Genomic DNA, 60,948 nt, shown 5'->3' with positions numbered 1-60,948 from the left:
GCTGACTGCTGATGGACCTAAAATAAGACATCATCCTGCTATTAACTATAATGAATTCAGGGTTTTTGTGTGTTTTTTCTGTGATCAAACCTCATAGCATCTGTAGTCTGCTGTCCGTCATGCAGTAAAAGCTCAGAATAGCCGGGGTTTAGTGTCCCACGAGTCCAGATGAGCTGTGAAGGGCTCTGCCTGACTAATCCTGCACCGACCCACTTCTTAAAGTGCCACTTCACCACACAGGAGTCATCATAACAAAGCTGTTGACGGGCCTGAACAACACGCCATGCTTCCTGTTTCACAATTCACACCTAAAATCCACAACAAATATTCATGTTAGCCCCAAAGATAAAATATATACTGTGAAACTTTTTAGACACACGTTTTATTGTAGTAACATTGATAAAATTAGGTTGAATGACCTTATACAAAGAAACACGTCAATGACAAAGACAAAATGAGCCTGAATGTGATGAGATTACTGTAATGTTTCCAACCTACAGGAGCTAAACAAATAATACATGATCTAAGTAAAGACAAAATCTGTACAGTAAATACAGTCAGGTTGTTCTGCTAGTCAACATCACACACACACACACACACACACACACACACACACACACTATCGATCCAAACATACACAAAACTATGTACATGTGCTTTGCATGTGATTCGTCTATTTTTTTCCCTCGTAAATCAGAAAAAAAGGATTACAAAATTGATAAATATTGTCCCAAAGCATTATTTTTCTGTTCATTTTTCAGTGCCTGAGCTCTTAGTTGGTGTTTTTCTGATCTGGTTGATGCCGCAGCAGGAACATTGATTATTGTACAGGGCTGTAAAGGAAGGTCAAAGGTCACACTTGCTGTTCTTCTAATTGTCAGGGGTTAGTGGATGTTAGGAGTACACTGACAGGTAGGAGCAGGACGGTGTGAGGAGGAGCAGTAGGAGCAGGAGGGTGGGAGTCTATGACAGGCCAGCTGCCCACAAATCCACCCCTGATTGGTTAAAACAGAAGAAGTGAGTTTTCTGTGGGTGGCTGCGTCACAGGAAGACCCGCCTCAGGTCTCCAGGAGAGGTGATGGTGTTGCACTGAGGACACAACTTCTTTGCTCCCTACACAAAAATGAAAGTAAGACAAAAATATACATTTTATTCAACATAATCTGAACTATTGGTGTTGTGATCTTGATATTATGTTAATAATACACAGGTGATAATATTGTGTGAATATCACTAGTTTAATCATGATATTATATTTTATTGATTCTACTGTATTTGCTGATGCCACAAAGTCTGCCGCAATAAGATTACAATAACATAATAATTAAGCGTCCTGTTTTGTTAACACAATGTTTAACACAATCGTTTGTTAGATTGGTTCAATTTATATTAACTCACAAAAAACATATGATGCAACAACTTTATTACGGAGTTTTTTTATAAAATAAATAAATAAATATAAAGTGATGATAGGTATCGATATCTTTATTTTGCATCAATAATATTGAATCATTGATAATTGAATCAATATGTAGATCCTGATTGATGTATTTTTACACCCCAGTAATCAATTCAGCACCTACTAAAAAAAATCCAATTCTTGTGTTTGTAGCTTTTGTACAGTTATGTTTACAGACTCTCTCTTGTATTCGAATTTATTTTAATTGCCAAAAAAGACCCCAAAAACACACAAAAATTAGACTGAAAGCACTATCATTTTCCTCCTGCATACAGCCCTACTTTTACTTTATTTTCTTGTTTATGTGAATCAACACAAATCGGATGCTTTACCAGCGTTCGAAGCCAGCACTCCTCACAGTGAACGTGCCAGCACTGGATGGAGGTGAGAGGGGTTGTGTACGTGTCCTGCAGAGAGAGAACACAGGTGGTGATTCTTTACATGCAGTACAGAAAGCTGCCACTAGATGTCCATGTGAAACTACAGTAAGAGCATAAAAAAACGCTCCGTCAGATCAATGTTTATTCAACAGGAAAGGTCTGCCAGATGTGGTCAGTCATTCAAATGTTTCACATTTAATACATGATAAAATACTTATTGTTTTAGTATTTATTTCCATTTAAGCTCCAGTTAAAATCAAGTCCATCACTTTATAACTTTGTGGAGTTTTTCATCCTTTTACATAAAAGTAGGAGTTTGCAACTTTAGTATGTTCTGCAGAACATGATCAAAGTCTAAAGTTTAGGTGGAGGTATAGCGCTGTCAGTGTGCTCATAGTGGAATAACTATAACCTGGATTTTGTTGGATAAAAAAGGACTGTTACTAATAATTGTTTTCATTATAGATTAATTGCTTTTTTATTAATCAGTTTATCATTTGCTCTATAAAATATGAATACAGTTATGTAAAATATTCATCACAACCGGATCATGGAATAGCTTTTTTTTAGTCAACAGATAAATATAAGGATATAAAACAGAGAAAAGCAACAAATTCTAACATTTTAAAATCTTGAAAACAATGAGAAAAGCACTACAAAACCTGTTTTTTTTAATGTTATTTAATTTAATTTTCAATGCACCTGTCACACATTAAGATGTGCAGAAACCTTTATTTTTTATTCTACACATTTTAAAATCTGGAATCCACAAGTGTGGCATTTTTGTTCAATAAATTACTCAAATCATAAATAGGTTTTACTTACTTAATTTACTAATCATTACATCAGTAGAGTAAACTTGTTTAATAAAGTGAAAATCTGATATAATGACAGACCTAATGTCAACCAACAGATTTATGGGAATTTTAGAATAAATACGTTTTTTCACATACATTTGAAAAGACAGCTCATACAAGTCTGTATCAACAGATCAAAATATCATCATTACTACATTTACAATATATTCCACTGACAGAGCATGACCGATATTACTGACTTATTGCCCGAAACACAGGAAACCTCTGCAGGAAACATCACCAGTTTCTGCTTCACTGCGCTGTTATCTCTATTTCGTGCATCTGCTCTCTTGACTTAATTTGCCTTCGTACTCACCATGCAGATGAGGCATTTAAATCTGTCTCCTTTAGACAACTGTTTCTCCAAATCCCGTATCCGAGCTTTAAGTGCATCCAGAGTTGTCAGCGTGGAATCCTCTGAGAGCCTGCACACACACACACACACACACACAGACACACACACAGACACACACACACACGGATGGACGGTAACAGGAGTGAGATGGGAGGGTGCGTGAGTTAGGCAGACACTGGAGAGTCATTTATAAATCGAAGACAGATTAAATTATTCGCTGGCCAACATGGACACTGAGCATGAAATTTAGCAGCAATCACATTGCCTGCATTCGCTGTCTCATTTATCATAGGCAGAGGGTGTGTGTGTGTGTGTGTGTGTGTGTAAGGTGAGGGGGGTTGAGGTGTCAGGGTCCTCACAGAGATCGACGTACACATAGACATAGTATGTACAATTACAGGATATGTGAACACATAGTGTACAGTGAGGCAGACAGGCTACAATGCATTAAGCGTGATGAAATGTGTGTACACGTGTGTGTCGCCTGCTGTGACCTTGATTGATGATATCATCACATTGATATAGTTTTGTGTATCGGGGTGGTGGAAGCGGGGGCAGGTCGTCTGAACTGATACGGTGCAGAGAGCCGGGCCGCCAAAATACACTTTACAGTAGGATGGTATCACTTCCTCAGCTCTGATTGGCTGGTTTCATACCTGGGATTCCCTCCATCTCATCAGCATTACCTTCGGTCTTTTGATTGATTCTTTTTACTTAGTGTCTGTAGTCTGTACTAGTTCTGTAGCTCAAACTGTCTGATTTTACACAAATATAAAAACTTCTATGTCAAACTTACTACACAAAAACAAAACCTTAACAGTATGTGCTGAAAGATGCAGCAAACATCCACACTGACGAACAAAGGGAACTTTTTTTATTCAAATTAAGGTATTGTGTTGAAACTTCCTTAACTGGTGAAAGAAAATCCCTTTTTACTGTGTAGATTAATTCATGTTTTTATTTCTTTAAATTATGACTTAAAACTTAAAAACGCTTCACCCTTTTTGTAACACTTTCAATAAAACTGTAACTCACAACCTATGATTATAAGTGTGTCACAACTTACAGCCAAATCATTTCAAAAGACTGATGGCTCGATGCAAAAATCTGTTTTTGAAAACGTTTCATTCCGTTTTATCATGTTAAACTTTTTTTTACATGCGTGTGTGTATAAGTCTTATTGTAGCAAGCCATTATTGTTGCCTGTCATGTTTATCAGCCAATCAAAGTGCTCGATGCAAAGTGCTGCACAAAGAAGACAAAGACTTGTGGAAAGAAAAGGACTTTATTTTGATACACTTTGGTGTCTGTGTCTATACATTTCTCTCAAATTAACCAAAAGTTTGCATTATTTCATGTTGCCTCATTCACAGATTTTAACATGAAATTTACAAAAAACTGTAATTAATTATCAAATAATTGTTTTAACGCCATTCACCAGCCATGTCTATCCTTACAATGATATTTTTTTTAGTTTATCAGCAGTGAGGATATCTCTGGCACAGAGACATGTGAACATGAACATGTTTGCTGTGTATTGTGAGCTCTGAGTGACAAACTTACGTTTCTATCTCAGAGTTTTTGCAGGTTTTAGGGAGGCCAGCTAAGCTGCCGTCCACTTTCTCTCCACTGCTGGTAGAAGGACTCCCTGAGTGAACAAAAGGTAAAACAAATAAATAAGTGAACTAAGATCTTGTTCTTATAAAATCCTTCCTTTTTTCTTATGAAATCATTCATACAGAGTTGACTTCACTCACCATCATTTGACCATTTGGAAAATTCTAGGCTTACTCTGGAGTCAGGCAACGTACCGCTGCTGCTGAAAAAAAGACGTGAAAAAAAAGATTTAGCTCCCAAATCACACTTAATAGATTGTATGATAATATTTGAAAATCGAATTGAATATCCACTGTGATAGAGACCTTATCAGGTGGGACACTTACTTCACTGCTGTCTCCTTGGAGCTTTCTCCTGAGCAGGGGATCACATCTGTCTCTGAGTATCTGAGGACAAAGGTCAGGAAACACACAACACAAGTCTAACAGACATTAGGGCACAAGACGCATGGAGGGCTAAAAAAATTAAGTTCCTCAAATGGCCACTTGACGCTTGCTACAAAAGCGAGTCAATCCCCATACAACATGTCTAAATGCTGAACTTATATCCAGAATTCATGGGGACTCTGGTCTGCCTCAGCGGGTGCATATTTGTAGATTATTTACTCAACCTTTCTCCTGTGGTATTACTATTGAGACAACATTTTTGAATGGCTATTATTTTTTGTAAACTGCGTGGCAGACTTTTTTTTTTTCCATTTGTGTTCCACTTATTGTTCTGTTTTCCTTTCTGTATGTTCTTGCCATTATAAAAATGAAAACTGTTAATAATAAAAGCTCAACTTTATAGCAGAAATAAAGATGTTTATAGACTGGTACACAAAATGCTGCACAAAGAAGACAAAGACTTGATGTCTTTTTTCAGACGAGTGGAAAGAAAACATCTAAAACACACATTTAGATGTTTATCTAACTTTGTTTTTGTGTCTGTTTGTGTCTGTAGATTTCTCCAAAATTCACCAAAAGTTTGAATAAGATAATGTTGCCTCTTTCACCGATTTTAACATGACATTTCTGAAAAATTGTAACACAAAAAACAATTGTTTTAATGCCCTTCACCTGTAGTGTCTGTCCTTAAAATGAAAATGAAAAAGGGTTTTGGTCTCGATAGATGATGTGAGAACAGACACCGCACAGACGACGTCCATGTTTTATACAGTCTATATTAGACGCTTATTAAAAAAAAATGACTTTGGGGCGTCCCGGTGGCTCACACTGGTAGAGCGCTTACCATGAAGGCCGTGTGCTTGCTGCAGCGGACCCGGGTTCGAATCCGGCCTGAGGTCCCTTTGCTGCATGTCTTCCCCTCTGTCTCCCCCTTTCTATCTGTCACTATCTAATAAAGCAGTAAAATGGCAAAAAAAAAATCTTTAAAAAAAAAAAAAAAACTGACTTTGTTCTGAATTCTTCTCACTTGACTATAAACATTAATAACACGTCAAACTGATGCTGCGTTAAAGGATACTGAGCTCTGCCGTACTCCAGAGTATCGTCTCCGTCCACGTCCAGGTCTGCATCACTGTCTCGACACTCCTTAGAAGTCGTGCTCACCAGCACTGAACCTGAGGAGAGCAATAAAAAACAACTTGGATGATTTAAAAGGGACACATTTTGCTCTTTTTTAGGTTCGGACTTGCATTTTGGGTTTACATGCTTTAATGTTCTAAAACACACCTTAGTCTCATTTTTGTTGCAACATCTGTGGTATAAAGTTGCTTATAAAAGGACAGAGTAGAGACATGTTGTTTTTTCAAGGTAACAATAAGGTGAATTTCGGCATCACAAGATGTTGTGCTGCTTGTTTCTGTCAGTCAGAATGTAACAAGTCGGGTCAGAGCTTCCCTCTCGGTAAAAGAAACCGTTACTTTTAATCTAACCTTCAAGGCATCCTGCTCCGCTGTAATCTGGACTGAAAAGTTCAGTGGTTTTTCAACTGTCACTCAGTCACATTATTCACCCTCCACTGAACAAGATCACGCACACGGGTACCTCGATGACACGCACACGCACTCACAGATTTATGCTTACCTTTGAACCCTCCCACTATAGACGACATCTGCATCCTTCTCCTCTCGTTCCACTCTTCCTGCAATGGCACCAACTCCGCTGAACCCTCCTGAAACACACAGAAACATAAAGTACACGATTTTCACTGGGTGAATGTGTCCATATGCCTCCCGTAGCCTCAAGCTACATATCTGCTTCTGTATTTTCATACTTGTGAACCAACGCCGGCAGTGTTTTCACATGGATACACAGCGGGCTGACAGTGATCCTGATGCTACGTGAACAAAAGCAGTCAACAGTGTCAGGGGGTTTGGACCACCGACATTCTCTCAACCCTTTTATGTTTTATATATATATATATATATATATATATATATATATATATATATATATATAAACTCATCTCCGATTACAAAAAAAATGTCAAGGTAACAAAGATTTTCATCTGTCTTCTCAGTGAAAGAAATAAACACACACCTGTCCATCTTCTGGTTTCCTCCTCTTCAGCTTTCCGATCCTGACTGAGAATAGACAAAAGACAGAGAGAGATGAGATGACTGCTTTAAAAGCAGGATAAAGTTGGTCCTTTTATGATTTTTAAATCTCAAACGAGTCACAGAGAGAAAAGTACTTGGCTATAGGGGGAGGTTATTGTAATTTTTCTTTAGTTTCAAGGTACAGTAGTAAGACTTTTTTATAGAGACCAAGGGAGGCTCTTTTTTTCTTATCCCAAAAATTATGTATATTTTTTCCAGTCTTTTTTCCCATGTAGTATACAGTTTCAAATATCTTCCCTTAAAAAAAAACCCCAACAACTTTCACTTGTGCCTTGAGAGTTCTGTCACCGTTTCAGGGTTTTATTAATGTCTACATTGGAGGTGCGCATTCGAAGTTCCAATATGACGATTGAAATTGGGATACACTGGAAAACAAGTTGCACCAAATTACTGTCACACTGTGTTATATTATTTGACATGTTGCGAGGACGATGGTGCAGTTTTTTTCATATTCAAGAAGTGGGTTCAGAGATAATAGCCCTGGAGGCTGCCATGAGACGTAATGTTTAGTCTGCCTCACCACCCCAATCATTTTTCATGCAAAATAAACGGCCACTATGTGATCTTCTTTTCATAGTTTGAGCCTATTTTACTATTTATTCCAGCATTTTCACCTTTATTGGACAGATGACAGTGGGCCGACTAGAAATGAGGGCAGAAAGAGAGGGAAAGAGAGGGGAAATTGACGCGCAACAAAGTTCCAAAGGCTGAAATTTATCATGTTACATTGCTGTAATGTTGCATGCATACTTTTGCCTTTTTTACTTTTTATTGATTTTTCCACATTTTAACAATGTGCACCAGCGACTCCCAACCAGGGATAAAAGACTTGATTAGTCTCCCCAAATTAATAGAAATAGAAATTCATTAAAACAATATATATTTGAAATGACATGAAACTAATCCTAATGTGTAGCTAATCGATACATTGTTGAAACTGTGATAAAAGCAAAATTGCAAACCTGACCAGACCGACTTAAAAAAAGGAAAATAAGAGACCATAAGTCTGTCGTCTAAACACTGACAGGTGCAGGACCATTGTGTCCTGTAAGCAAAAAATATTGCAACAATATCCACTTTTCTATAATGAGTAGTGTCGAATAACATCCAGTTTAAATGAGCACATTTGGAACGTGATGGATGGTGATGATGTCGATGTACTTCAGCTCATCTGACAGCAACAACATTAAATTTAATATCTGAGCTCTTTTTAAAGAACATACAGTTTATATGTGCCTAAAGACTCTGTGGTTCATTTACAAGACTACGCAGATATTGACTTTATATATAAAACAACCGCAGTTTTTTCAGCAGTGGGTGCAAAATGTTCCTCCCATCCCCATCCTGTCATCCTGTCCCCTCTCCTCTCTGATATAAAAGTTAACATGGCAGAACACCAACTGCACCTCCTCTCCCACTGTGACCTGACTGACTGCAGATTGCATAAGGGGACATTAAGTTTTAGGGCCCTCTAATTCCCGCTGGATGACAGTGGCCCCCCCTCGAGGGGGGACACACAGAGAGCTGGTGGCCGTGACCCGAGTGCCGCCATCCCAGCGAACATAATGAGGGTTAAAGAGACGGTCATAGATGAAGAAGAGCTCATCAAACAGAGAGAGAGAGAGGCAAAGAGAGAGAGAGGTTGATTAATCAACAGAGGACCCCCTTCCTCCTCCTCCTCCCCCCTTCTTCTTTCTCCCCCCTGACATGTATTTAGAAGCTCATTATGCTGTCCTGTTATAAGGCCCAATAAAGGCTAACAGACCCCGACAGCGCTGGCAGTTTGAAGAGTCAGCTAAGAGCTGGAGAATCTCAGCGTTAATAATAACAGTAGTAAGATGTCTGTAGTGTCAGCCGCAGCTTTAAGGACCCTCTGTCAGTCTGCATGTCTGTATCAGTGCAGAGACTCTATTATTTCACTTTTTAAATGGTTTAAAGGTTGCAGAACAAGTTGGAAAGATGTCATTTTGGAGATACATGGTTTTCACTGAACAGCGGCAATTAGTAAATAATGCATAAGCCCTTAGTCATAGCAAAATGTTCAAATTGAGAGACTGGAAGCAATACCCAACAGCTGCTGATTCTGGCTAAACGTGATGATGTAAAAGTGCTTCTCGGTGTGTCTTACCAGCTTGTGTGCAGTCTAGGTGGGCTCCTGCGGTGTGGGGGCGTAATGGGGCAGATTTGACGTAGCACCTGCACCAGCAGAGGTCATCGACTGTTAACATATCAAGAGGTCAAAGTTGAAAGGTTAATAGCTCCTCTGCTCGTGTGGGCGCTAGGCCAGTGTGAGATGGTGTGGGAAAAAGGGTGATATCGGAACGAGTGGTGAGGGGTGTGGGGACGAGGGGGTTGGACGAGACAAATGACTGGACGCATCAGTGTGAACAAAAGAAAGAGGAATGTTTTTTTTTTTTTTTAAACTCTGACTTTTTTTTTTCTTTATTTAAAGCCATATAAAACAGCAGACCTGACAGAGTCTACTGTACTGAACTTTCTCTTAATGACAGCAAATAAACACAACAATGTGGATGCGTCAACGTACCATTTAGTCTGGTGTGTCTGTTGGCCCGCACACGGAGAAACGTCTGCAACAAACAGAGAGAACGACATCAGAAAGTTTCATATTTTAACAATATTTTCCATTCACAATTCTACTGTAATAAATGATTAACAACACAGCAGATGGCAGTAAGATCTTAACAGAATCAGAATACTAATTGATTCCTGGGGAAAAATTGCTTTTGTTACAGTTGCTGCTGTAAGAAACAGAAATAGAAATAAGTAAGTATGTCAATAAAATAAAGATTTAAAAAAGAAAGCTACACTAAATATATAAGGAGGGCGTACCTTAATAAATTACTAGTTAAAAAGATTCAAACAAATAGCTAAAGAAGAAAGGGAAAAGGGAAAAGTTAGAAAAATAAGAAAAAACTAAAAGGAGCAACGACAACAGGCTGCGCTGTGCACTTAATAACACACAGGATGTCTTCATTTCTTGTGCTCGTCATGGAAAACACGTGTTTTAGTCGCTTTTACTTTTAAGACAGCAAATTTAGATGCTTCAAAGTGTTTTAGAGCATATTTTGTATGCTTTCCTCCTCTAATCCGCATTTATACATTTTTACTTCTAAATCTTAGCCCCGATGGAACAATCTTGTCACTCTGTAAATCTGAAACTTCTGATGATAGGAAACTATTTTATGTCTGGGGCGCACTAGAGGATTTTCAAATCTTAAGTGATTTTAAAAACATGGGAGACCACAGACTTGATAACTGATTTAACCATTTTTTTAAATATTTTAATTGAAAGAATGCACACACTTCAGTTAAGATGCCTGGGAGTCCAGGTACTTGGTTCTGACAGGAACCTGCATGATCAAATGTGACTTCAGAAAAGGCCAACAAGGAGGCTTTTTTGCAATGGAAAAACCAACAAAATGGCTGAGAATACTGAATCCACACAGCTTCTACATTTTGCAGCTCGAGCTGGAGGTTAGTTAGAAATACAGTTTTTTCCCCACCTGACTTTGGGAGATAAAAGTTTTCTTTGTGATTTTGGCAGCCATGTGTCTGTTCTACACAACTACGCACCATCCAGTTGGTTCCACTTCCCTGCTCTCTTTTGCTTTTCCTTTTGACACAACAGCTTCAGCTTCTTTGTAACCTCACCTGGTAGCGGTCGGAGTGGGCCTCCTCAGACGTTCGAGGTGGTGAGGTGGGAGAACCTCCTTCACGCTTGATATGAAGAGAGAGCGAGAGCGACTGGACAGAAAAAAGGAGAAAGAACAGAGAGTGAGAGGAAGAATTATAGCCACCGTGTTCTCTTTAAACTCACGAAGGATATTAACTTTTTACCTTCGGCGTCCTTATGAGGTGGCTGTGCTGCACTGAAGTGGCACTGTAGAGGACAGACACAAATAAAGCAGAACGTGTCAAACTAGCTTGGAAACACACACACACACACAGACACACAAATCAACTTAACTATGTTCCTATAAAACATACAAACACAATATTGTCTTTTAAATGTCATCTCGTAAATACCCTGTGCTTTTATCTTGTCTGAATCTGTGTCTGAGTCTGTGTATAACCTCATTTTACTCTTTCTCACTTTACGTCTATCACACAGATACTGTAGACACACTCACACACACACACACACACACACACACACACAGTGTCCCCGTGGGCCAAGTTCAATTTGAAACCATTACTGTCCACGGAGCGGTCGTTAAGCAGATTTGGGGTGTAATGTCTTTATTGGAGGAATCATTCTTCTGGTCTAAGCAGCAGGTAATGTGTGTGTGTGTGTGTGTGTGTGTGTGTGTGCACCTCTGGTCCTCGTGTGTATGTTTTAGACTCTGTGCGTGTGTGTGTGTGTGTGTGTGTGTGTGTGTGTGTGTGTGTGTGTGTATGTGTGCAGGGCTCAAAGCAGCCATTAGCGGGACATTATCCACCCGCTGTGCGATTGGTCGCCTCGAGGCCGGAGGCTGTAATATGAAATATGTAGGGAACAATGAGGCAGCTTGTAAACACTGCACGCAGGTGACAGAGAAGACGGGAGATACCACCTCCGGAAACTGAGGGGGGAGGGGGGCCCTACAGCTACAAAGACTGTCAACGTTAATGATCACCTGAAAGCTGAACAGAAATAAGAAGTCTGGGATGCAAAACAGGAGGAAAATGACAAATGGAGAAATGGAGGAAGTGAAAAGTTGAGACGTGACAGTAGAAGGCGAATAATAATGAATGAATGGAGTGAAATCAGACGAGATACCTGATTTGTATCTGGGCAAGTTTAGTCAGCTCCTGCTCCATGTGTTCCTGCAGCTCTCCTGGTCGCAGAACCGCCTGGCAGACTGGACACATCGGGGCCTGAGCGTCATAGAGACCCTTCACTTTGCCTGCAGACAGAAAATACAGAACAGGAAATATAACAGCTTGTTACTGAGAGATAATGTTGTGAGTTTTCTTTTATAATATACTTCCATTCAGCACTCATTAGGCGTTGTTTGCTCAAGATGCAACTTCAAGGGCTGAAAATGAAGCCAATATGGAAGTGCCAAAAACTGCAGTTTCTTGAACAGCCAATTGAGGTTGGCTCTAAAAGCGACTCAATCCTCATAGACCCTCTTTTTAAAATACCCAACTTACAGCAGAAAGAAACATGTTTACAGCCTGGTACAAAAAACTGTTTTGGTTGCTAAGACTAATTTCCCCATTCATGACAAGTGTATGGGGGGAAATTTTACATAACTAATTTAAATAACTAACATAACTAACACTAATTTAAATGATATTAAGGTTTAAAGTTATGTATAAATAAGGGTGTGGCCACTCCACCCATGCTACACCTCTTTCACCGTTTTTGGATAAGCCAGGAGTCAGGCACTGCCATGATGGCGGCAGCTAGAGCCACCATATTACACTTCATTTCAGCTCTTCAAAAACCTACGTCTGATGTCACGGTTTTATACAGTTTATGTCTAAAGTTGTGGTCACCTAACAGTACATACCTGCATATATTTACAATAATAAAGGCCAAACAAAAGTATAATTAATAAAAGTCAATATACAACAAAAGCACCAAGCTGGACTCGAACTGGAGCGAACTGAACTAGACCACCATGACACTGCTCCTCATCAGTGTATTTGTAGTTGAGAACAGCCTTCACTGTGTGTGTTTGTGTGTGTTCAGTAGACCTATCTGTACTATTGACAGACGTTGACAGTGAGAGTAAAATAAGGTTACACACACACATAAACACACAGACGGACTGCTATGGCCCCCTGCTGTCAGTGTGTTGACATCATAGGCTGTCAATAGGAACATTACCCAGGAGGGCCACTCGGCCCATTGGGCCCCACTGATGGATTACCGCCATAAGCAGCCAGCTGGGAGCCTGAGGAGCTCTACTATATCAAGATTTTACCTAGTAGATGAGGTGATTTACTCCTGAAAGCCATCAATCACACACAGAGAGCTAGTAGGCAAGATGCACCTAATTTCCCATCTCTGCACAGTCACGAGAAAACAAATGACTGGGCTGGCAATCACAATTTAACACCTTTTAATACACAACATTACAAACAGATTAATAATTCTGACAGTTTCCCCTCAATGTGGAGGATTGAGCACTGAACTTCCTTTAGGACCTTATTATCCAAACACTGGACTAACACTTTTCCCCAGCCCCACTCCAAATGACCAGCGACATGACAAGCTCAGACGCCGATGTCTGTCGGCAAGTGCCGTCCCCTGACATCAGTTGAGCTATGAGCATCCATGATGAGGAACCAAATAGGACAAAATGGCCTCTAAATAAAACATGGGGTGGAAAATAGAAAGTGGAGTCAGGTGTCCTTGGGAGAGTGACAGCTCTCCTGGTTTCACCCCCTCTCTCTCTCCTTCTCTCTCGCCTTTTTTGCATCCCCTTGCGGAAGCCTAAATGACTTTTCCCGACACGCATCGAACGTTCCCGGGCTTTCTGCGCTCTGCCGCCCGGAACATGCAGGCATCAGTAAACAATGAAATCTCTGGGCTGAAATTGAATTTATAACCACATTACCTGCACAGATAACGTCTCTGAATGGCGCCGCGATAAGAGCAATGGGATTTGATTTTCAGGTGTTTTATTGGTCCACTTTTTGGATAAGCCCCCCTCCTCCGACTACCGGCGCTCCCCCACCCTTCACCTCTGCTCCACACAAACATCAGATTTAATGGTGTGAGATGTTTGGATGTATGGATGAGTGTGTGTGTGTGTGTGTGTGCTTTTTCTGAAGCCTGACTCTGTGCTGCGCTCTCATAAGTGACAGTTGTTGGTTCATGACCACCTTTTTACACGTCTCCATCCCCCCGCTGCCCTCCGCCCCCGCCCACATAAACCCTGTCAGTATCAGTCAGCCTCAGCCCCTCTTCAGCCTGGGGGGTCTCAGACACACAACTGGGGGCTGTAAAACCTGCCTGTGGGGCTTGTTAACTGTTCCCTCACTACGGCAACTGGCTCGGATGGATTGGCCCTCTCTCGCCGGGCTGAGCAGAGTTTGACTGGCTCATCTCCTAATGGATTCACTGTCTCTGTGTCTCTGATTGTTTTCCTTTTTCTGTCTTTGTGTCTCGCCAGTTCAGGACCTCCTTTCCTGGATGTCTAGTCTTTGTCCAGCTGCCATTTGCTCTCTTCACTAACTGTTCCCACTTGGGAGGATACTTTTTTGGCTTTATACAAGACTTTCTATCCGATGAAACAAATCAGAGAGGCAGGCTTTTTGGAGCCCGACCAATTTATCTGGAGATGTTGCCACTAGACTGCCTAGTTGGTATATATTGGTATCCACGTATATGTATATGTCCAATATGCATGGATATAAAACTTTTTTTTTCAGAACATGTAATGCAGAAAATGATGTCATTTAGAAATGGTGTTAACTATTTTTTTTAAATGTATTCTTTATTGAAATGATCAGCAATTGACTGATCTATTAAGCTATATATTTTATTTTTAGTATTTTTTATTGGTTTATGATAATGTTAAATATTCTTTAATAAAAGTTATTTGTTTTGTTTGTATTTCTATACTCAATCCAGCTAAAAAAATTAAATCATTTTTTCAGCCACTATATCTGTAAACAGTGAATTCTTCCCCTCTAAAAGTGGTATTGGTATTAGTCTCAAAAACAGTGTTGAACGTCATGGAAAATAAAATAATCTACACTGCACATTTTCCGGAAGGAATCACACAGAGCAGCATACATAATGAACATGCCTGAATACAATCTCTTATCTCCCTGTGGATTTGAAGAAAACACACCCCTGGGGCAAATAACCCATCAGAGCGCTGCGATATGTCTCTGCCCTGTCGCCGCTATCAAGAGCATCAAGAGATAGTAAAGTTCATGTTTTGAAACAAAACAAGATATCGCCGTCCTCTTTGTCCTCGATTGTATGATTGATGGTCAAATCCAGTTTCTGTTGTTCTGCATCAAGACGTGGACTGTGACTGTCCCACGCTCAGTGTGCTCGCCACCGCAACAGAGAGATCAGAATCCCGCTGACAAATCCTTAAAGCAGCGAGTCCCCCTGAGGGCCTGGGTAATGGCCGATGCCAGCGCCCATATGACGGCTGCCAGTTCTGCTGATGCAGACAGAGCGGAGATGCCTAACGTGACCTTTAGTGAATGCCACATCACATCAGGCCTGGATGTCACCCGCTGACTTTATGCTGGGGCATGAAAAGGCTGTTCTGCAGGGGAGACATGGTGACGAACGTCCCCCCGGTGACAAACCTGTGGACGTGGTATAATTCTGATTGACGTGAGGAGGATTGGACGGCTTTGAATGGCAGGGGACGTACGAGCAAGCATCCAGGGGAGGATGTGGAGGATGTGGAGGATGTGGAGCTTGTTTTGTGTTGGCCGGGTCTGTTTTTCTCTGTGTTCACGGCGATAAAGTGCTGAGACAAGTCACTCCAACTGGCATCATTATCCCAATCATCAAACAATTCTCTAAGCACATCAGAAATCCCTCTATAAAGTCATAACAAGCACAGACTCTATATAACCAGTAGGCATGGAGAGATTGGTGGGGGGAGTAAAGTTAACGCTTGGCGGCCAACACTGCAGTGGTGGGTTGAGTAGGCAGGTCCTTGGCACACTTTCAGAGGAGATGGAGGGCTATAAAAGCCATTGGCTCCTGCCACACCTGTACCCCACCCTATCCCGCGGCCTGCTTCCTATTTAAAAGCATCACATGCAGGATATTAGTCAGGGTTTTTTGCCGTCTGTGAGGTAGAACTAACCTCTGAAGCAGAGGGGGGAGAGGGGAAAGTATGCAGGCCGCCGTTTGTTTTTTATTGGGGAAATAATGGCCTATTGAGAGGTTGGGTATTTAATGAGCAACATAATAGGCCCTGTAGTAACACATCTGCTATGAGCAGAGTCATTTCCTCAGCTTTCAAAGGCTGCAGTTCCAGCCTTTGAAAGAGCAAGTTCAGTTGCCTTGGTACTTCTAGATATCTGCTTTTTATTAATTGCAGAATTGCTTCACCGGTAATACACAGAAAATACAAATGTGCTGCTGGGCTCCGTGTTCAATCCTAACCACATTGAGCGGCCGAGGAAGGCACAGTCCCCGCTCTCTCCTGGCTTGACCTCAAATCTCTCACTGTCCAATCTAATTCTAGCATCCTTCAAAAATATCCCTCCTACTCTGCAATCAATTGTGTTTAATGTATTAAAGACACTCACCACAACCACCGCAACCTTTGGCCCTTGCACAAATCAATGCCTCGTTAGACCACTAATGATCATTCATTGACTAATAAGATCTGTATCAACCTCTTGTAGAACATTGATTGGCCTTTGGCCTCTGTAGTGCTCTGTGCATTACGTGGACAACGGGAGACGGTCGCTGTAAGTCCGGGGGAGTTAGATGATGAAAAAGCTCCTGGTGGGAATGGACAGGAATCCGAAAGCCCAAATAGACTCATTCTGAAGCACCTCAGGCTAAAGCCCTTTTCTTCTGCCCTACAGATCAATGGACATAACCTCTCTGCCCACAGGTCAATCAGTGCACAAACCCCCAATTTCTCTACCTCTCTTCTCTCCGTCTTTCTCTCTCTCATCTTCTCCATTAGTCACTACAATTGTTCCATCAGGTGCAGGCGTGTCTCAGCATGCATGTGTCCAATCATCTGTTGATGGAGAGTAGACTGGGTAGCTGTGCGACTGTGTCCCTGTGACCATATTTCCCTTCTCAGGACCTGAGGGCAAAGATCGAACCCTGCCTCCGCTTCGCTCCAACCAATCAATCTGACCCTCATTGAGATGCATGGCTCAATGATCTTTGATAGTGACTTACAGATTGGAGAGAGGGAGTGGAAGTCAGTGGGGAAAGTTAGGACTGTCCTTGGGTGATATGAGGCTACTTACAAGCCACCTCAGGGGGGAAACATCTGCAGGTCTATTTGAAGAGTTTTGATCTGAACGATCTGAAAAACAGTCTTGTAATTCATGTTGTGGGCAAAGCTTATAAAAGTTAATTAAGTTATATTTTTCTCCCTCTTTTTGTCAGATTCTGCGTACATTTTCACAGGTTTGTTTTAAACCAGGTCTGGACCCCTTCTCTGTCCCCTCATCTATACGGTTATCTATCTGCCGTCAGCAGTTATAATCCTCCAGAAGCGAAGACTTCATCGAGCTGATAGTCTGGGCAGCAAATGCCAAATCCAGACTTTGACATCTGTTTGCTGACTGCTGTCTGTCACAGTCAGTGCAGTCACGTTGGATCAAGAAGCTGCTGACAGCGGACAGCGAAAGAGATGCTCACCGGTGGCCTGTCACTCACTCTGATGCTATCAACCTGCACTCGCTCGACAAACGGAAATATACAGAGATCCAACTCTGTCGCACTGGATCATACTGTTAGGACTTGAACCTCTCTTAATACACTTCAGGCAATCAAATGCCATAATCGGTTTAAGTTCATTTTTGCCAGGAAATAATTTTTTTTTTTCTGGTGCTCAGTTACATTGTACAGTTACACTCCATTTTATGGATTAAACAGTTTTGTATGGGTTTTTAAAATGTACCATACACAGAGTAAACGCTTTAAAACCAAAAAGTATTGATCAAGCTAAAAAACACAAGGTTAGCATATTGCATTTTGCAGATAATGGCGACATCATCACCCTGCTTGTTAGGATTTTTCAGCAGGCATGAAACCAACTGGCACAAAAAACTGCAAGTTTGTGGGGCCGCAATGAGTGCCTTCCCCTGGAAATTAGTAACTCATGAAGTCATGTGTAAGCCTGCTGTGAGGAATTTATGTTTTATGTATTAGTGTGATTGCTGCAATATATTTTCTTTTCTTTTTGGTAAATGCATGTGGGTCAAAGCATACTTGTTGATTAAAATATATAAATGATTCATGTCATCGTCTCAACCACCATGTGTGTGTGTGTGTGTGTGTGTGTGTGTGTGTGTGTGTGAGTGTGTGAGTGAGTGAATGAGTGAGTGAGAGAGTGAGTGAGAGACTGAGAAAGAGAGTGAGAGAGACATCACGAAGCTAATAGACAGATCACAATCCCTCATTAGTGGCTAATTAGATTGGCTCCAAAAATACAGATCACTATTACCCGGACCACTGATTAATACACATTAATACTCTCTCTCTCTCATTATTCTCCTCATCACTTCTCTCTCATTTTCTTTTCCCCTCTCGCTCTTTCTCTCAATTAGTGGTTAATAAGGAGAAAATGAGAAGATCGCTCTGTTGCTTGCATCGAGTACTCAACTTTTCAAAACAGTCTCGGACAAACAGTGTGTCACTGTGTGTTGAACTCACTGAAGAGTTTAATCATACCAGGACTCATCAGTGGTACTTACAACCTAAACAACAACTATACGGACTATCTAAAAGTGAGTTCCTACAGCAGAGCTCGACTCTTGTGTGCTGTTATACGCTGCTTCAGTTTTTTGTGTTTCCTCTGCTTCTCCATCAGTGACTTTCTATATTTCCCAAAGTGCCTTGAAAATAAAACCTCCAGAGATCACACCTGAGTTTTTTGCATCAAGTAGGCGGCTGTGGTGCCAACTCTGACACATTCAGCGCTGTAAGCAAACGCACCAGGCCTCTGTCGCACGCTCTTTAACTCCCAAAACAAACATCATGCCACAGTTCTGGCAATTTTAACACAACAAGACTCAATAAGAGAGAAGTGAGCGCTTAGAGCACGGCGAGGGAAAAACAGTGGATTTACTGCGTTCTTACTGCTGCTATCAGGTGCACGAGGCACATTGTGAAAATACAGATGAGGTTCCCAGATGGTGGCGAGAGGTTTAATGTACAGTTATTCACATAGTTACAGCATGTAACAAAAAACGATCTGGACAGAAGTTCTGTCACGATGACGCCAGAAAAATAAAGGAATAAAAAGAGGGAAAGACTTAAAAGAAAGAAAGAGGTAAATGGGAGCAAATTTTACTGCAACACCAGAGCCACCTTCAGTAAACTATTGAATCAGGTTTGCTCCAAAAGAAAATGAAAGTTTGGTCCCACTTTATTGCTTTTCTCTCATAATCACTCTTCAGAAAGCTCTTACACAATCGATCTCGATCTTGACTGGTTGAAGCACTGTTTTTTTCACGTCATTTAATTTATGTAGTTTTCTTTTGATTTGTTTTGCCATCTTTTCATGATTTCATGAAACTTAAGCATAACACTGCACCAACTGTAACATAATCAAACACAATTAAAAAATACACAAGACAAAAAAAGAGATAAACGAATGAGATAGAAGACAGGAAAAGAAAGATACAGAGCAGATAAGACAAGCCTCAAGCTGCACACTAAGTCAAACACAAAATGGGAAACTGTTACAGTTTTGATTCTGATTGTCTGAAAGTGAAAGAAAATCAGTATTTTACTGTTCTGCATGAACACACATACTAATAGAAACCCAAAATACTAGTATGAAAATTAAACAGAGCATAACAGATATTCTTAGGCATGTTTTGAACTACATTTCCCTTTTCAGTGAGTAATTCTGGCCAGCTGACACACACTGTCCTGCACTTCTAACGAAAACACCACCACCTGCTTTCCCCTCACACACCTGTCCCACATACACTTTGTGCAGTGCAGGCGAGCAGCGGAAGCCTTAGACATTAGAGTATTACACTAATACACTTCAAACAAAATCTACGCTTGTTGTGTTCACCCTGCAGATAATGCCAAGTCTGTGACGGGGGAAAAAAAAAAAGCCCCGCATTGGGTCTGGATCACAGTGGAAGCAGCCCGGGCTTCAGTCAGAACCTTTCTGAAACAACCCCACAGTGTCCCTCCCTCCCTCCCCCGCCTCATCAGCAGGTATCATCGCAGATAAGCCATCTGCAGCCCTCCTCCCACCTCTCCTCCAGATAACATCTGATACTGTCAGAAACAGTGTTGACTGCTGCTGGTACGACAGGACCACAAGCACCTGGCGCTCTGTGATACACCTTTGTTTGGGTTAGTCACACTTCCTAAAGGATGTTATTGTGTCTGCCTGGATGAGCAAACAATTATGGCAGATGACGATGGTTTTATCTTCAAATAGTGGAAAGACATGGATGATTGAGCAGCTTATCTTCAGTAACCCACTCACAAAGGAAAAGAGGAATCAGGGGCATTTAAAGCACTGAGCTTTGAGGATTACCTCACATTAACAGGTGAAGAAACTTGGGAGGAAAACTAGTTTCAAAAGATCTAGAAAGCACTCGCGTAAATGCAAAATATTGTTATTATTTTTAGCATATGTTTTAATTTTTCTTGAGAAGTCTCAGTTTACAGCATGCTCTTTGTCATGTGACAAACAAGATGCAACATAAAATCATGGACATCCAATGCAACCACAACCTGAACCCAGAACTAATTCATGCCATCAGCAGAAAGTTTAACATAATGAACGTCACAAAACTTTTTTTTAATTTTTTTTTTTACAATTGCTAAAAAGTGTTAACCTATACATAGGATACTATTATAAAACTATTAACCAACTAACACACGTGAAATTAGCCAACTCGTTAATTTTCTGCTTGAAATCACATTTTGTTCATTAACTACCAAACATTCCAAAATGCAAAATACAAAAAAGAATCTCTCTTCATACTCTCTACATTAGAAAGTTTGCATTACATTACATGTTTCAGTTTTGCCTGCATGCAATATAGACAAAATGAAATCCAAGTGGCATTTTTGACAACATATTATATAAAAGAGTCATCTTTACTTTATATAACGGGCAGCAGAGAAATAGCAAGTGACAATATTACTGCAGCACTTACTCTCCACACTTTCTCCCTCGTCCTGGTCCAGCTACTTCATTACCCGACCCTCTTTCTAGCTCTCATCCAACTAGTCCTCTCCTTTCAATTGTTCTGTATCTGCACGAAACAAAAAGAGTCTAAAAAGTCCCTTTTCACTGTATCTGTCCACGTAATTATAAACCAACTTCAACACCTGTGTCTGCTGTGCCTCCCATTACGATTGAAATCAGCTGTGGCTGCTCTGTTTCACAGAACTTACAGTAAATCAATTGTTTCTCAGCTGTTCTTTTAAAAATGCTTATCTGCTGTTTCAATGCAACTTTTGCGCTGTTGCAGAAGTAGAGGCTTTATCCTATATTTATGGTTTTGAACATAAGGTTTTTATTCATGGCATGCTGTGTGCAAGCATTTGTAATAAGACAAGAGAGATCAACCATTTTGATACTGGTAAACTTGTATGTAAAGAAAATGTTTTAAACATATTCTCTAAAAACGACATGAATTCTGTTGATAGTGTAGTCCACAACAAGTGTTCCTTAATTGTGTTCAGAGTATTAAAAATGTGACTACAGTTTGTACAAAAGATTTAATGCAATTGTTAAAAAAAACAACTGTAATTCTGCATAAAATGTTTTGCCTAAATGCTGAAATCTTTCACGTGGTTTCAGCATTTTACAATAATGAAAGGTGAGCGGTAAATAATGGTTTTATACTTGTTTTCTTTTAAGGATAAAGGGCACAGGATCCCTGCATGCTGAGTGCGGTATCCCAGCAGCACCGACTGACTCGACCCGACCCTGAAGCCTTGTTTAGAGAAAGATATATTGAGCTTTAATACAACACTCTCAAGTGGACGGACGACCCTTCACATTCAACCAGAAATCACTGTGCTGATAGTTTTACTGTGTGTGAGTGTGTGAGGTGAAACTAAGAGTGTGAATATACACACACTGTGATGGTTTGTGTGTGAGAAAGAGGGTGGAAATGTGTGTATGTGCTCATGTATATATCATTTACACACAGCGGCGGTGTAGCCCCGGTGAGCGCAGCGCAGTGTGAGCCCCCCGTCGATACGCCCCTCCGATCTCCCCTGTCAGCAAACACAGGAGAACAAAGAGGCCTGTGGCAGCGCCAGCGGGTATAGATCTTCTCCCCTGTGTTCTCGCTCAGCGGGGTCACACAGGAGCCGCTCACAGTTCAATCTCCTCTACTTGACTGATCAGGAGCTTTGAGCCGCTGCTAATGAGACTGGACCCTCTCCAGTCTGCAGGACCCCGAACCAGCCCACCCAGAGGAAAAGAGTCCAGGAGATCCAAGCAGCTGTTTCAACTGTTAGTACAGATAAAACTAAACCAAAAGCAATATATTTTTATACACAGTGTTGATTAAAGCCCCCAAAGTACTCACTAGAGAGACACTGATTCACTGTGTGTGATATGGATTTTGTGCTAAAATATGTCTCAGAGGACAAAAAGCTGTTAAATACCCAAAAGCATTTATCTTCAATATTAAAAAATGTATACCACTATAAAGAGCAACTATGCATCCCCATGATGAATCTGAAACACCAAAGTGATGCAATACAAACAAACGTTTGAGGAAAAACATTTAAAAGCAGAGATTAATATCCTTTTCCAAGGGGGATTTAAGCTGATAATGTTTTTGCAGATATTTGTTCAAATATAAATTTCAATGAAAATGATATGTTTTAAAATACGTTTTTTGACAACAGTACTTTATAGACTTTATAGGGCACTAAAATCTATAAATGTATAATGTATAAATGTTAAAACTCACATTATGATCAAAAAACTGAAAAAAATACATATCCATAAACATTTTTATGTTTATTTAGATACTAATTTAAGAATTAATAGTGCAGCCTTTTTGTATTATCAAAGCAGATTTTAAGCAATTGTATCAACAATTATCCCAGTGTAATTTTATTTTTAAATGCAACACGTGTTAAATAGAAATGAATAAATTAAAAAATAAATTAATAAAAAAACATTTCCATATTCAAATTTTCGAGAATAAAGATGCCTCAACCTGTTTGACACCTGTTTCCAATGAAAAAAGATTCAAATTCTCTAGAAGTTCTAAAAAAAACAAACAAAACAAAAAAGTAAAACTGCACATGAAACTCCTACTGGACGCATTTTCAGCTAACTCTGATCTGAGTCATTATGGTGGATTTGTACAGTTTTAAAGCTTTTGTATGACTTTTCTTCTGTGAAAGCTACAGTAGCAAGTTGACCTGCTATAAGGGTGTCATTTGCATTGAAACAATCCACAGCATGAATCCCAATATCATCCAGTGATTGATTTGTAATTGCACTAATAGGGTCACGACCGAGACAATAGGATGTGTAAAGCAGAGTCCCTGCTCTTACTCAGCCCCACAGACTCGCAGCGGGCCTGCTGAGCGCTGCCTGTGTGGTCTGTGGGGACAATTAGCACAATCTCCATACTAATGGCAGTCTGTAATGGACACTGCTGAGCCTGCCAGCCACTGTGTGTGTGTGTGTGTGTGTGTTTGCATATGCATGTGTGAGTGAGGGAATGTTTGCATACGCGCATATCCTTCAGTGTGAGTGCCTTCCTGTGTGTAGTTGAGCGTCTGCCTGCCCTCTGGTGTGTGTGTGTGACTGAGTTCCTGTGTTTATGTATTTATGTGTGTGCCTCACCCGAGTGTGCATGTGTGTGTGTGTGTGTGTGTGTGTAAGTAGCCCATAGCCTGTATTTTACTGTGGTAAACCACCCCCCAGCCCCTTTGCTTGCGGCTCTAACCCTGATCCGCGGCCACTCATTAGCACCATAATAAAGAGTTGAGACGACACGTAAAAGGTTATATACTGCTGGACTGCTGTTTTCCTATCAATTATCAGGCCTGTGATTTATGGCCCAGACTCAATGCTATTCTCCGAGGAGAATTGGGGGAGTGTTTACACCCCTACACAGCGGGGTGAGGAGGGGTCAATCCTGGCAAACTTTGACCTTTCAGGCCGAGGTGCACCGGCACTGATGGGAGTTTGCGAACAGCTAAGAAGCACTGGAAGTGAATAAATCGATCAGTGGATCTTTAAGGGTGCATGTGGAAGTAATCTGTACTGCTTCCTGTGTTGTAGCCCTTTATAAGGCTCACTGAAATACTTGCAAAACCCAAATTTCAACCCTAGAGTGTTACTGGAGGATATCACAAACTTTTCCGTTTACTTTTGGAACTTTCTTCAATTCATTTCATTTTTACATTGGACGAGTGGTTAATAAAGTTATTATAATTATATTATAATCATATTGATTGGTGAGATGTCACTGTCTGTGACAGTCTGATCTTTGCTGCTTGGCTGGGAGAAATCCATGTGGTTCTACGACCTCACAAAGGCATGGGGACCCCATTTTTGAACTCCGCTGAAGTTACCAAACAAGGTCCTTCACCTGGTAAAGGGTTAAAGGAATAGTTTGGATTTTTTGAGGCTGTGTTGCATGAGGTATCCACAGTCAGTGTATTGCTACAGTAGATGGCAGTCAGCACACCCCCAGTTTAGAGACGGCAGAGCTACCGGCACGGAAGCTGAGTTATTTACAACTGTGGACGGGGGCAGCAGCAAAATATATTTTAGACACCTAACAAAAGGCCCACCTCCAGTTTCCACAGACAGTTTCTCTCTCTCTCTGCTCCTTCTGTCTCCCTGCAAAAGTTCTTCTTCTGTATACTCTGGTTCATAAAAGTAACTTTTTGTCTGCATACTTTGTTTGTTGTCATAATGTCTTTTTATTTTCTTGTATTTGTTATCCCTTCCACTATCCCTTCTAAATTCTAAATTTACTACTGCAAAATACACTATTACGTATCTGTTATATAGGGAGTAGAGAATGAGTCAATAAGGGCGTCTATACATTTTCATTCTTTCACCCAGACATTTTGCAGCTCCCGAGAGATGTCTTCCTTTTATTCAAATCCCAAAACATTACAAAAACAATGCACATCTGATAATCTACATGGCTGCCAACCCTGCTCATGAAGCCACTGAATGATGTCGGGGCGTCATGCATTTGGGAAGTGAAGCTATCACGCCTGGCATGTCTTTGACGTATTGGCTTTTGTCAAGCTCCTCCACAGCTGGGAGACTTGCAACAAGCACCAGTAAGTGACATGCTGTAATGAGGTCTGTGTGTGACACAAGGCAAACAACACACACATATTGTAAATCACATTTACTGTATGTATATATATATATATATATATATGTGAGTGTGTGTGTGTGTGTGTGTGTGTGTGTGTGTGTGTGTGTGTGTGAGTTCCTGGCTGCCATCCAGCCGTGCAGGATTGGTGTGGTCCTGCTGTCTGTCTCAGCAGCATGTGTTTAACCCCAGCGTTTGGCCTCCCTGCCCTCTCTATCTGCCTGACTGATTTGTTAGGCTCCGGGGACAGGACGGAGGATGTGAGTTTTTGCGCGTGTGTGTGTGTATGTGTGTGCGCCACTTCTTATGAACATTCACTCTAAAGAAATACCCCCCCAAACCTTCCCTACACACACACATACACACAAACCAGGTCTTTGATGTGAGATCAGAGGCAGCTGTGATGCAAGTCGATCAGGTGCGTAGAGAGAAGAAGTAGAAAGAGGGAAAACGGAGAGACGGGAAGAAGGAAAGATGTTAAAACAGGGCTGTTGTTTTAACGACCCCTGGGCCCTGCACTCATTATGACCCTCTCTCTCTCTCTCTCTCTCTATCTGTCTGTCTTCCTCTCTCTCAGCCTCTCTCTCTTTTCTTTACACAGAAGGAGCGCTGTTCGTGTGGGCCGATCACAGTAGGCGCTAGAGGCAGATACAGCGACTACAAGATGTGTTATGACTCATGTTTCAGCAGAACATTCTGTTGACCGTCTAACAGGTGCTGATGGTCACCACAAAAACACCCCCACGCACACACACATACACACACAGAGTTCCCCATGCTACTGTAAAGACCTACTGCCAGACTTATAGAAATACTGTCTGTCTCCGACAAGCCGTGTGGTCCACAGTCTGACACTCTGAAACGTTTGAAGGAGGCCGAGACACACACAGAGATACACAAACCGCATCCACAATCATGTACAAAACCACAAAGACAACACGTAAATCTAAATACATGAGGAAAAACTCTCCAGTTCTTATAAGATGAAGGGAAAAGGAGGTAAAAAGCCAAGAAGAGTTTCCCCTCCTGCCAGGATGAAAGCCTCTTTTACTTGGGAGAACATTAGGAGAACAAACTACCATCACAACAGGAGGGGGAATAGCCAACCGCGGCGTGCTCTCACATCAAACACAGCCACCATTAATATTGTAATGCCTCCTCCCTGACTGTTTGAAATCAAGAACAAGACTACCAGTGTGGTCAGTGAGAGAGCTGGTTGCACATGTCACAGCTTAGCTTTAAAAATGGAATAAACAACACAGTGGCTACCAGGAAAAGTTACAAATTTGTAGTTTTGTATCTTGACTTTCACAGTTTTTTCTTTATGTAAACACTCTTTCTGATAAAATTTCCCAGTTGTGTTGTTCATTTACGCTCATATTTCTACTGTTATTAGTTCTGTTTTTCTTACTGAAGTTAGTTTGTGACGGATCACATCAGCACAAAATCACATAAAAAGGAACACAGAAAACTAGAATGGCACTCGGAAAGTGTAGACCTCTATCGAGACCAATGGTGCATTCAAATGCTCTTCAGATGGTCCCATTTCAAGAGTTGGGAAGTTGTTTTCTCTCTTGATGTGTTCATGAGCTTTAAGTTGCAATGTGGAAACAGCATGGACGCTACAAAGAAGATGTGACACATTTCTAGCCTTTATCATCACAAAAACATATTATGTTGAAAATAAAGTATTTGTGAAGGAGTATAATTTTGAGCATATCCCTAACCTTGAAAATGGTTAAAATTAGGAATTTTCCAAACTTTCAAGACCTCTTGATCACAGCATTAAAACAACACATTGATAGCAGATTCCAATATTTGCATGACAATGAAGAGTGAAGGAAAAGGATCAGATGAGCCATGAAATAAAAAATATAATTTTTTCGATTATTGCGCCATCACATAAATGCTGCATAAATGTCCTATCTCGCAATGTTATCCACCCCGTGATTTGGATCCAGTAAAAAAATTAATGGGCTCTTCTTTGGCAGAGTCTCCAGCCTCCCACCAAGTTTCATTAAAATTGTGCCCATAGTTTTTCCATAATCCTGCTGACAGATAGACAGAGAGAACCGAAAACACAGTCTACTTGGTGGAGGTAACTAAACATAAGCATATGGTGAGTGTGACTGTTGATGCATGGAGTGCACATGCAAGTCCGCGCCTGATAAGGAGCATTCACCCTGGGAATAATAGCGGGCAGCAGATACTATATGTGTATGCATGAGCATCGAGTGGTTGCTATTGATCTCCTGTGGCCTGCCAGTGGGATGTAAACACTGTGTCTTTCAACAGGAAGCTCCACTCAATACAAGCAGCCGTCAACGACTGCTACTCAGAAAACACAGTGCACAGACGGCCTGCGTGTTATCAAATCAGCACACACAGATAGAGTATACGGCCTAGTGTGTGTGTATGTGTGTGTGTGTGTGAGAGAGAGGAGAGATGTCAATATACCGTAACTTATATGCACAAATAAGTGTATGAAAATTATGCACAAACATGCACTGCTGGTGGCATAATTTTGATTGTATGACTGATTTAATAAAGGAATGACCACAAACTACTCGTATACTAAAGAAACATCCATCTAAATGTATGCACACAGCATACACCCTCCATCAAACACACACACACAAACACATGTAAGCTGTGTCTGGAACAAGCTCAAATCCATAAAACTTCACAGAGATAATCCATGTGCCAAATCTAAGATGAATCTATGTAATATTGATTCTGTTCGGGCGCCGCACTAGTCCGCTAACAACCCATGAATAACCGACCGTGGAGGACACTTACACTCCGAGCGCATCTGGTGGAGAATCCTCAATGTGTGTTACGCTTACATGTTTCCCCTCTATTAACTTCCTGCAGGATTTCTCTTCTCTCAGGTGATAACTTGGCGAGTCTCTCAACACCTTCTCATCCCAGTGAGAGAAGTCCTCAACGGCCCGTGTCTGATTCCAAGGCCTGATGCACAGGCAGAAGATTTTGTCCATGTTATATATCTTTAGTTTGACTCAATACTAGTCTATTTGAGCTTTCAACTCACCAAAATGGGAACACACAGACTCCCAAATAAATAATAAAACTTACATAAATTGTGCATGTACCATGTATGTACATGTATCTTGACTAAAATCACATCTGTTGCAGACAGCTTAAAAATGTTTTTTCATCTGAGCCCTTTTGTCCCGAGCACTTTTAAGATTAACGCCAAACATTTGTGAAAAGGAGCACTGTCACCATTTGCGATGTACGTGTAAGGAATACTCACAAACTGCTTTTGTAAAACTGGCTGCAAGTTAACCTGGTCATTTGTTTCAAAAATGAAATAAAAAGAGAGGTGAGAAAGCTGTACTAGAAGGGTGAATATCCTGATAAAGTCAGCTATACCACCAGTCAGACAACAGCTGACTGCCTTTTTTTGCTTGGTGGTCTTCATAGATCTCTTCGCCTATTTTGCAGGTAAAGGTTTTCACTTTTCTGACAGCCACAACCAGGAGTTCGGCAAGTAACAAGTATCACAATACGGGCTCTCAAACATCTGGCTCCAGTTATCACAGCTCTCACTCAGCTTTGCCACCACAGTAAGATACAGACGCACACATGCGCACGCACACGCACATGCACACACACACGCACACACACGCACACACACGCACACGCACACACACACACACACACACACACACACACAGCACTCCGTCAGCGTCTGGCCACGGTGTGTTTTGCCACTCCACTCCTCCAGTTTCCCAACTCGTGTTTCTGGTAAAGGGCCATTTTAGTTCCAGCTCAGGCCTGCGGCGGAAAGCATCTCCCTGAGGAAAATAAGCATGACTCGCTCCAGTGAAGACATCTGCCCTTTGAAAGCGAGTGTGGCTGTTTGAACAGCTGTCAGAGCACACCGTGCGTCTCAGACCTTCCCTGATAAAACAGAGGCAAGTCTGGGAGGCAGAATCGACAGAGGACGGACACTGTGTGGACAGAAGGCGGCATTCGCTGGCAACAATGGGAAGAGGTGCTCTACCTGTGTGTCGTGTAGACTGACAAGCAGCTGCAAGAAGAACTAGAGCATTTGGTCACCTGTGCTCAGAGATCATGTGCCATGAGGAAAGTTTTGATTTGTTCAGAGGACAGTCGAAATAAGTGTCATCATTTCACTCCAGAGTCAAAAATATGTCAACAAAGTATATTTAGTTGAGCACTGGCAGCCGCAGTGACCAAGACCAGTTTTGAGGTCAGTGCCTGGGGTTGGGCTAGACCTAAAACCTTTTTATAACACAACACATGTAAGGCCAAAATGCATGTACAAGGCTTGATTCAAAAGGTAACAAATTCTAGTGTCTGAAAATTAGCACTTGATTAAGGGGCATGCAGGTGGATTTTAAGAAATTAAAAGCAGTGTCAGGCATATTCCAGAAACCCAACTTGGAGACTGAAGCACTTGAAGGAAGCTCATATAAACACAGAGAGAACCTATAAATTAACACACAAGGTCATTTTAATAATTAAAAAAAAACTTAAAAAGTATAAAAGTAGGTTTTTATGGTTTAGTTTGTACTTAAGTGAGTATTTGCATCGCCCTCGCTGCAGCACTCTCACTCTCACAAGCCAAGAAGATTTCAAGCTTAACAGTTAAGACTTTTGGTCCTGAAGTGACTGTCTGTTACCCAGTCAAGAGGAACAAGTGTATGTCAGACTTAGAAAAGTGCTGGGAGCTCAATTGCATTAAAGCTCTTAGTTTGCCTGAGCTCCAATCTAATTGGATAAAGCTGGAAAAGCAGCTTCCAATGTGCACGAATCCATTTTTCCCCCCATTTTTTTGGAGGAGAGATGCTCCCCATGTTCTATTCCTCCCCGTCTTTTGTCCTTGTCAACATTCCCCAAATGAGATTCCCAAAATCAGGAGGTGAGGGGAGCACGCATGCACGAGTGCACAGAGCAAACATTGTCAGACAGACACACCTCTCACACCAGCATGCTGGCTGGCATCTCTTTCCTTTCCCGTCCTTATTAAAATTCCATATTGAGATTCCTTCCTGCCACTCCGCCTCCCTGGCCCTGTCACTCAGCCACCAACCAGCGACAAAATCAGCAAGTTTCAACAAAGACACACACATATGCATAGAGACACACACGGCACACAATCCAAACTTTTCTTAAGACAACTCGTCCCTGCTCCCGCCCTTTATGTGTGGGATGAAAGTTTCCTTTAGGTGATATGTATGAGAGCGTGTATCAGCGTCTCCCCCTCCTGCCTTCCCTCCGCTCCTCTCCTTCTCTGCCCCCCCTTCTCATTGTCATTATTTTCGATGGTGTCCCCCTCTGATCTGCCGAGCCTTTGGGTGCTCTCTCTCCTCTCTCTGTCTTTCTCTGGTCCCTTTCATCTGTCAGGCGCTCCCCTTGGCGACCGCCACTGAGGGGGTTTGATTTCCCATCATGCCTAGCATTGCCTCCCTGACTCCGGCTCCCTCTCTCCCCACCCCCTCTCCCTCTGAGGCGAGTGTTGTGCCCCCGCGTCGTTGGGCAATTATCCCCGGGAGTAATGAGGAGCGGCTCTCCCTCCGCGGCGCACTGACTGACACCTCTCCCACTCATTTGTCAACAAATCAGACGGCTGGTGTGGGCGGCCATATTGAGCTGAGGGTTGTCGTTGGGAAGCTCAGGCTGAGGCGCATCGCCGCGTCTCTCTCTCCCTCTCTCTTTTTCTCTATCCTCCTCCATCCCTTCCTCTCTATCTCTGCCACCTCGTTATCTCTGACAGGGTGTCATTCGTTCCAACTCTCACTCCTCCTGTGTCAACCCTCCACACGCTCCGATGTATTTGTGTTCCTCAGCCGCCAAGAAAAGTCTGACTTCCAATAGGCCTAATGGTCATATGTGGCTAATGATCACTAAGCTGAATAAGTGACACTATTCAATTTATTTGTGTCAAAGTCAGTCACAGCCAGTCGCTGTAAACACTTTGTTCAACTACACGATGAAGACTAGAGTGCAAAAGGCAAAATATTTTCACATACGTCTTTAGTCACAAAGGCACCTTTCAATTTGTCACCATTAGTCGATGCAGCTGTGGAGGATATGTAAATCTTATCTGCCGTGTCATGCCAGGGTGAGCGAGGTCTTTGATGTGCCAATTAAACTCTGTACATTTCACCGCACACTTTAAAGATGTGTGATGAGTGACTGTGTGTGAGCTTCATATGTGAGCAGAGCAGAGAGACGTGCATGTTTACTTACCAAGACATGCATCAGATGTGTGTGTCTGTGAGTCAAGTGTGTACTCACTGTGTTCTTTGCGCTCCTCCGGGCTCGATGAAGCCTCTCCATCAGACAGCAGGCCGGACATGGAGAACAGCTTCCTCCCAGAGTCCTCCCCGGCTTTCAGGGAGCCGCCAGGGGAGCCGAAGTCAAACTCCTTCCCCTCCACGTCCGGGAAGCAGCTTTTCAGCCTCTTGGCGGGGGTGAACGCCGACTGGTAAACCCCTGACTCCCTCTCCTCCTGCGGGGAGGAGAAAGGTCGGAAGGCGCCCACCCCGCTGTGGTTGAGCATGCTCAGGGTGGAGCAGTCCAGGTTTGGTGGGGTGAACTGGGGGTGCAGGTGGAGCAGGGAGGCTGGGAAGTCCCGGGAGGGAAAGGTGCCTGACATGGGGCCCTGGCGCTGATACATGGAGGTGAAGGTGTAAGAGGCCGAGGGGAAGGGGAGGTGCAGGTCCTTCTCCATGGAGGCAGGGACACCGAAGGGCCTGGGTGCCTGGCAGGGGACGGAGGCGTCTCGGCCGGCCTCGGCAGTGGAGGCGAGGACCATCAAGGCGGGGGAGGCCAGTGGAGCTGGCAGGTAGGAGGGGCTGTCCATCTTGAAGGGGCGGTGGAGGTCCATTCACCTCCCTGTAAGTGGTCCTGAGGAGAGGGAGAGACACAGAGTTAGAGGTGGAGTGTGAAGACTGAGCCACAACGCATGAAAAATAAATGGTTTCTTTTTTATTTCAAATGTGGCAAACAAAAAGCATTATTTTTTTTACTCCATAACTAGTTAAATCATTAATCTTTCTTATGAATAAATACGTTGAATTCAGGCTGACTTTTTATTTTTTTCATTTTGTTCAGTTTAGAGATTTTTTTTTTTTTTTTACAATCCTGAACGCCAAAAAACACACCCAGTTGCAACTCAAGAGGCATTTTTACAATCACAGTTTTGGACTAATTTCAATAGAAAGGGTTGGAGGAGGCCTACTGTGCCTGTAAATAATTACGACGGAATAAACTGACAATAAAACACACACGTAGCCGAGCCTGCAAAAGATACATCTGATAGTAAGCAGTTAGATTTCGGAAAAAATCTTTCAAACACGTAAAAGAAATAATAACAACAATCCCGCTTTTTTCCCTCCCATTGAATTAATCATCTCAGTAAACCAATAATTGTACATCATGTTAATTGTGTCCAATAAAATTAAAACGGAGGTGGGTCCTATTTAAGTAGAAGTTTCTCCACATTTTTGTTCCTAAATGTGAAACGCCAGTCAGCAGAAAACATCAACGGATTAATCGGGTTTAATTAATTGCAGCATGTTAAAAACAATAAGAAACGGGCTGAACAATCATATTTTATTATCTTTAAAAAAGCACACGGTTTCCTGTTTTTCAAAAATGTAATAAACAGTAAAATATTTTTTGGGGAAAAGGCCGTGTTTGGGCCCACGGATTCATCTTTGTGCAGGTGAATCCGTGTTTTTACATCAGTATTTTTCCAGTTTAGGAACCAAAACATTTGTTAAATTAACCAGGATAAGAATTTAACTTTGTGCAAAACAATGAAAAGCACTTTACCTTTACCCAATTAAAAAACACAGCCTATATACTGCAATTAAGTGACACTTCAGACACTTTTCACTCAATTTAAAGCGCAAAAGTGCAGATTTAACCCGAAAGTCTTAACATCGTTTCAAACCCGGGAACAGTTTTGCAGCGCGAGCGCACAAGTTCCCTCACTTCAGAAAAAAAACTACCACAATGCTCCTCACCTCAACACATGGCAATCACAGAACCAATTAAAGCAATTAAAACAAATGAAGCTCTAATCACTTGTGTTATCACGAAGCATCAGCTGCCACTTACCGAGTACTCGAAGCGAGATTTATTCCCAAGCAACTCTCTCTCTCTCTCTCTCTCTCTCTCTCTCTCCTCACTCTTCTTCTCTTTCAACTTCTAATTTCAAGGACGCGGCACTTTCTCCCGGTCGCGCAGTAAAGAGAGAGACGAAGAAGAAAGAAAAAAGCGTGCAGCTGCAGGCAGCGTCGGTTTCTCCAGTCCTCCTCCAGATGTTCCGAGTGTTAAACAGTGAGTTACCACTGAGATGTGTGGAGTTGAGAGAGGTGCAAGTCGCTGCGTTCCTGGGCATCAGTGAGTGGACTGGCTCTCTGCGGGTCGGTCTGACTCTGTTGGTTTCTCCTTCATGCGCTCCGTGTGACAATCCCCCCACCCCCACCCCTCTCTCCCTCTTTCCCTGCCCTCTTTCGCTGTAGCCTCTTCCCCCTCTTCTCCCCTGCTCTCTTCCCCCTGAGACGCGCAGCCTGCGATGGACACATTCAATTTCTTGCCCTGGCTAGATGTGTTAGAGTGGAATTGAGTCAAAAGAAAAATACAGTTTTTAGTTTTGCTAAAGGAGAGAACAAGATAACTTTGAGCCATAGAGCTGCCAGAGCATATAACTTTAAATAAAGAGTAAAAAAAAAAGGGGGTTCTTAATAAAAAATCCTTTATCATCTTATTATGACAACTTTTACACCTGTTAATATGTCTAGATTTGAAGCACCAAAATACTCTATGAAGACTTTTTACCATAAAAAGCTTAAAATCAATGCATTTCAAGTTAACCCACTGTAGTCATCACTTTCACTGTGTGTGTGTTGGTGTCACTGCTTTGTTACTGTGAATGGCAGGTGATGGAGTTATCCGCTCCTCTCTGAGCATCTACACTCTCCAGCAGTGTGATTGACACTTGGGAACATTCCCTTTTGATGAGACACAATGCAAACCAATGGTATTATTTGTCACAGATAATCTGCTTTCAACTCCAACACATTACACACAGCGTAATATCTGCATTATTCATATCTGATTTCCAGCACATTGTCAGAAAGCACAGCTCAGAGCGCCACAAATCAGCCCAAATCACTCTTAATTTGTTTTTATCGGTATTGGTATTGCTTAAAGACTTTTTGAAATAATGTAATTGAAATAATTCCTTATTCCCCCGAGCCAATCCAGAGGCTTTACACTGCTAATCTAATGTGACACGCAATTTCCGTCTCTCAGACGATTGCTTCCCCTCAGGTCCCTGTCTTTAATGAACAGCCATTTGGCTGTGAGCCCGTGCATGTGTGTGTGTGTGTGTGTGTGTGTGTGTGTGTGTGTGTGTAATCAGAGAGCAAGAAAGAGTCCTGCGATAGGAAATGAGTGAATTGGGAATATCACAGCCAAGAAGAAGACACAAGAAGGAGGCTTGTGGGGAGAATCTGAGAGGTTCACCAACACACTGGATAATTGCAACGAGTCCTCCAAACCATACATGTCGTTTGTTCTTATACCCTCTAACACGGCCGGAGCATTTCTTAAGTAAGCGCCCCTACTGGTGGCAGGAGATCAACACCTGCTTATACCCAAACATAGCGGTCACCATTTAAAAACATGTCCTTAACTTTGTGAAAAGGTTGGTGTTTAGTAAGGTTCAGGAAACAAAACTCCTTGGTTAATGGTGTGTTCCATTTAAACTGGAAATTCGGAATTCCCTAGTTCAAAGTTAGGAATTGTAACACAGACATCGCTGGAAGTTTTATTCCCTTCTCGGAAAGTCGGATGAACCCAACCAACCCCAAGCCCAACCTTGTGGCTCCTCCATGCAACATCAATGAAAGCCATAGTAAAATACAGTTTATTATCATTTCTGTCTCATTTGTGTCACATCAAATCAGTTGTACACACAGTACTGACTGACTGGTTTTGCCCCCGGGTAACACGGGTTTGACATCAGTCTCAGCTCTGACATCTAACTTCTGAGGTAAATGGAACGGTGTATACATTTAGGGGGAAACCGTGCATTGTTAGGCCGAGGAAAGAACAGTTTAAAGTAAAATAAATTGTCGTAACAACTGGAAGTGAGGTATTTATGTAGGTAACGTAAAAAGTGGTGTATAAGGCAACAAAGCTAAGATGGAAGTTTAGTTCATTACCTTAAACTTATCCGACATTGGGCGAGAGGTGATGGGTGGAGTTAAAAAATCAACTTTGACTTTAGGTTCCACACGGGATCTGAACACTGGATGAAGAACGTTTCTCAGGAGAAAGTCCTGTGTTTGTTTGACCATAAGAAAACCATGACATTCTTTGTGCTGTACCTTTACTTCCACCATGGCTTTTCACTCCGTAACGTCATATCCACTGCCTGGCAGCACATGTGAGGCGTTTAATGCTGCTGTACGAATGACACACCGGGAGGACCGTCTCATTAATTGGGATATAATAATAAATATTTACTCTGTAGCCTACAGAACCTACTGACGAGATGATTCATCCGCCCCTAACATCCATAAAGTAAACTCAGAGATTAAGCTTTCGTGCGAGCCTCTTCCTCTCACACCTAAAGACAGCCGGTTGGTGAGGAGGTGGAGGGCCAGACAGCAGATGCAGACCTTTAAATGGACACATAAACCAGAGTCCAGACTGACTCTGTAACAGTGCTGCCCTCGGACCAATATGTGAGCGTGTAACACATGTCTTCCCTGTGACAAGGCAAGGTCATTACTCCGCTCAGGGAGCACCCTCTCCCCTCACACATTGTTTTGGGCTGAGACAACCACATGCCACCACCACACACACACACACACACACACACACACACACACACACACACACACTGACAACCAGGCAAACTCACAGTCCAGGGTCAGATAACACTGAACCCACACGGGTGCTGAAGCTGCTCAGGGTAAGGATAACCTTTGTTTCATTACAAATTCATAATCAAAGGTAATTTAGGAAACTGATATTCTACTCCTTCCCCAGGAAATGCTAAAAATATGCAGCTGATCAGTAAACACACTCACTCCAAGTGGCTCATTGACATTCTGATTATTATTTCTACCCTGTTCCTCCAATTTGCCTCTTGTGCTAGTGGCTGTGGGCGGTGTATAGTGGATGACGGGTGTGTGTCCTGCAGGCCCAGTGAAGTGTTAATGATGTCCCCGCTGCCTCAGCCAGGTTATGGCACAGGGGCCGTTAGCCGCCCTGGGTAAACTGCATGGCTCCCAGAATAAATTGCCACCCGGAGCCACGCAGGCTGGTCAGCCAGCCAATTACAGGCCTGCCCGCTCAGCTGAGGATGATGGGAAACGATGTTAATTGTATGTCTTCATTTTCTGGCAGGAGGTGAGTCACTTGGCTTGTCTTCTTGACTGCCATATACACACACATGCACACACACAGCGTAACATCTTAATATATGCTGTTTATGCCTTGATTCTGTCTCTTTTTGTGTTCTGTTTTATCACATTCATCCGTCCTATTTCACAGATTTAAATTCAATCAAGCAATTGTAATATAATTTAAATTTTACAGCTTAGTTTATATGGTGTAATTCCCAACCAGTAAGAGTTCAGGCAAATTAAATCAATGTGATGAGAGTTCACCACTTCTTTTATTATGATGCCAGGGGTCATCAGTGGAGTCTTTTAACTTTCACCATGTGTAATTGGAGCAGTGAAGTAAATAGTCATGTCTCTATTTTTTTAAACTCTCCTCCTTTCATTCCCAGTTCTTGTTTTTAGGGTGTGGAGTAAACTAAGTTACTGGTGTAATCATTTCCACAGACCAATTAGTGATAATTACCTTTTGCTGTGAGAGTCACAATCAAACAATTATAGCAGATTGCCTTCAAAACTCATAGGATTTGCCCTAATCAAAAGCAGAAGAGCAGGAAAATCAAAGGAGAGAGAAAAAAAGAAATAATTTGTTTTATAAAGTGATCGTGCCTGCTGGAAAAGCTGAAGAGAGATGTGCTAGACGGGAAACAAGTGTTCAGGACAACAGAGTGCCCCAGCAGGAGCCTGGCAGTGGCAGCAGCAGTGGTGGAGATGAAGAGTGCTCAGTTCTCTGGAGTCAGTTGGGTAGTAGTTGTGCGGCGGAGTTGTACACTCTCCTCAGTATATCAACATAGAGACTGTCTGGTAGCAGTGCTATGGAGAGAGAGGTTAGCTACTATATTAACATAGGGAGAGACAGCGCCAGAGCAGAGCAGTCTGCCAAAGACTGAGCAGTGGAAGTGAGACAGAGAGAGGCCATCGACCAGACAGCTACAAGATGGAGTGGAAGAGAACGTGTGAGAGATGAGCTGTCGAACATGTGACAATGTGTGTGTGCGTATGAGGGAAAGTGGAAGGCTGTGTGTGTGTTTGCGAGTGTGTGTGACAGCTCCCCAAAGCAGCCAGTGAGCGTGAATGTGAGGAGGAATACAGAGAGGTGCATTATGGTCTCAATCATTGATCGCTTCCTCCCAAGGGGGCTGGTGACTGCCCCTCACCACGCGAAGACACACACGCACACACACTAGTATCCTGTATGTTTACGCATTCACAGCACACCCGTGTCGGCAGGCCGATACTGTTCGCATGTACTCAACTTTGTCTCAATACGGCTGAAATTAAATCCCCTGAACTGAAAACAGTTTCATCAAGAGAAGTGGAGATAAGTGGTGGTGGAAGAAGCAAAATATTCTATAAGCATAGAAAATAAGCAATACATGCAGTGTGAGGTCACCAGAGTTAGCTAGCAGCTAATTTATTTCTGTTTGTCAGCAAATACACTCCATATTTCATAAGACACAAGCTTCTTCAGAGAACATACTGTCAAAATTATATTGTAACTTAAAGGGTATATCATTCTTACTGTCCAAACATCCCATGAAAAGACCAGTGCCATCAGTACGATAGTTTGTGAGATTCCAGGGGACTGAAACATGAAAAAAGAAGGGTCAAACATTTTGGACATGTAAATGAGGATAACATTTGCATAGAGCCATACTGGCTTGGACTTGTGCTCTTTATACTACACCCCCACAAAACCCCAAGCAACCCTGAAAATCCAAATATGACATGAGAACAATTATTCTGGAAAATAATAGGTTCTGTGCAGCGGATCACGACTTTGCAGACTTTGGCTCTAAAAGACGCCACCAGTGCAAGATAGCAGCATCCTTATCCGGGATATTTTGGCTTCATTTTTGTACAATGGAAAAGGGAGTGGAGATCCATCCATGCATCTGTCGTTTGTCTATATAAACACACTCTATGAACTACACAGACAAAACTTGTCAGAGGGACAAATGTATCACCTGCTTTATGCTGTAAGACAAATATTTTTAGGACAGAAACTTGAGTGAAAAGCTGTCTTATGTAGCCACGAGGCAAAGACTAAAGTGCGGTGACAGCCTGTGTCCTCAACCCACCACCGCCACTTCAATCTACACACATAAACACACATAAACATAACACTGCCCACCACCAAACATCACACCCTTTCCCCTGCCCTCCCTCTCCGCCTCACCCATCCAGCCAGCCGGGGCCCCCGCCCTCTCTCCTCTCTCACCGCCACGAGGCTGACACTAATGTGACACTCTGGAAAATAATTACCAACAAACGCACTGCTGACTGCAAACAGCTCGCTCCCCTCAGTGGACTGTCACTAGTCATTAGTCTGAACCCTGGGAGAGGACAGGACCACCGAGAGGGGGGGGAGGAGGGTTTGTGGATGATGAGGAGGGCCATACCATGTGTAGAAGGAGGAAATCAAGAGGAGGAAGGGAGATCTGACAGGTGAGATAGAAATAATCTGCTTTCCAGTTGTAAAACATGTAAAACAATGTTGTGAGCTTACATGTCTGGTGGAGTTGCAGCCCAGTCTTCATCATTGGCCCCCTCTGGTGGTTTACATTATATTAGCTGTGGGACGGCAGCAATACCTGGCCCACTTTGTCCAGGAGAGACTGTGTTAGCACAGACTGTGTTAGCACTCTCAGTATATTGGTTTCTAGTGTGGACAGTTTCCATCTTGGTTCGAGGGATTTAAAGGGGAGGGGACACTAGAGAGAGACCTGAAGAGAAAGTGAAATCCAACGTTTGGGCAGCAGCAAAATCTTTGGTCCAGGTAAGCAAAGAAGTAAAATGAAGAAAGGGCGCTCAGCCACTGTTCAAGGTGGCAGCAATTCCAACACAATTATCCAAATGCCACAGGGTACATCAATTCTTTGAACACCGACCCCCCTCCTGAAGACCGTTATTTGAGTTGCCTTGGGGGGCAGCCGTGCCAGAGAGAGATTAAAATTCTTTAGAGCTCCCACAATGGCCAATATTAAAATGTCTCAATACATCTGCCTGGCTATTTTGATTGGTAACTTAACCCCTGACTCCTGAACGAAAAAGGCCCGTTCTCTGAGCTATTGTCAGCAGGCTGGAGTCTAATTCTTGTATGATTCAGGCTAATGAGCTGGTAATAGGTCCTGTGTGTGTGTGTGTGTGTGTGTGTGTGTGTGTGTGTGTGTGTGTGAGGAGGATATTACAGTGTGGCGGAGAGAGAAAGAGGAGGAGGAGGGCACGGGTGGACGACTCTCATTGTTCAATAATCAGAGAGTACAAGGTTTAATCTGTGAGCAAGAAACTGTTTCCTCTCCTTAAAATACAGCAGGGTTTTCATTGATAGTTTCAACATAAACAGACTTGATTGAAATAGCGCTTCCTCATTCTGAAGTCGACACCGAGAGCGAGAGACAGGGAGTTAGAGAGAAAGTGAAAGTGTGTCTGTCTGTGTGTCATCCAGCCAATGGCTTTATCCAGCCTTATCCTGAACCATGAAACCATACTGCATGACACCCTTCTATGCTCTGCACAGATATGGCTATTCACTGTTAGCACAGAGATTTGACAAGCCAGACTGCTCTCACTCAACAGCCTGGGTCAAATGGATGACTGTCACAATCTTTTTATCTTTCTCTCCCTCGCTCTTTTCCCTCTCTATTCCACTCTGTGCGCCCTGCTTTTGCTCCCCACTTGCCGCCAATCTCCCAACTTTGCCTGTTCAAATTGACAAATTCAACCAGCTACAAAGGAATAAATGAAAGAGAGAGAAGAGGCCTCTGAAGGGGATAATCTTTGTAGAGGGAAAGATCTGGTTGACTGGGAGACAGGCAGGTGAACACATTCATCTCTTATTCAAAAGGTAAACATTCACATGTAAATGTTTCTCACCATAAAAAACGTGTTGAGGTTGAAACATGGGAAATTATAAAAATAATTTTTTTTTAAATAAAATTAAAAAAAACTAGTTTTTTAAAGATCTTGTTATTTGAAAATTTCATAGAAAGGTGGTCAGAAGAACACATTACGTATTTGAGTCAGAATTTTTGTTAAAGGCTTATCATCAAAATATAAAAGTGTCAGTGGTGGAAGAATTATTTAGATTTTTCTGCTTAAAAGGTACCCTGTGGCATATTGGACCTCTTGTTTAACAGCAACCGGAATAGAGAAAAGTGAAGCCAACGTGGAAGTGCTATAAAATTTCATTTTTTCTAATAGCCAGCAGGAGGCAACTCCAGGGGTTGCAAAAAAAGTTTGATTGTATAGAGGTCTAAGAAAAAATGACCTTACTTCTCACATTTCAATCTTGCAAAACCTTTGGAATTAATTTTTTTTAGCTTTTATCAATCATTTCTTTTTTTTTTTTTTCAGTTTCACAATATGACATTATATTCATCCAATATATTTTTTCCACAGAATCATTTAAATCTCCACCTTGCAAACCTTGAACTATTTCTTCCCTTGTCTCCACTGTGGTGTGTGTATGTCTATCTACCTTTCATGCAGCCTGCGGTTTTGTGTGTGTCAAAATCCTAATCACCACACACACACACACATACACACACATGCGGTCTATCGGTGTTCAGTCAGGTAAAGGTCTCTCAGTCGTGCTCTGTGAGTGGCCTCTGCTCAAACAGATCAATAGACACTGGCACGTCCCTCCACCAACCAAGAGAAAACAATTAAAAGCCATCGATCCTGTGCCAGGCTCCTCCATGAATATGCATGTGTCCTTGACCTTCCCTTGGAGAGGAGAAGAGAAAGAAAGAGACAGATAGACTGACAGACAGGTGTAGTAGGGCTCTCTTTCCCCCTCAGTTGTAATGTGAAAATGCTTGTGTAGCCCTGTATTGCTCTTTTCTCTGTAAATCGGCTTGCATCAAATCTCAAACATGCCTCAGAAGCTTACATGAGGCAAATCGTCGCATTAAAGCCTGCGAAACCAGTTGCTCTTTTATAAGCTCGTTTTAGGCGCAGACTGCTCTTTTCTGGGCCGTGTCGGGAACAGAGATCAAATGGTCCCACAACCAACTGTCCCCTCCAGCGCTCCCGCTGCCTGCCTCTTTTCTAATTACAGATGTGTGACATGCACATGGGGACGTCTCCATGTTAGCACATCACTGTGCCTGTCCTGACACATCCCGTGGTCACAACAGCAGGGGCTGCAGGGGACAGGCCTGCCCTGTCCCCCGTCACTGGGGATTAGCATTAGCATGCTAACAGGAACCCCAGGGGGAGCGCTGTGCTAAGGGTCACACTGACAACTGTCAACAGCCTGCTTTAATTAGCTGAGCCTGGTCATCAAGGAGCTATGCTAAGGATGGCTCTACATTTGAAGTCCTGTTTACTAAAGAACACATTCTGCACAGTTAAAAAGTATCAGAATGTCTTTGGATTGATGATAACTGAAAGGATTCAAGCATGACAAGTATATAAAAATATGAGTGTTACCCCTGTATCTCCTCTAATCCATCATTCATCATCGATCCACATCCCCCCGACCCTTTTGCTTTAATATTGTACATCAGGAATGTGTGAGTGCTGACATGTCACAATGGCTGCCTCCTAACCTGACAGTATCAAGATGGCGTTGTCATAGGCTCAGAGACGAGGTGAGAAGAAGAGTGTGTGAGAGGTAGAGTGTATCGTCAGTCAGACAGTGCATTATCCAGCTGTTCTGTGGCTGTCTACCTTTTTCTGTGGCGGGGTAATGGGAGTGTCACACACTAGCAGACAGTTGGAGTCTCACTATTCAGCTGAGAGGCCACATCCATATACACTGCCTGCTAACTGACTGCCAACGCTGCCGAGGCTGTCCTGTCGGCCCCACAATGACTGTCAGTGGCAACCTGGGGGCTGGATGGCGTGACTGTCAGCGACTGGTCACAAAGCATTTACCTGCTGACAGAATTGCAATTAGTCCAGGGAATGTTGTTACTGGAGAAAGAAAAAGAGAGACAGAGGGGAGCCGGAGAGGGGAGGGGGGCAGAAAGGACAGGTATAGGAGGCGAGGGAGGGGAAGGGGCAGATAGATGGAGAGTGAGAGGTGGGTAGATAAAGAGGAGAGAAGGTGTGTTTGGGGGTGGTGGGGAAGAGATGTGGAGACAGCAGCAATGGAGAGTGAGAGGTGAGTAGATAGAGGAAGGTAAAAGAGGATTGTGAGGAGTGGACAGGTTTGATCTCAGAAGCACTCCATGGTGTATGCGTAAGTGTGTGCTTGTGTGCAGAAGATTGGCTCGTGGCATCACATCAGGGGAGTGTGTCTGTCTAGACACCCTCAGGTCAACATACATTTACTTAGTGACAAAATCCTAATGAATTTCACCAGTCACATCACCCTAGGAAGAAAGAAAAATAAAATCATTTATTTTCAAAATCCTCCTTTTGCTCAAAATCTATATTTGATCTGCTCTGTATTTTCAAAAGACAGAATAAAATTTAAACAAATAAATACAAACACATGGTTTAATTCAAGATGGTTCCAACAAACAGCCCATCCAACCTACAATAAAAACATAATATATTTTAAAGTGTGTGTTCATGACATTAGGAATATTATTATCATTATCATTGCACTATACCTTGATTGTTTGTTTTTACTCTTCCTGTAAGTCGCTTTGGATAAAAGTGTCTGCTAAATGACTAAATGTAAATGTATTATAGCAGTAAACAACCATTTACTGTGTAAAGATATAGTGAAGTACTGCCTTCAAGTCACGGTCCTTCCACAGTCCTTCCACATGTTTATTATTATAGAAAGAAAGAAAGAAAGAAAGAAAGAAAGAGAAGTATGTGGCATCTTTCAGCACCACGGACAGCTCTTTATATCTCGTCACTCTGTCGCTTGAATTTCAACACACCCTAATTTTCCCGGCAAAAAGATTTGCACTGAATGAACCAACAGTGGCCAGTCCTCTAGAGTCACACAGCTACATAACACACTGCGACCTCGCACAAAGCCAGCGCTGCTCCGCTTTTTCTCAAACTCTGGAACTCATCACCATCCACTAATGACCTCTCTCCCTTTCTCTGCAAGCTAGTAACGCTCTCCTCTCGCCTTTCACTCCCCATCTCTCTCCATCCCACACACTCTTTGTGTGTGTGCTCTCTGCCTGATAAGAGAGTGGCAGGGGCTCCTCCCTGGCCCCTAAGGGAGAGACGGAGCGTGACCGAAACTGTAGTCCCAAACCAAACACAAGTGGAAATTGGTCTATGGGCCAGGATCAATAGTGAATTAGCCAGTACGCTGGTTCTATGGAGGGCTGCTCAGCTCTGATCTGATGATCCATAGTAAAAGGCCGTGAGTGGAGACTTGAGACGAGCACAGAGGCGAAGAGAACTTGAGGGTTATAACAGTGGCATCCACTATCCAGTGGTAACCTACTCAAATTGAAGCCTCAGGAATTTGTAGGTAGAACACGACTGTCCTCTCTTAAGAGCAAGGACAGAAACACTCATCCTGGTAAATCCCCAATAATAAATATGGATTGACACTAAAAGTGAAAAATACCTCTAAATGGTCACAGGAAGTATCACTATTGTTCATTGGAAGCAAAGGATAAAGTCATTATGGAGCCACAAAGTCCATGCAGGAAGAAGGATTATATGTCGTGGAACTCTAACACAAGAGACCGATGTTCATGTCCACGCATAGAAGCTGGGTTCTCATGATATCACGAGATCATACAAGAATCGGAGAATCACAACATCACTCGTTAATCCATCTGGTCAGGCTTCAACTAATACGTTTGTGTTTGCACCACCAGCGGTTTGGGCCTTTTTCAGGTTGCAAAATAGATTTTGCAGCTGCCCGAATCCACAGCAGTACATTGCTTAGCTTCTGTGCTGGTACTGCTGCTTTTTCCTTAAACTGGAGGGATGCCAACCGCCTTCTACTGTAGGTAACACACATATTTGGACAAATACCTCATACACCCCCACTTCAACAAATCCAAACTATCCCGTTAAGTCATGTGTCAAATCAGTGCAATAAATGTTGACATTAAAACAGTAAAATCTGATTAAATCTTTAAGGTGCAGCACTTTTTCTTCAAGAAGCCCTCTGAGGCCACAGTCATGTCCAGGGAAGTGTTGTGTCGCCTGGTACTGACATGCTCTTTGTGGTGCAGGTGTGAGAGCTCCACTAAACTAACCCTACTGTTCATCACTGCCTGCCCTGATCCCAAAGGCGTGTGTGTGTGTGTGTATGTGTGTGTGTGTGTCTCTGTCTGGTGATTAATGAGCGGCAAGGCCTGATGGATTGTCCTGATCACAGAAGGGACACCATGTTGAGGGGACACACACACACTAAGTGGGGATATAGGCCGCTGTCCAACACACACACATACACACACACACACACACACACACACACACACACACACATGCAAATTAACGGATACACACACACACACACGCGCACACACAGGCATATGTTCACAGACATGTAAACACATATACGGTATATGCATCCACACACATTGTCAACCAGGCGACACAGTTAACCTCTATCAGTCCATTACAACAGGAAGAGTCCTCTCAAGCACATCTTTCCATCTGCTGCCTCATGCACCTGCGCACACACTAACACACGCACCCACATTCACACTACTCAACCTCCAGCACCTGGTCCAGTTGACAGAGTGGAGAAGTTTCCAGAGGTGAATATGTGACCTGAGTGTGCAGACACCATCATCATCTCATCTCTCTCTTGAAGCTTGTGATGAGATATCTGTGAGGTATCTCTGCAGCTGCAGGTGAGACACAGACAAAATAACACACACACACACACACACACACACACACACAAAATCAAGGTGGTTTCTACCCTCGGGCTGCAGCAGGGAACACATGTAACAATGTTTCCCATGTTGTTTCCTTGTCATGGGTGATTCTCTGCCTGGCCAAGTGGGTTATTGTGATCTGAATCCACTTTGCGATGCTTACCGTTTGACTGAGTTCTTAAGGTGATTTACATCAATAGAGTAGGGCTTTCTGGGGTTCAATGAATTGCATTTGGAATATCCCATTTTGTAACACAAACACATGCAAAGGTAGGGCTGCGTACACACACATGCACATTCTCCCCCAAGCAGTCTGATAAGGTTGTCTTATCAGAAAAGAAAGGAGGGAGGAAGAGAGGGGGGTAGCTGTGTGATAATGGCTTTCACCAAATCCCTCCTCTGTCACAGATTAAAATGCCTGCTTGGAGAGCATTAGCAATCTTTCTTTTCATCTGTCTCCTCTTTTTTCCCCCCTCTGTCGGCGAGTGCCATCGGATTTCTGGGCCAATCTATTGTCACAGGCCTGCCACACATACAAGGAGAAGTCAACCTCAATCTGATAGGCCATTGTCTTATTCTCCCCATCGCTGATTCCTGCTCATGGTATTGATCGCAAAGCTGTCCCCCTCACATCTCATCACATTGCTCCATGTGAGGGAGCGTGTTTGTGTGTGTGTGTGTGTGTGTGTGTGTGTGTGTTTGTGTCAGTCAGTCTGATGGAAGATGTGGTCAGTGTCCCATTGGAAGAATCTTCCCATTGGGAGAAAGTGCCTAAATTAGAACTCTTTTCTGTAATTACACAGATCTATAGGCGGCCGGATTGTGCGCTGGAACTATGTAGAACCCAGTGGACTTCCACCTAATCCGGTCACTCCAGGTATCAAGAGATCACATAAGTGGGGAGAAGAAGCCACTCGAATCTGTGACACTGCTCAGCCACCTTCCTGCTAACACCCCCTCCTTCCTCAACATTCGCCTCCTCCTTCTCCTCACTCTTGTGCCTCCTCCACCATGCCTCACAGGCCCGTCTGTCACCCCTCTATAATTATGAGGAGTGAGAGTAATGTGTTGCAGTATGAATAGGATTGTCGGCCTGATTGTGATGTATAGGCTTTCATTACCATGTCCAGGCCTGTGCCCTTCGCCATGTAGGAAATCCTATTTAGGCCCTAATTTGGGAGCCTCCCCGACCGTCCCGCCTGATAGCAATCACACACAGTAATTGTGTGCTGGGGCAACTGACAAGAGTGGAGGCTCAGACACGGAGAGAGGGAAAGAAAGAAGGATAGGAGGAGAAGGAGGAGGGAGGTCCTGACAATGATATATCTGCATAGTTTGGTACATTATTCAAGTCATCCTCTGCAGAATATGTATGTTTTTGTGTTATTTTAAGGTGGTTTGTTAGCATCGGAATAATTTAGAGGCACTTACAGAAAGACTGGAGACATTCACATATAGGATTTGATGTGATTTTATAATGGACAATTGCAGGGCTTCCCCCTTTCCCCTCTTTCATTCTACTTCAACAATGCTACATAGCTAATTGGGAGGAGAGATCATGCTAACTCAATAATTATGATTTATGAGACAATCTCTAGTGGATATCGCGCATTCCCCCTGATTTGATGACAACATGTAACTAGCCCTCTAGCAATCAATATTTGTACATTTTCCATGTCTAAGTTGTTAACTTTTTTAATATTTCATTGGTTCCTTTTTAGAGGGGAAGGATTCCCCGCTCCAACATTTATGCAGATCTGACTCCACTTATAGGCTTGTAGATAATGAATGTCTAATTGACTCATTTAAATACTGTTTGCCTGCAGGAGGGCCTTTGCATTAAATGTTTGATTGCCCTCATATTAACTGTCATTAATCCCCTCTGCTCTTAATAAGGACTTTATGAGGCTTTCTTAAAACTTCTCGCCCACCTCACTATTCTCTTTGCATAATTAAGTAGAATATTCAAAAATATGGAAATGAAGCAGGTCTCAGGATTTGAGTGATGGTCTTTGTGCCACAGAACTCTAATTATAGGCAAACCTTTGCATTTTCTGTTCTGCATTGGGTCACGGTTCATTAGCTCAGGTCAATTTGGGTCGATACAGTTAACTCTTCTGTTTAATGTCCGACTCGAGACAGTTTTTCCGCACAGCATTTGATCAAAGTGATAGAAGTTCTTATACCTGTTGTGTTTGCAGACACAGGAGGTATGGGCACACTCAGGCACTGCGGCATCCTTTAAAGGAAGATGTACGGCCCAGAGCAAACTTTTGACAGCCGTTAAAAACTGTCACAGCACCAGAGTGGGTGAGAGACACAAACTTGTCTGTGTTTATAGCTTAACTGATCCTCTTATTCCTGCTACTCCTCCAGTCTCTCTGCTCTGCCCTAATCTCTCCGGGGGTCTTACTGGCCCAGGATGACAAATGGGAAGGAGAGGCCAGCCAAGCGTGGGCTCTGTGGAGAGGCTCAGGCCGGGGGTCTCACTAAGCCCCCTCAACTCCGCCCTGGATCATCTCTGACATGGCCTGCACTAACCCCGAGGATGGAGAGGCCACACACATCACACATAAACCCAGGTAAGAACACAGGACACGCAACCACAAACATATGGTTCCACACATGTAAGCATTCAGGCTGCACAATATGGACCAGTGTAATGCAAAATATGTGTCCAAATACAATTCTATATAAGAATTACCGTGCTGCAGAGATGTCCTGGCATACAAATTGCCTTCTTCAGATTTAAGAAAGTCTCACAATTTTATTTTCACTATTTGAAATATTTTTCAATAAAAAGTAGAATAATGATGCCAAAAATGATCATTCCTTCCTATATCTGCAATCATAATGAAATTCAATAAAATAACTGCAATGACATTTTTTTTTCCAAATCGTGCAGCCGTATTACGCATGCACACAGAGAATCAGAAGAAGAGGAAGAGATAAACCTCTGATCAGCCCCAGATTGATTTGTCTCATAGACACTTCTAGCATGTAAGGTAACGTGCGCGCACACACACACACACACACACACACACACACAGACCTACAACATCTCACACTTCTCACTTGCTCCAATAATCCAGGGCAGGTATGTGAATGTCAGCTCAGAACTGGTGTCACCAGATAAAACCAGCCAGCTCTATTTTAGTATACACAGTCCAGCTCAATAACAGCATGTACTAAATGACTGCAATGTAATGAGTGGCTGTGTGGCTGTACTCAGAGCTGTGACTCTGACAGCGCATGAGAATGTAATGCGTTGAAGCCTCCTTCTCTTTCCCCCCGTTCTCTCACTCTAGCTCCATGCTCCTCTGCGCCCCACTGCCTCTCAGCCACGGGATCAGCTGCAGGCGCTAATGAAACGTCAGTCAGGTAATTGAGGCTCTGGTGGTGGCGGGCCAGCCAGGCAAGCAGTCAGCCTGTGTGGGTGATGACACCAGGACGCTAGCAGCTACAGGATCTCAGCAACCCCCTATGAAGCATCACAGGGACTGCTCCAGGACCCAGCGGGGTGGAAAACATTGCATTTATGCTGACATTTCCCCATGTCTTCCTGTTTGTGTTAGGGAGAAATTTGAGCGATGAGTGGTAAGGTGTGTACGGGTAAGTTGAGTCGTCAACTCAACCAGAGATTGTTAACCAGCTTGGTGAAAGCTGTTCTGCCAGCAGCTGTAGTGAAGGAGTCAGAGGTTAAAATCCTTTGTTATTGCACCCCAGAGTGATGTTACCATCCGCTGACCTGCTCAGCACCCCCAGTGAGTTATGGGTAATGTTTAATTCCCTTGCCGTGACAGCTGTGGATCCGCATGGTAAATTGGATTTTTTTTTTCTTTGTTAGAATTGTGCCTGTGCAGGTAAAGAGAGGGACATTCGCTACACTGGTTTGCAGAGGAAACTCTGTCACATATTGTTCAGAGGCCTCTCTATCTCTCACTGGCAAATCAAATCAAAGCAGTTTGTTTCTGAGGGCTGATGCAAGAACAGAGTGGAGCTGATCTGTCCAACATGGCCTCGTTTATAGTCAGCATGCAATCACAGCTCTGACCTGAACAGACCAGGCTCTGCACACCACTATGTGGCCCCTCTTTCTTCATCATGTGAGCTCAGATAGACAATAAAATAAATAGTCCAAATATATAGATACACATATACACTGGTATACAAAGTGAAAATTTCATGTGATGATTATTCTGGCAAAATAATTCAGATTTATATTATCACGATCATCATCAAAATATGCTTCAAAACTGAATAAAGTAATTTCATGAAAAAAAATCTGTTTCTTCGATGCTGTTTCAAGCTGGTGGAGGGGCTGCGAGTATTGTAAACATGTTGGTTAAAACTGGATAAAAAGTCTATTTGGATATGATGCCATTGACAGGCAATTGACATGTAGCATGGCGTTGATTAAAATTACTATAAAGTTGCATATTATACTTTTAATTCCACTTGGTTTGTCTTTTGTACACTACATGAAATATCTCCTCAAAAAAACGACTATTCTATTTTATAACCGTCCTACCATGTTCCTTCTTTTCAAGGTAGGACACCTTGAAAGACAACAACACCTAACCGGAGATGTTCCCGAGAGCAGCACAGTACCGGGGAATAGGAAGTCTAGATTTAGTTCGCTCTACTCCACTCCACTCTCTTCTGCCTCCCCTGGGCTTTAATGTGGAGAGTGGACAGTGGGGTTAATGCCTAGCTGTAAGCACTGCTTAGTGCCAGTGATTGGGTTTGTGTTGCAGCAGGCCTTCCCCCACCAGCAAAAAAATCCAGTGGAAATGACTTCCACTGTCCAGCCCTGTAGGCAATTGTGATTTTCCAACCTGCGGTTTCGACTTCCCTCCCCTTTGTTGCAGCTCAGTGTCCCAGAGGGCACAGGTGAATTTGATATGGAACAATGATTAAAAGTTTTCCCCCTCAAGGTGACCTCAATAGGAGGAGGTGAAAGTCAAAGTGAGAAACATGGAGATGAGAGAGGGGCATGGAGGTGAAAGTCTGTTTTGGACATTTGTTATGGCCCATATAGTAAGCGCTCAATCCCGAGCTTAGGAGGGAAATTATCCAGACCCTGTCCTTACACTCCTATTGCACCATTCCTGCCTCTTTCCCTTGTAGTAATCAGTGATTGTATGTGACATGATGGGTATAAAGCAGTGTGCCACAGCAAGGAGGCATCGACAATCTAATCATTGTCACATCAGCGATTACCTCAAGGCGTGATGTATTTGAAAAGGGCTCTATCACATCTGCTATTACCTGCCTCTTCCTGCCTTATGTCCCTCAGTACACATCTTTTCTCTTAACTGTGTGTTCAATCACCACCACCAGCATCGCCTGCTGGTGCGGCCGAGCGACCCCTCGACAGTGACGTATGCCCGCGATTAGCCTGGATACAGTTCAATTATGATAAACAGCCAGCTCACCTCTTAGGCCGTGATTAAAGCCTCAGCCTGGCCTTGATAAAGAGATCCCATCTCAATGCCATCACAACCACATTATAAGACACTCCGCCGTGCTGTTCTGCCTCATGCTTTTCACATCAGTGTTGCAGAACGTACACTGTAGCCTGGATGGAGCTCATGGCAGATGGGGCAAGATGGGAGCTGCTGGGGGTCTTTATCATTCACACATGGCTGGTGATGCATCCCTGCCCACCTATTTTCAATTTAGACTAGTATTTATTAATAACCTCCACTTTCTTGAAGCCTATCTTACAAGATACCTGCCATATAACTTAAGATGGGTTTAGATATTGAGAGATAGAGAGGGAGAGAGAAGCCCTAGTTTTGATAAATGGATGAGCAGTGATGAAAAGAAGATATCAGAGGAGCATGAAAGGAGAGAGGGGAAGAGAGCAGAGCATTAATCCAACACCAGGCTGGCAGAGAGAGGGAGCGAGAATGAGAGAGAGAGAAAAGGGGGAGAGAGGGAGAGAGAGAGAGAGAGAGAGAGAGAGAGAGAGAGAGGGGAGGAGGAAGCAAAAGAAAGATAGCCTTTCGGCTGTGTTCTGTCAAGGGAGAAATTACACATTTACGGAGGTTTTTTCAAGCAACGACGGGTTCCATAGATCAAACCACTGGATTTATGAGCCAATTTTCAACATGAAATATAGACACAGAGAATCCATTTTACCCATGTTTACTTGCCTTCTCCCACTCTTTTCCTCTCTCTCCCTCAATCAAACGGCCTACAGTGTGTGGATGGGTTTACTCCTGTAACCTTAGAGAGCTTATTAGAGACGTAAATAAAAATGTTTTGATTGTGGTGACGATGCAGCATTGACTGGATTCTGTAGTGCTAATCGTGCAACGACAGTATGATCAGTTTCATGCTGATGATTTTCAAAACACAAATGCATTTTTCCTGAAATATTACTATTTTAAACACTTTCAACCACTTAAGTCTCTTAGTTGATGTGTGAGAGTTTGTGATAGTTTTGCAATTGTCAAATGTTGGCCTCCTTCTCTGTTCACCATGGAGGCATACGAGAAACGTTTCCCCTCAAGAATTCAAAGTAACACGAGGGAGTCAAAGATGTACAAATGGTAACTTTGTGGGTATTCCTTAAAGAAGTAAGGTCTCAGATGCTGGAAAGGATGAAGACTTTAATGGAGATAGTCTTCATCCTTTTCCAATCAACATCTTGATTATTTAATGCTTGATCATTTCCAGATTAAGAAGTCAACAGCAGGATCTTTTTCCTTTGAAATTTTTTTGTTTACATGAGTAACTGAATCACATTATGATGAAAATTAAGTATTTTTGTAGGAGTCCATTTAAAATTAAACATATTCCTAACCCCTAAAACATGACTTTCAAGACTGTACAAAACCTGCTTAGGTTTTGAATAGTTTATATATTTATATATAAATACACACAGTATACCTAGATCACAGCACTCCCAACTCTATTCAAAATTTGCATAGAAATTAATGTCTAAGTAGGCTAAACGACATAATTGACATGCAATTAGCAATATTATGGGGAGGGAACCTAATGAAGTTTTAGTGGCTGTGCCAACCCAAGAATGATCACTGCTTAATTATCATATTAATGAAGTCATTAGTTGTCACTTAACTTGATGACAGGTAAGGTAAGAATGTCATGATCCTACAATTTCCCTGGCAAATGTATATTCAACACTAATTACCTCCAAGTTAAAATCTCATCTGAGAAAGAGCAACGGGCGCCTGAAATGTTAAATGCACCACGATGGCATAAACATGCATGACACGCAGGAAGAAAAAAAACAAACAATGAGGTTTATTGAATCATTGACTGAAGCATCTTCAAGGTCACCTGAGGACAAACAACAGAAAAAGGCCCCACTAGCTCAACATATAGAGTAGATGGAACCACAGTCTATCAGAGAGAGAACGAGACGCACTCTGGTTCAAGGGGGAGATACAGGGGCGACTAAAGGCTAACACAAAAACACATTTCCAGTAAGCACTTTAGCATGATTAGGCTACAAAAAAACCCTCAGATGGGTCAGATGAGCATTGCGGTTCGAGGTCCTCCCACTCCCAGAGTCGCTGCTTTCATTCCAATTCATTTCAATTACCCAGTCATTCCCACCTTCTTCCCATGTCCCGATTAGCTCAGCCTGGCAATTTACAGTTGATCTTGCCTCATCTAAGGCTGAGCATTGGTGGAGGCAGGGAGACGAGCAGTAATGGAATGAAATGTCACTCAGTTGTTGCCTTTGTCACAAAGGTGCTGGGAAGGCCAGGTGTGTAGGTGTGTATATAAGTGTGTAGCCAGTGGTTCTTCTACCTAAATGGACAGCACTGTGGTGTCCTGCTCCCCTGTGTCCCTCATGTCCAACCATAAGACGTGTGGGCGTCTCCGCGGTGACCAAAATAACTTACACAGTCCCTTTTCCTCCGATGTTTACCAGCTGGTGCTTTCGTCCTCATCAAGGCTTCTTCACCTTTTTCACTGAAGATGAGCTGGATGCCGACTCTCTCCGTTTGCGCTGCAATGTGAGACACAAAACGATCACAACCAGGTTTGGGCAGATTTCGCTCGCTTTCTGCATTTCTTAGTGTTTTTTATTTTTTAGTGTTTTACCAGTTTACAATCAATGGCTGTTTCTGGAACGTGATTGCTAAACTGTCCGCTAAGTTTGCTATAAGCAGCGATGCAATGTGGGGGCTACATGACAACACTTCCAGCAAACAAGGAGGGCAGAAGAGCATTACTGATCTGATTTGACCAAATGCTCTGGCCAAGTTCAGCTAAAAAACCCAACACAGAATCAGTCTGCACCATATGTCATTTACTACCAAACTTGTTTACTGATGGCGTTATCATTACTTCAACTGTCTCTGCTCCCCTTTCTTCCATGTGAGCAGCATGGTGCCCACGCTCAGTGGTGTAGTGTAGCATTTTGGAAGTGTCGCGCTGGATACATTTCAGGCAAACACTGGTAATCGGTTTGATTTGGCCAAAGTCCTATCATAATTTTCATTTTAAGCATTAATGTCAAGAAAAACTTATTGAGATTTAACTTGGACTTGGTATTAGAGTTAAATCTGCCAAGTTTAGATGGTGGTTTATTTTTATGCTGTGCAGACTTACTGAGTTGGGGGTAAGTGGGGCTCCTACAACATCAATGATTTGTTCCTTGGCTTCCACCTTGATGTCATCTGCACTGGGCCAGGACGGAGCATCACCCCCTGGGGTGGATGCTGTAGTGCTGTTATTGGCATGGAGTTCTCCACCCAGTGTTGCAGCAGCTAGTCCACCCCCTGTAGTTCCACCCAAACCGCCTCCACTGCCGGCCTTCAGTAGGGCCTCGTAGCGATGGCGCAGCATCTGTTGTTCGTATTCACAGTTGCTGTGGGCCTGCTTGAGCTCATACAGCAGCACCAGGTCGCTACGCAGCTCATTGAACATCTGAACAATCTCCTCTGTGGGCATGGGGTTAAGATCTGGACCCACGGACAGACACAAAGGCAAAGATACGTGAAAACATGACTTAAGAGCTTTGATAAAACACCCCCAAAAACGTTTAGAATAGCAAGTAGAGGAAAATGTTGGAACAAAGCTGTTTGATTCAGTATGTTACTCAGATATTGTAGATGGTTGTGTTCAGCAAAGCCTGACTAGTCAGTCTTTCCTAGCAGCTATAGGTAGTACCTTTAGTATGGTGTAGTGAGAAGCCATATTTTTCAGATCAATCATCAAACAAGTTCAACATGAGGACAGAATCTCTGAGATGAGTTTATCAAGAAATAGCTCCTTTGTGTAAGCATACTGCTGTTTAACCACATTGCTCTTTTTTATTTGTGCACATTTAAAAAATGTCCAAAAGAAAATTCCTTAAGTAGCTATTATTAAAATAAATGTAAAATAAGTTTTTTTTTTAAAATTGCCCCTGCTGTACTGAAAACACCAAATAAGACCATTAAATTTAGCATTCTTTTTACTATAAATCTGTTGCAGAGGAGAGTTCAAAATGTAAAACTTTAAAAAGGTCAGCAGATTACTAATGATTATTCACACTTACCGACTCCTTGCTCTAGCAGGATCTGCTCAATGGCCTTGATCTTCTTCTGGCCTACCGAGCTTGGCAGTTTCATCTGAATCACACACAAACACACAGAGAGACACACACATCAGTACACACAAGGGTGTGATTTAAGGTGCCGGAGATATTAGGATAAACAGCTCCACCTCGGGGCTTTTAATTCGTATGAAATGCACTTCAGCGAGCCAGATCAAAATGTCTTTATCCACTGAACTCTGTCTGACTGATTAGCTAGAGGGGTACTCCACTCCTTTAGCCATGCTAATGCATTTTCCATAGAGAGCGGCAGCTCCTCATCAGTCTTGAAGATGAATAAGGGTCCCCTTGCTAGGTCTTACAGATATTAGAAAGTCACTAACAGAATTAATCATCACAGTGCTAATGAGAGATAGCTACCTCAAGTCTGACATTCTGGTTTCCCACATAAATCAACTACAGGGTCAAGCTTTGCAAAAATTGTTTTGATATTAAAAATGGTTCAAACAAAACTGATGAAAAAATGTCAAGTACAGATACAGAGAAGTAAAGGTTTTTAATACAGAGCTGTGGGATTATTTCTAACTACTGTAGATTGCAGATTTGTTCTTTGTTAAGGATTGGTCTTTTAAACTCCTCACTGGTATTTAAGAGTCAATGGGAAGTTTTATGGTGAAGATGTGTTTTGAAAAACTCTTTTAGTAGTTTAAATATCTGATCAGGATTAATACTCACCCTCTGACTGCGCAGTGTGACTCCCGCCGATTTGAAATCAGGGAACTTGATTCCTGCTGTTTCTGGAACAGCCTAAAGAAAATGAAATAACTGATGAGAAGGTATGACATCCAGCTGAACTTTAGATAGACTTAACATGAAAAATAATTATTATGGGATACTCCAGGCCTTAATTTCACAAAACTTTCACAAGAGCCCCTTCAATTTCGTTAAGACACAGCTGTTCCATCGAAATAATATTAAATGATTCATATAAAATACTGTGACTTAACCTAATTCTCATTATCTCTGTGTTACTATAATAAAGGTTGACAGCTGTGCCATCTCAATAATAAAAACTATTCAAGGTTTTTCCCCTTTAAAGATTCTTTCATTTGCTGGTAAACATTTCTTAGGTACGGTGGTGAGGTATGGTTTGACTTGCACATCATACCGGTTTTTCTGTTTCTCTTTTTTGTGGAAGCTTCTTCTTCGAAACTCTCTTTTCTGCTCGTCTTAACTCTGTGGTTGTGTCCGCTGCTTTAATGAGTTTCTGCAGATCCTGGGCCTTCTTCTCGCGCTCCTTCTTTCTAGTCTCTATCTTCCTGAGCTCCTGAATAAGATATTCCTCTTCTGCCACCTGCAGGAAAACCAAGAGAAGTGCAATCTAAATATCCAAAAGGTTGACAAACATCTTAAAGACTTTGGCAATATTGTTTTAATGCTTTCTTTCACAGTAGACTTTACTGCATTAATAACTGCAGTTATAATTGGTATGTGCTGTGCATGATGCTTCTCGTCTTGGCTGGGAAGTTATAAAAGCTTAACAACAACAAAATAATCAAAATCAAACTATAATGTCACAAACTTGTTCAGGTGTGCGATTGAAGAGCTTGTCCAGTTGCTCTTTACGGCGCCTTTCATGGCCGGCATCAAATATGTAGATCTTGGGCTCAGTCCCTGAAGCTGCGCGGACCTTGGTCAGCTTACCACAAATACTATAATAGCGTTCCTTCAGGTCCTCCACAGAACGTTTCTGTGAAGCAAAAATGGAAGAATGTCATGACAAATATGTGCTTTAACTTAAAGCATTACAATTTTTGCAATAAACTGTCACTTAAGGGGAACTTTAGGGATGAAGACGAGTGACTAAGTGATTACTCTGTATTGCTGGTGGTCGTAACGGTCATGGACGACGACAAATCGCAGGTCAAATCGCTTGCACAGGTCGAACAGGTGGTCTGTCTCTGCTTTAGTCCAGCCATCATCATGGAGATGTATCTGATACTCCTGCTCAGAGTACACAGGTACCTGCACTGTCTATAAAAACACACAGGAAAACAGACAGAATGCAGTGATCAGATGAATAAAACTGGTAATCCATAAAAATCCTGTTTGGGTTTAATAAGAGGAGACTGTAATCATCCCTACCTTGTTGAAGCGGGCAAAAGGGTAGTCCTTGCCTTCCTCTGCCACACGTCTCCAGTGATGGAATATAGCACCGTCTCTGCGAGCTGGATTAGTGAAGGGCATCCACTTCCAGGGACGCACTTTTTTACAGCCCAGCTTGGCTTTGACTGTCCTGTAGCCCTGAGTAGTATCACTAGGCAACAAAGGGGGTGCATCTCTGGGAAATAACAATAAAAACAAATCTTTGTTTAAGCAAGAGTGGAATATGTGGAAAATCTGCCAGGGGCAAGGCAGGGATATACAGAAAAAAAATTGTTCATCATACAAGCTCTCCCTCACAGTAAGACTTTAACATGGACACTTCAAATGCTTGAATGGATGAAACTGCCACTCACTGAACTCTGTGTCAGAGGTCTTAATTTCTGATTAACATACTAGAAAATAAAGGGAACCATTGTCATTATATATCTTCCTTTCTGGATTTATCATGAACAATTGTTAAACATGGAAGGAAAAACGCAGGATTGGCAATTGACAAAATCTGACCATATGTCCTTTGCATGGTACATAAAAAAAAAAAGGTTATGGCATTTATGTCACACTTGATGCAATGTAGCCTATCAAAGAAAATTTTGAAACGGTAAATTAAAGTTTACAAAAAATGTCTAAATCATAGTTGAACAAAATCATGGATTTGGGGAATTCTGACACTCCGAGTGATGACACACAGGACATGCAAACCTTAAGGGTAATTCAGTACATTGTTTCAGGACAAATTCAAAAAGATCCCATACTTTTTATCTGAATAGAGCAGAGCATAGACCTCTCTGTGCATTCCCTCTGGTCTCTTGAAGGTCAGTGTTTCTGTGCTCTTCTTGTTTTTTTTCTGAGACAGGTGATGGAAAAATTGGTGATTAGGCTCAATAAAACTGGTAATACTCTCAAGCACAGAATAACAACATAATATTTTCACTTTACAGATGTGGAAATGGCATAGTTTGTGCATAACTATTGGAACATTAAGGAAAATAACATGGTTAACTTGTGACTAGAGGGACAGGAATCATCATGGCTATCTTATAATGATCTCCTACCTTGTCTGAGTTGATGAGGTCTTTCTTGCTGATGGGTCCGTCATTTTCCCCTCCAGTCAACTCCAGAATATCCCTTACATCAGCCCCAGTAGCCATGACTTACTGTTTTGTTAGGTAACGCTTCTCACAGCCTGTCAAACGAGAAATACTGTTCATTCATTCACGGGCGGTCAGTCAGTGAAGCGGTCCTGTCCAACGAATACGCTCCTAGCTAATAGCTAACGCTAACGTTGTCATTTCTAAACTACGTTCACTTTACACCGAGCCGCAAACAGTCGAGTAACGGTTTTTGTAGGATTTGTATTCGCAATATTACCGTGTATGTTTTTAATATGTGTGAAATCTATGGAGACAGTTATTAAAAGAATATTCTCTTGCTATTGTTAAGGCTAAGCGAGTAGCTAGCAACTAAACCAACACTACTTCCGTCCCCGCTGATGTCGATGTGGCTACTAATCTACTCTGTAATTGACTGTCGCCCCCTATAAGGTGTGGCGGTGTACTGCAGCTTCTTTCTTTCTTTCTTTCTTTCTTTCTTTCTTTCTTTCTTTCTTTATTACTTACTTACTTACTTACTTAAGTACTTACTTTGTATTATGATAACTCTCACAAGTGTCCTTTCTCACAGCTTGTTAATTGAAGAATAAAACAGAACTAGAAAATTTCCTCTGGGGAAATTCTGAAAGGGCCATGGGGGCTACTGCCGGTGTGTGTACACTATGATGAGATTCTTCAGAGATTTCAAACAATTAATACTAGTAATGTTATGATACTATATTATATATAAGGAGTACACCTACAATAAGCATTCCTTTTCAAGTATTTATTTATACAGCAACCTATGCCCTTTCAACCTCAAAATGTGTGTGTGTGTGTGTGTGCGTGCGCGTGTGTGTGTGAAACGTGTATCTGGAGGAGTGTGCGCGCTTACGCACGCACGCTTATGTGTGTGTGTAACTGTAATCACATAAAGTTACCTGTCTGTGTGTGTGTATGTGTGTGTGTGTGTGTGTGTGTGTGTGTATGATTCTCTCTTTCTGTGAGAGATGGATGAAATATGGGAGTCAATGGGGCTGTTGGTGCGTGTTGGTGGCGCATCTGTGCGTCCTACGCCCAAACTATAACTCTGACAGCTTTACCAGAGGATTGTGAGTGAGAAGACAAATTTTCCTACGTTTCTATGTATAAATTATTTCTGTAGAGTGGAATTTGCGGCCTGGAGCGCAGTTTTCAAATTCATTTTTTGACAATTTTTTTGGACATGAACCCATTATAATCTCAGAATTTCTCCAAAAATTATCATGGTCATTGAACAGGGATTGATAAAAAACTATATGACTTATCGAAACGTGGATTAATACAGCAATACACAATACTTGTGTCTACTGTTTAAAGTTTGAATGGAGTCTCTAGGTGAAATTATGCCTAAGAAGTAGATGTTTGAAAATCTCCAATTATTGTTGTTTTTCGCTAAAGTAATAGCACAATGATCCCGATCAAACACGTTTTGATATATAATTTGTCCTGCAACTCGAAATTGTGTCTGGAAGAGGAAGAAGAAAAATCCGCAGTATAACAATAGTGCTCGGTGCGATTGGCCCGTGACCTTAATTAGAACAGCATACAGCTCTCATTCATGAAAATAATAATTAAAACAAAAAGGGTTGAAAATGATTAGGTAATTAGGTAGGAAACTAAATTACAGTTTTAGATAGTTAGAGAAAGGTTTTTGTAGGACCTTTTTACTCGCCACCCAACATAATTTAATTCAAGTCAAGCCATTTTTTGTATAGTTTAACATGAAAAATCTCAATACTTAACATTACATATGAAGGCTACATGATACAACACGCTCTGTCCTTTTCGATCCTTGCTTCAGATAAGTTTCGAAACACCAACAATTTTATTGTTTGTTGCACATGAAATTCAACAGTATACATGATAGATATATTATTAAAGATCAGTAAATTGTGTCATTCAAAACGCCTTTTTCTTTAAACCAAACAAAAACAGGCAAAATACACAAGTTCCACAGTTTTATTTGTCCGCACTGTTATTCTTTTTTTTTTTTTTTTTAAACTTTATTAAAGCAACATATTTTTCCAGTTAAGGTTATTAATAAGGTTATTACATATAGAGTTGATACGACTTCTTTCTGAAATAAAGAGTGTGAAAGTCTAAGAAGTTAAGACGGTATTACTGATTTTTTAATGCAATGGTTTTTGTTTCGCCATACAAAGTTTTGTTAAATTATCAATAGGCTACTTTTAAAGACCTTTTTATTAACATCAAGAGATAAAGCAGCACATAAGACGGGAAAGTCCCTCAGCTTTGGTTAGCCTCTCAAGCCTGCACTGTTAATCTGAAATGCTTTTTGTGCCGCGACCTTTATTTTTAAAATCAATCACCGGAAGTAGACCTTTTCATTCCTGGGTTTTAAATTCCCAGCGGTCGCTCTTCCTGTTCACTAACTGCTCTCTCCGCCATTTTCGGTAGCTGGTGTCGCAGAGGTGGTTGTCGTGGTTATTTGTTCACTCAAGTCAGGTTTAACGACGATTAACTCGTTAATATCTGAGATAACACAGTATTTTTAACAAGGCGCTAAACTACGCAAAAAGATGTCTACCGAGCAGGCCGAAGCTCCTACCGGGACCGAGAAAGCAGCCCAGCCGCCCCAGCAGCGGCCCCCGCAGCAGCAGCAGCAGCAGGCCGGGTAGGTCCATTCATCAAGCTCCCTTTGTTAGCGCTTACTAGCTAGCTGGTTGCATAACGAGCCAGACTCACATCC

The 60,948-nt window shown here is 42.2% G+C and overlaps 3 protein-coding genes across 3 annotated transcripts in view; 1 reads left to right on the top strand and 2 right to left on the bottom strand.

Annotated features, from left to right (window-relative positions):
* Nucleotides 1-365: 365 nt before the first annotated feature.
* rnf220b (ring finger protein 220b) lies at nucleotides 366-33,383 on the bottom strand. Its single transcript, XM_059341528.1, has 16 exons — nucleotides 33,347-33,383; nucleotides 31,517-32,128; nucleotides 12,012-12,138; nucleotides 11,090-11,132; nucleotides 10,904-10,996; nucleotides 9,777-9,819; nucleotides 9,360-9,449; nucleotides 7,152-7,195; nucleotides 6,696-6,783; nucleotides 6,133-6,229; nucleotides 4,995-5,054; nucleotides 4,809-4,870; nucleotides 4,615-4,699; nucleotides 3,013-3,121; nucleotides 1,792-1,866; nucleotides 366-1,113 (listed from the first exon to the last, which is right to left on the bottom strand). The coding sequence occupies exons 2-16, from the start codon at nucleotides 32,106-32,108 to the stop codon at nucleotides 1,042-1,044; spliced, it is 1,680 nt and encodes a 559-aa protein (XP_059197511.1). The 5' UTR covers nucleotides 32,109-32,128; nucleotides 33,347-33,383; the 3' UTR covers nucleotides 366-1,041.
* Nucleotides 33,384-52,670: 19,287 nt separating this feature from the next.
* dmap1 (DNA methyltransferase 1 associated protein 1) lies at nucleotides 52,671-58,594 on the bottom strand. The gene is made up of 10 exons (XM_059341158.1): nucleotides 58,161-58,594; nucleotides 57,861-57,952; nucleotides 57,088-57,283; nucleotides 56,818-56,976; nucleotides 56,525-56,692; nucleotides 56,111-56,296; nucleotides 55,678-55,749; nucleotides 54,946-55,018; nucleotides 54,015-54,367; nucleotides 52,671-53,409 (listed from the first exon to the last, which is right to left on the bottom strand). The coding sequence occupies exons 1-10, from the start codon at nucleotides 58,254-58,256 to the stop codon at nucleotides 53,350-53,352; spliced, it is 1,455 nt and encodes a 484-aa protein (XP_059197141.1). The 5' UTR covers nucleotides 58,257-58,594; the 3' UTR covers nucleotides 52,671-53,349.
* Nucleotides 58,595-60,562: 1,968 nt separating this feature from the next.
* hnrnpm (heterogeneous nuclear ribonucleoprotein M) overlaps nucleotides 60,563-60,948 on the top strand; it is a 7,531-nt gene continuing 7,145 nt past the window's right edge. Inside the window, exon 1 of the mRNA XM_059340736.1 lies at nucleotides 60,563-60,873. Coding sequence (XP_059196719.1) covers nucleotides 60,779-60,873 — 95 coding nt within the window. The 5' untranslated portion in view covers nucleotides 60,563-60,778. The remainder of the gene's footprint in view (nucleotides 60,874-60,948) is intronic.

The sequence above is a fragment of the Centropristis striata genome, chromosome 9 (genome assembly GCF_030273125.1).
Source record: "Centropristis striata isolate RG_2023a ecotype Rhode Island chromosome 9, C.striata_1.0, whole genome shotgun sequence".
Classification (NCBI taxonomy): Eukaryota; Metazoa; Chordata; class Actinopteri; order Perciformes; family Serranidae; genus Centropristis; species Centropristis striata.
Note: the sequence above shows the minus strand (reverse complement) of the source record. Positions and strands in the feature narration are given on the sequence as shown.

Excerpts from the sequence above, each read along its gene's own strand:
- rnf220b (XM_059341528.1), bottom strand. The coding sequence starts at position 32,108 with ATGGACCTCCACCGCCCCTTCAAGATGGACAGCCCCTCCTACCTGCCA. Across the intron at positions 12,139-31,516 it reads GGAGGAGCGCAAAGAACACA|GCAAAGTGAAGGGTCTCTAT; the intron begins GTGAGTACACAC and ends TTCTGTCTGCAG. Across the intron at positions 1,114-1,791 it reads AGTGCTGGCTTCGAACGCTG|GGAGCAAAGAAGTTGTGTCC; the intron begins GTAAAGCATCCG and ends ATTTTTGTGTAG.
- dmap1 (XM_059341158.1), bottom strand. The coding sequence starts at position 58,256 with ATGGCTACTGGGGCTGATGTAAGGGATATTCTGGAGTTGACTGGAGGG. Across the intron at positions 55,750-56,110 it reads AAAGAGAAACAGAAAAACCG|GCTGTTCCAGAAACAGCAGG; the intron begins GTATGATGTGCA and ends CATTTTCTTTAG. Across the intron at positions 53,410-54,014 it reads CCCCACTTACCCCCAACTCA|CGCAAACGGAGAGAGTCGGC; the intron begins GTAAGTCTGCAC and ends CTCACATTGCAG.